Source organism: Solea senegalensis, linkage group LG10, assembly GCF_019176455.1.
Source record: "Solea senegalensis isolate Sse05_10M linkage group LG10, IFAPA_SoseM_1, whole genome shotgun sequence".
Taxonomy (NCBI): Eukaryota; Metazoa; Chordata; class Actinopteri; order Pleuronectiformes; family Soleidae; genus Solea; species Solea senegalensis.
This window is the reverse complement of record NC_058030.1, coordinates 24,390,672-24,454,796: the sequence shown is the minus strand read 5'-3', so window position 1 is coordinate 24,454,796 and position 64,125 is coordinate 24,390,672. Positions and strand designations below refer to the sequence as shown.

Genomic DNA, 64,125 nt, shown 5'->3' with positions numbered 1-64,125 from the left:
TCCCTCAACTTCCAGAACAATCGTCATGAAACTTCTGAATTACAGGGATCGGCAGAAAATACTGAGAGCTGCCAGGAGATTGAAGGAAGTGCGGTATGAAAACCATCGGATCAGCTTCTATCCGGATTTATCGGCCGAGACCCGACAACTTCAGCGGCAGTTTGACGGAATTAAGGCCCAACTCCGAGCTTTGAATATCCGCTACGGGATGCTCTACCCGGCTCACCTGGTCATCAAGCATAACGACCAGCGCCTGATCTTCAAGTCGGTCCCTGAGGCAAAGGACTAACTCCGGAGGATACAGTCGGTCCCAGATGAATCCCCGCGTTCTGATAAGGAACTATGTTGTTTGGGTTTTTGTTTTACATGGGACAGATTGGACAGTAATTTGGTGAGAACAGGAGGATCTTGGTCTGAAACGGGCTGTGAGTAACCATATAACCTCTCCTTTTGTTTTTGTTCTTTTTATTCGACCTCTCCCTCTCTTTTGAATTTATTTCAATAATTTTATTTATTCTTACTCCCACATATTGCATGGTATCTGTCCATCACTAAGTTAACATGTATCCACAATGTAAAAGCTCCAGCCTCTGTTTTTCTTTTTCTGCCTTCCACAATCTTTCCCTGAGTATGATAAATTTAATAAATACTTATTATTATTATTATCGTTATTATAATTCAGTTTAAGGGAAATAATTATGGTAATAAGTTGGTTGTATTTATTTGTATTATTATTATTAGTACTATTATTGTTTTACTCTTTTTTGAATCACTGCGAGTCGAGCTTGCAGTCGATTTCATATTTCGATCATTTAGTGATCCTGAAAAGGTATGTGTCAGTGTTCAAATGACGCTGCTCCTCTTGATGTGGATCAAACGTTCTACATAACCAGAGTTAATACCTCAATGTGTTTAGTGCATGCACTTCGTTTGGGGAAGAGCATGAGGGGATTCTGGAAAGGGATGGGATCTCACTGTGTCGTTTTTACTTATTTTTTCTCGTTTTTAATATTTAGCTCATCATATCCTAAACTGATGACAATCATTTTAATGTCCCGTGATTAGTGGTTCTGTTCTGAGAATCTCTAGCTCTTAGATAATCTCTAGATATTAAGAGTGTTAAGAAAAGGTGGCCAGGACAAATCTACTCAGCTGGCTTTACTTCCCATGCTAGGGGTGTCATGATACTAATTCATAAATCACTTCCCTTTCAAATAAAAAATAAACATATAGATCCGTTAGGGAGGTACATTATACTTAACGGCACAATAATATCTACCCAGATCAATCTAATTAGTCTATATGGCCCGAATGGCGATGAACCCGCCTTCTATCGAAATCTTTTTCTTTCCTTATCAACATATTCTGGTCAGTGTATAATTGGAGGGGACTTTAATTGTGTGTTGGACCCAATATGGGATCGATCTACTGGTATTGATACTTCCCACCAACAAACGAGAACGACAATCAAGAAATTCATGGTGGACATTTGACAGACATTTGGAGATACCTCAACCCTGCTAAAAAAGAATATTCATGCTTCTTGAATACATTTCAAACATATTCTAGGATTGATTACTTCCTGGTCTCTAATGGTTTACCATCGAAAATTGAGAAATGCTGGTATGACAGTGTATTGTTGTCGGACCATGCTCCAGTCTCACTGACGATGCAAGTGTCGAGTATATTTTCCTCACCACCGAGATTTCGTTTTCAAACTAAGTGGCTTCAATACCCAGATTTTGTGAAGTTTCTTGGTGGGAAGATAGATGATTACTTCTCTTTAAATACAAATCAAACTAGTGCCTCAGTGAAATGGAAGGCATTCAAAGCCTTTATAAGAGGTGAGATATTAAGTTATACAAATCCAATCAGTATTATGAACAACTGAACACCCTTGAACAAAAAGTTAAAGAATTAGAACAACAACTTTACCACAGTGACGATCCAGAAAAACAACAGGAACTTGTACGATTGAAATCTCAGTACAATGAACTAACCACAAATAAAATAGCTTCCAATTTGTTGTGGTTGAAACGGTCTTATTATGACCAGGGGGAGAAGGCTGACAGACAGAGCTATTAACTCTATTAAACTAGATAAATACTGCTTTTGCAAATTATTATGAAAATCTATATGAATCTGAATGCCCTGATAATCCAGAAAGACAAAATGTTTTTCTTGACGGTATTAAATTCCCAACCTTGACTGAGGGAGCTAAAACCAATCTTCTTTATTGAAGAGTTAAAAGATGCGCTAAAAAGTATGAACAGTGGGAAGGCACCTGGGCCTGAAGGAAAAATGCTGCCACACCTTCTTGAAATGTTTAATGAATCCTATGAAAAAGGAATATTACCTCCATCTTTAAGGTCTGCAGTAATTTCTCTTTTATTTAAACCGAGTAAATCTCCCACAGAAAAAGCATCGTATCGTCCTATATCCTTGATGTCATGTGACACTAAAATGTTATGTAAAGCCATGGTTAGAAACAATTATTCCACACCTGATTACTAATGACCAAAATGGTTTTGTACATTGCAGACAAGCCTTTCACAACACACGTAGACTGTTGAATATACTCTATGCTAAAGGGCATGCGATCCTGTCATTAGACGCCGAAAAGGCTTTTGACAGGGTTGAATGGGGATACCTTTTCGAAGTTCTGAAAAGATTTGGATTTGGGGAAGGATATCTCAAATGGATTAGTTTATTGTATACTGAACCGGTAGCAGAAATTATAACAAACAACCATATCTCAAAACTCTTTAAATTATGTAGATCAACATGCCAGGGTTGCCCCATGTCACCTTTGTTGTTCCTGTTTGCCATTGAGCCCTTGGCCATAGCAATACGTCAGATAAAACACTGTTTGGCTCTTTTTCAGATGATATTGTCGTGTTCTTGACAAACCTAAATACCTCAGTTGAAGCAGTTTTTAACACATTCGGACAGTTTTCTGGCTATAAAATTAAAGTGCTCCATTACTATTAAATCAGGACGAAAGAGAATGCCCAACAACTCATACACCGTTTACTTATTTGGGTATTAGAATTACCCCTAACATTGAAAACATCATGTCAATCAATTATGATCCTTTGGTGAAAGAGGTAGAGGATCTGCTAGAACGATGGAGCACAATGCCAATTTCTATGATAGGGCGCATCAATATTATCAAGATGTCGATCTTGCTGAAATTTCTGTATTCGTTCCAATCAATTCCACTTCCTCTGCCAACTACCTTTTTCTCTACGTTAAAAAAAAGCTTTACTTGTTTTATATGGAATAACAAACGTCCTAGACTGCGTCTTTCTCTTCTTTATTTACCATATGACCAGGGAGGGCTTAAATGACCCAAAATGAAGCTTTATTACTGGGCAGCTCAACCTATGTTTTACTTTTTCAGTAAAGAGGTTCCAGCTTGGGTGGAGATAGAAAGTAATACAATAAAACTTCCACTGTACTTGTACGTTTATTCATCCCAAATAAAAATGCTAAAGAAACACACTATAACCCCTTCCTCAAAAACACTATATTAATCTGGCATGAGGCACACACCTTTTTAAATCAGACCATCAAACTTTCAGACTTCACGCCTATTTGGGGGAATACTGATTTCAAACCGGGGAGAAACGATATGGGATTCAAACACTGGATGGATAATGGGCTAAAAAAAATAGGAGACTTGTACGAAGAAGGGACTATGATGTCATTTCAACAATTAGTTGATAAGTATAACCTTCCAAGGAAACATTTCTTTAAGTACTTACAAATAAGGAGCTTTGTGCACTCTCAAATTAAAACCACAATGAAACCCTTACTGTCAACAATTGAACAGTATACAGCAAGTCATTTACATGGCAGGGGTCAACTGTCTAACTTTTACAATATACTTTTAGCAGGTTTAAAAGAGAATTCCCACTCCTATCTGTCTGCATGGAAGAATGATCTTCAGCTAGATATCACTTTAGAGGAATGGGACAAGGCGTGTCAAACCATAAATACCAGATGCAAACTGTTACAGTATAAATGGCTGTTTAGGACTTACATTACTCCTGTTAAATTGCATCATTTCAATCCCAGTGTACCAGATATTTGCATCAAATGTAATGAGGAGGTTGGTACTTTGTTCCGTTGTCTGTGGGAGTGTAGCGAGCTCCGGATATTCTGGAGGGAAATTGTTGTGTTGATTTCTAAACTGGCAGAATCTGTTGTCCCAGTTGATGCAAAATTCTGTTTACTGCATATTTATCCCAAAGATGTCCCCATAAATGCTAGGAAACATAGACTTATTAACTTTTGTCTGTTACAAGCTAAACGTGTAATAGCTTTAAAATGGAAGGACATTCAGAGACCTCATTCTAGTCAATGGATTGAGGAAAAATTAACCTATATAGCAAGAGGAAAAGTTGAGGAATTTTATGAGCTGTGGACTCCTTACTTGAACTTTGTAAATGGATTAAGGAGGGACACCAGTAATCCAACAATAAGTGTTTCTACTACATCCACCTCGAGGTAACTTGTGTTGAAGCTGGAGCATAGATTTTGAAAGGGCTTAAAGGGCAAACAAAGATTTTTTTTTTCCTTATTACTATTATTACGATTATTATTATTTTTTCCTTTTTTATATAATTCTTATTTACTGATTTGTTAAACCCTAATGGATATGTGTATACTATGAGTTTGTGTCGGCCATGTATGTGAGTGGATATGATATGTCTACTTATTGTTTTTGCAGAAGAAGAAGGAGGAGGAGGAGGAGACGGAGGAGGAAGAGGAGGAGGGGGAACATGTGAGTGAGATGGATGAGTTGACCAATAACTTTACATGTCTCTACCAAGTGTAGAACCAATGCGCACATTTGGTCATGTAGTAGAGGTGTTTAATGTTTTGTTTTGTTTTTCTAGGACAAAGAGCGGAGCAGCTGGACGGCGGAACAGCGCAAGCTGTGTTTTCACGCTACATTCATCATCACGTGTGTTGCATCTTTACAGACAGCTACAGTACATGGAGGAGTACGCCGCATACATCTTCTACCCAAAAATGCAGGAGAGCTCGGTGACGAAGAGAAGCCGGGCCAAGGTACTGGTGAAATTTCTTTGCCTCGGCTGCCCGTCACTGCAGTTGTGGGACTGGAGGTTCCTTTTCAACCTGCCCCTGCTTAAGTTGTAAGTAGTGAATTTACGGATGTTAAGAATGTTCTTTTCTTGTCAAGTCTTTTGCTTAGTTACCATAATGATTTGATGATGATCATGATGAAGTACTCAAAACATATGACTGAGACTAAAGCCAGACTGGTCTTTCTACAGCTACCCTGCACTCCTGAGGAACGTCGGCCTGGCCCCAACTACAGTGGCACTGTACTTGGGCCAGACCATCTCCGTCATGGAGTACTTCCATGACACCCCCCCAAAGCACTCGAGGCTCCTTGGACACCAGCTGCTGGTCAAGCAGATAAAGCAGCAGCGGCTTGTGTCCAAGGAAGATCTGACTGAATGCCAATCCCTGGCCAAAGAGAGAATGACCAGACTCCTCGGTGAGTCTGTACTGCCTCTCTCTCTTTCTCTCTCACACACTTTTTTTTCAGTGCCTAAAAGCTTTAAGTGTTATTGTTCTCTTCTCTCTTTAACTCTTATTACAGAGGACATTGCAAATGCGCCACCCCGGGACCCCAAGACGAGGTACCGGTTCTTTGGGTACCTGGAGGCCTACCTCTTGTCCATATATGGACACCGGTTGGGTGTCCTCACAAAGATGAGGGTAAAGGAGGAATCATCAATGTAAGTATCATTTTAATCTCTTTCCCAAAACTTCTTAAACATTCACACTTTTTGTTTCTGTTCCACGCTTACAAATCCGTGGTGTCATACTTTGTCTTCTGCAGGTCTTGGACCACAAGACCGTGAGAAAGTTTGGGGTAGCGCAGATCTACCTGGAGCCCGAGGAGTATTCGTGGTTCACAGAGTGAACTTTTTCTCGTCCCTGGGCCGGGGGGAGGCCAATGACTTGGTTAAGTACTTCTGGGCGGTGTGGGCAGAGATGGGCCTCTGGGGAGCGCCCACTCTAATGGACATGAGGACGGCGGTGTCCACCAATGTGGGTATCAAAAACACATGATGAGGAATTGCTCAATTTGGGGCATTTTACTTATGTTTGTCTTACCAATACTTGTTTATTAATGCCTCTTTTTCTACTTCATAGAACTTCAAATCCAATGACTCTGAGGTGCGGGACAATGTGGCCACATTTATGTGCCACAACGTGAAGACCCAGGAAAGGTTCTATGCGCTTCACAACACACTGAAGCGGGCGAAGCAGATGAGAGAGCTGTTTGTCAGTCTCTCGCTGAGACGAGGCGAACCAGCGCTCTCATCTGCTTCCGCCGACCCCTCCACCCGCCGACCCCCCCGCCACCGACCCCCCCGCCGCTGACCCCTCCAAAGCAGTGGAGGAAGAGTCCGAGGAGGACAGAAGAGTAAGTTAAACCCTTGCAATGGTTGCACTGTCAAAATTCACTAACCTTATGTGTACCTGTTCTTTATTCTGAAGGTGATGCCACAGAAGAAGCCGTCTGCTTCACAGATTTTAGCAAAAAAGGTGAAAGTGAAGCTGGGGTTTAGCCCGAGAAAAAAATATCCCAAAAGGGAATAGAGAGTTTGTTTGTTTTTAAAAGTTTTAAAAGTGCATGTTTGCACAAATTTTTTTTTAAATAAATACAAAAAAAGTTAAAAAACCATGTTCACACACACACAAAAAAAACAAGGTAGCACTAGAGGGCAGTGTAGTGTCCCAAAATGTAAGACAGCCTTGGCCCAATCTGTCTTTTCTTCAGAGGCTGTGAAACAGTGGAACAAGCTCCCATCTGAGCTGCTGAGCTTGAATTCACTCACTTTGTTTGCAAGAGAAGCAAAAACATGTTTTTTAGATAAGTGATTTATTGAGATTATTGCTACGTGATTGACTTGTACTGTATGCACGATGAAGGTCGCACCTTATCTGAGTGTTGGTGTGTGCTGAGTTGTGCTTCTTTAGATCATATCAGGATGTATGTATGCTGTGTAAATGTACACTATCCTGATATATAAATAAAATGAAATGACTGCATAACTATGGACACTGATGACATGGTGTTTAAGAAGGAGGAGGACTCACCTGTCGAGCGGTAGTTGACTTCACTATTCCTAAATATTTTATCACAACTTGTGACAATACAATAGTTTAGGTCTCAAGGTTAATGGCTGCTGTTGGTTAGTGCTGATTTTATTTACTTGTGCCAGGTTGTCATTTTAGGGCTGTCTATTGATCTGGCGGTTGACCTAATACAGTATACTCTCTCACTGTCTGTCTGTCTGTCTCTCCCTTGCTCTCTCTCTGTCTGACAGAGTCTGTGTTGTGAGTGCCCCCTGCTGCTGAGAACCAGTTTAGGTCCTGGTACACTTGCTTGTAGTATCTGACTTCACCATCGGGTGGCGGTAGAAGTCTGGACGAATAAGACGGTTGGAACATCCGAGTCAGTCTCGGTCAGCTAGGTGACGACGTGTTCTGTTGTGGAAATTCTGCGTGGTGGGCGGGGCCTCATACTCAGAGAATCAGTGATAGATCAACAGCTCCTAAAAAAAAGTAACACAAAGCTCCTGACAAAACAGATTTAGCTGAGTCGTGTTTGCTGACTCAGCACAATCACGCTGCTGATTTAAAGCCACTTCCATGAATCAGTGTTTGCTTCAGTCCAAACTGAACTAATCTCATTTAGTGAGCCGGACTTTCTGGATCTGAACCAGATCTTAATCTGCTGAGTCATCGTTCAATACATTAACATCTCAGATGAAATGAGGCGACAATCCAACATCATGATGTCAGTGAAGGTGTGTGTGTGTCTGTGTGTGTCTGCATGTGTCTGTGTGAGTGTCTCTATGTGCGTGAGTGTGTGTCTGTGTGTGTGTGTGTGTCTGTGTGTGTGTGTGTCTGTGTGTCAGTGTGTATGTCCGTGTGTGTCTGTGTGTGTGTGTGTGTCTGCGTGTGTCTGTGTGAGTGTCTCTATGTGCGTGAGTGTGTGTGTCTGTGTGCGTAGTGTGTGTGTCTGTGTCTGCGTGTCTGTCTGTGTGTGTGCCTGTCTGTGTGTGTGTCGCGTGTGTGTGTCGCCTGTCTGTGTGTGTGTGTGTGTCGCTGTGGCTGTGTGTGTGTCTGCGTGTCAGTATGTATGTCCGTGTGTGTCTGTGTATGCGTGTCTGTGTGTGTGTCGTGTGTCAGTGTGTGTGTGTGTGTGTGTCTCTGTGTGTGTGTGTCAGTGTGTGTCTGTGTGTGTGTGTGTCAGTGTGTGTGTCTGTGTGTGTGTGTCTGTTTGTGAGAGAGAGAACTTTTCCATATATCTCGTCAAAGTCAACACATCTGTCACATCTCTCCATCTGCCCCTCCCATCTGATGGAGGTGGGCTGAACCTTCGTGTCTGCAGTGGGGGGGGGCTTGGCAGCAGGGAGGAGTGGTGCAGAGGAAGGGAGGAGCGGTGCAGAGGAAGGGAGGAGCCTCGTTCTCCTCCTCTAATCCTCCCCTCTCTGTCTCACAGTTCATCCTCTGAGGAGCAGGACAGAATCTCGTTGTCGTCCGGACGTTAACTTCTCTGTGTCCAGGTAACATTTATTATTTATTATGAAGAAGTGTGTGTGTGTGTGTGTGTGTGTGAGAGAGAGGAATTTTTCTGTCTTTTTTTTAAGTTTTAACTTTGAGCAGAGCAAAAATCACTCATCACAACTTTCCATCAAACACACACACACAATACTACTACACATAACTACTAAACTCAGCTCGTAAAATCTGTGTGAAATGATGATGTCATAGCCCCGCCTCTGTCTTTCTATGATTGTATACACTGTAATTTATACTCGTTCAAATAAACTATTTAAAATAAATCCATAGTTTGCACATAGTGAGCATGCTCCACATCTTCTGCTCTGCTTCAGGTCTTAGCAGCGTTTTATTCCATTCCATTTATTCAGTCTTTTGTTTAGTGGCTAAAATCATTTTTTTTCACTTTGTTTTCATTATGCTTTAGCACAGGGGGCGCTCACAGCACAGTGTGTTCATATTTCAGTCCCTTTAAAGAGAGTCGCGTCAGCTGGACGCAGCTGTCTCTGTGTTGACTCATCCGTACACACAGACTTTGATGTGACGTCTGCAGCGCTAACACTCATCAGTGTGATGTTTGTATGTTTCTGCAGAAATTATGTTTATGTTTTCCTTCATTTCTCTCTAAAAACAGTGGTATAGTCCTTTAAAACCTGCTGTGTGTGTGTGTGTGTGTGTGTGTGTGTGCTAGGTTTCTTCCTGTGGTAGAAAGGAACCTGATGAATTATTCATTCCTAATTCTAAATCAGGGAACGCTCCATGTTCCTCTTCCTCTTGATTGTAGCTCAATGAATCCATTCTTTCCTTTCCTTGCCTTTCCTTTCCTTTCCTTACTTTTCCTTTCCTTTCCTTACTTTTCCTTTCCTTTCCTTTCCTTTCCTTTCCTTTCCTTTCCTTTCCTTTCCGTTCCTCTCCTTTCCTTATTTTCCTTTCCTTATTTTTCCTTTCCTTTCCTTTCCACACTGTTTCATAAATAAATGATGCTAAAGGATTACGACCACCCTGAATAGACCTGATGCTAACCCCCACTGCTAACAGCTCTGATGCTAATAATAGCCCTGATGCTAACATCCATGATACTAATAATAGCCCTGATGCTAATAATAGCTTCATACTAATGTCCATGATGCTGATAGCCCTGATGCTAATAATAGCCTTCATACTAACATCCATGAGGCTAATAGCCCTGATGCTAACATCCATGATGCTAATAACAGCCCTGATGCTTATAATAGCCTTATACTAACATCCATGATGCTAATAGCCCTGATGCTAATAATAGCCTTCATACTAACATCCATGAGGCTAATAGCCCTGATGCTAATAATAGCCCTCATTCTAACATCCATGATGCTAATAGCCCTGATGCTAACCCCCAATGCTAACAGCCCTAAAGCTCCTGCAGCTGTGGAGTTTTTTTCTTCAGGTTTCAAACAGGAAATGAGCAGAAGATCAAGCAGGAGAAAATGTTCTCTGAAGTCTTTGATGCGGGAAGTGTAGATGACGATGATGTCACACCCCTGGTGCTGGTGACTTGGTCTAATCCAGATCACCAGATTATATAATCCCTGCTGCTGCTTTGTGTGTGAAAGCAGTCAGAATTTAATCTGTCAAACATCTGTTTGACAGTCTCCTCCTCTGTCTCCTTATTGGACTCAACCACGTCTAATCATCTTGATTCACTTGTGTAAAATGGAATATTCCATATATGCAGATATACATGAAACAAATACTGTTGTTGACAGTTTTAAAACAGATTTATGGCACTTTATGTAAATATGTTTACCAGTAATATTGAAATAAGCAAAGAACAGGGAGAGACACTTGCTCTGCTGCCCCCTCTTGGTTTAAGAAAGTATGGTTTACATTTATTAGTAGTATTCTAGAGTTCTCCCAAACTACACAAAGATTTACCTTTGGAAGAGTGCGCCGGTCTGAGACAGTCCGGTATAAGCGGATTCCCTGGGCATGCAGAGGACCACGAAGTTCACCACAAGTGGATCAAAAATATTAACAGAAAAATATTCGTTTTTTTTCCAACGGCAACAGCGCGATAACTTTAGGTACAACATGTCAATCTCACAATGAACAGGAAGCGGCTGCCTAGCTTAACATAGTGTAAAAGTAATGTCAGCTAAGCTAACTTTGCTTAGCTAGCTCAAGTTAGACGCCGCGTAATTGAACTCAATGTGGTGTTATTGTGAAATATGACGTAAATTGCTCTAACTAGGGCTAACTAATGACATGGTCACAGTGTAACCATCCAGTAACTGAGTTAATCAGCAACCATTCACAGTACTGTCATTCACTGTCATCATTACATTGTCATCTGCGTTACTTTTAAAATCTTAATTTGCGACTAAGTCTGAAAATCCAGACTCTGAGCTGCAAACTAGTGATGTGTCATGCACAAAAGATGCAGCTCTGAGAGCCGATGCTTTGTCGTGAATCAGAAGAGTTTACCTCAGTGCTCAGCCTGAGCTCTGCTCAAGGCAGAACTTTGTTTTGATTGAGCAGCATCGCGGCCAATCAGATATCACATCAGATGTGAAGGATCATACCATTATGTGAAGACCGGAGCGTCCCCCTCTCAGTCTGTCTGTCTGTCTAATAGACTGCTTTGTAACAGAATAAATGCACACAATTAGGCAATTATAAGGCTTCTCATAAAAACACAGAACATGAAACGGTTTTCAACACACAAACCATTAATTTTTGCAAAGTTACGATAAAATAAAGGCCTACAAAAAATCTTAAATTAAGAGCCGTTCAGGAGTTGAAAGAGCCGGCTCTCTGAAACGAGTCGAACTTCCCATCACTACTGCAAACGCTGCAGCAGGCACAGGTTTGTGGGCGTGGCCACAGACAGGGACAGACCACGCGGTGCCACTCGATGGCGAAACACACAAACGACTCGCCGGATTCATGTTTATCATATGGCGCATTTCCACCGGCTCTACTCGCCACGGCACGACACAACACAATTAGGTTGCATCTCCACTACAAAAAATTACCTACTTAACGTGGGCGGAGTCATCGGCTGAGTGAAACTGCGGTGACTTTGTTATATACGCGACACACCCACACACATGAGTGACTAGTGACTTTACACCAGACTTCTGTAGTTGTTGGAGATTAACCCACATTAACCCACACCAATCATCACATAGTACCTACTACTAGCACGCTTGGAACCTCGCCGGAGCAGGTACTAAAAATAGTACCTGGTACCAGGTACTATGCTAGTGAAAACACTACTTAAACTGTGCCATGGCGAGGCGAGTAGAGTAGAGCCGGTGGAAATGTGTCAAAAATGTGTGGTTTGATTGGGAGTCGTATGCTATGACTTTTCATGGCAACAAAAATCACAAAAAACAGCGAATAATCTCCACATACACATGAATGGGAAATGGTATGAACAAATGATTAAAGCCCCGCCCTCTTTGGAGCGTCACAGTGTCGTACTGTTTCTCACTGTGGGTGTTTTTCTGCTAAAAACTGCTGCTGTTCTTCAAAACCATTCATTTTTACATATCATCATTTTTATCTTATTATCATAATAACAATAATAACAATAATGATAAAAAATATTATTATTATTATTATTATCATATTTCAGTGGATGTTTCTCTGCTCACCAGGGTCAACAACACATACTCTACACAGAAACGTCACCATGGCTGACCCCTACCAAAACAACACGTACCAACAACAAGGGGGCGACAGCTACGGCACGTATGGAGAGGGAGGAGGAGGCCACGATGGGTACGGTTACCATGGAGACGACCTGCCACAGGAAGAGGACGCAGCGAGCGATGTGACCGAAGGACATGACGAAGACGACCAAATGTACGAAGGAGAATATCAAGGGATTCCACATCCGGACGAGGTGAAGGCGGCGCAGAGAGCCACGGGGTGAGAAACCACACCCCTCTCATCTGTGTGTGTGTGTGTGTTACATTACATGTCATTGAGCAGAATCCTCTGATCCTCTTGAGGTCGTGACCTGCTCACAACAGGAAGTTAGCAGCTGTGGACTTGAAACACTTGAGGTGTTTGTGAGTCGTGCTGCTCTAAAAAGCTTCTTCTACATTTTTGAAACGTAATGACGTTCAAATCCAGAGTGAGAGGAGGTGAAGATGGTGTAAAATCACTTTCTCTTTTCATGTCCCAGTGAACGCAGTGGTGCAGCGGGCGGAGACGCTGCCTCTGAACTGGAGGAGTTATCTGAGCAGTACGAGAACATCATGGACGACTGCGGCCACGGGAGCTTCCAGTGGAGGCTGTTCGTGGTTCTGGGTCTGGCGCTGATGGCGGACGGCGTTGAATGTTTTGTGGTTGCGTTCGCTCTTCCGTCCGCAGAGAAGGACCTGTGTCTGTCCAACGCACAGAAAGGAATGCTGGGTAATCCTGTCGCCTACTTTAAAGTCATAATAATTATATAAATATACTCTTTATTAATATTATATAATATATATTATATATACAATATATAGTATTAATTATATATTATAAATATTATATTCTATATATATTATGTGAGCAGGAAATGACTTAATATAAAACGACTGAAGTAAAAGCTTTTACTCAACTTAAGTGAGTGAGTGAATGAGTGAGTGAGTGAATGAGTGAGTGAGTGAGTGAATTGTCTTTCAACTGGAAGGTTGTGGGTTGAATTCCTGGCTCTGTCCTTCAGCAAAGACACTTAAGCCCATGTTGCAGCGTGTGAATGGATGAATGTGTCAATGGGTGAAAACTGTAGTGTAAAGCAGTCCATCAAGACTAGAAAAGCTCTATATAAATACAGACCATAATAGCAACTCTTCTTCTTCTTCTGCTTTTATTTTGGTAGTAACGAGTAACAGAGAGAGTTAGAGGAAAAGTTTATAACATTTATATCATAATATAATATAATAATAATAATATCAATAACAGAGTCAAGTACAGGTGCGCGAGTTTTGTTAGTCATTAGTGCAGAGTGGTGTTTGTTGGCTGTTGTTTTTCAGTCATCAGTTAATGGTCAGGAATGACTCAGCGTGGCAGTGATGACTCCACAGTCTTTATCCTCTGACTCATGACTCAGCGTATTCTGGGGTGAACGTTTTTTTACACACTGTACCTCAAACAAAAGACTTGTGTCATTACATCTACGTCAGTTTAACTTTCTACGATATCCGCGTCACATGACCACGTCTTTATCTCACTGTGAGACAGACGTTTGTAAACCACTCACTCTCCACACACACACACACACACACACACACACACTGCTGCCATCACTAAGTTCAAATGTCTGATTTTGTCACTTCACTGTTTGAAATCAATGTTCAGATTGACCTCAGTGACACAAAGTGACCACACGAGGCAGCAGAGGACCAGCAGCTCCTGTGTCCCTGAGATAAAATCACTGGTTTCTCTATGAGCTTTGGTGTGGGTAGAGTGTGTGAGTGTGTGTGTGTGTGTGTGTGTGTGTGTTTGTTTGTGTGTGTGGGAGAGTGAGTGATTTACAAACTTGAGTTTCCTGTTGGAAAAGTTTGATGTAGATGTTGAAGTGTTGATATAAAATGAGAGTTCACGTTGGACATTTAAAAAACAGTCGATTTACATCACCTTTGTAAATACTGAGGAGAAGAAATTGATTGGTCTGAGTTAGAGGTGTGAAAATTACGACCTGACCCGCGGGTCTTTAAGCCCGAACCTGACCTGATCCGAAATACGTTTTCCCATTGATCAAAGCGCAGTGTTTTATTTGTAGCGGGAGCGGCTGCTGCTGCTGTGGCTGCTGCTGCTGTGGAGTTCACGCTGAGCATCATAAAAGGCTCCAGAAATTACTCTAACATGGCCAAAGTGTTAGGTTAATAATAATAACAACAACAATAATAATAATAATAATAACAATAATAATAATAATAACAATAATAATAATAATAATAATAACAACAACAACAATAATAATAACAATAATCATAATAATAATAATAACAACAACAATAATAATAATAACAATAATAATAATAATAACAATAATAATAATAATAATAATAATAACAACAACAACAACAACAACAACAATAATAATAATAACAATAATCATAACAATAATAATAACAATAATAATAATAATAAATTTAATTTAAAAGCGCCTTTCAGGTCACTCAAGGACACTTTACAAACAGAATGAATTACAGTTTTTCTCGATCCTGAAAGCTGCGCTCGTTTTCTCTCAACTGTGAACACAAAACCCAATTTTCAAGCTACATTCACAAAACCTCAGACTCTTCTTGCAAAACCAAACTTTCACCTCAAAACAGTTCAATCTGTGCTCAAAACTGAACTAAGTTGTCAAATCGTGCCCCGAGTCAATCAAAATTCAAAACACTACTGAACAGTCACAAAACACTACGTAGAAAAATAGAAAACACAATGTTCAGGACATGAAGCTGGAGAAATAAATGTTTATTGTTCACTGTAGGCTAAATGCATGTTGCAGAACAAAAAACCTGTGCATTTAGCACTTGTGTACAGTAAGCCCATGTAAAAATAAAGTACACAAATATACAAGTAAGTGCATTACTCAGCCACATCATCATGTCTCTGTACTGGGTCAGGCCACAGGACTTCATCCACATCACAGGGCCACATTTTGTCTGGCCAGGCAACAGGGGAAGAAACCTCTGGCATGCCGTATCCAGGCTGTTTCATGTGCAGTCTGTTGTGTTTGAGGACATGATCAACAGTAGAGACGCTGACACTGTTTATAACCTTTATAATTGACATGGTCCTCAATGATCTTCTGCTGAATTTAACTCAGTTTAATGGCGTTGTTCTCACGGACCATATCAACAATTAGGGTCTCTTGATGTGGGGAGAACATACCTGTCCTCCCACCCCCGTGTGGCAGTCTTTCAATTCTACAAAAAGTGAACATGCAGTTACAAAAAATATACATGGAATACTAGGCCTACTACTAGGAGTTTTGGACCAGTTGCAGTTTATGGATAGACTTTTGAAGGAGGCCGTAGAGGAGAGAATTGCAGTAATCAAGACGGGAGGTGACGAGGCTGTGAACAAGGACGGCGGTGGAGTGGGGGGTGAGGGAAGGGCGGAGTCTGTTGATGTTACGTAGATGAAAATAAGCAGTGCGGGTAGCGATGTTGATGTGTGAGTGAAAGGAGAGTGTGTTGTCGAGGATGACACCCAGACTCTTTACCTGAGGGGAGGGGGAAACTGAGGAGCTGTCAATGGTGAGAGAGAAGCTGTTAACTTTAGATAGGGTGGACTTAGTGCCGAGGAGGAGGATTTCGATTTTAATGCAGTTTAATTTAAGAAAGTTTGAGGTGAACCAGGTTTTTAACTCGGAGAGACAAGAGGTGAGGCAGTGGAACTGGATATTGAATTTACGGAGGATGTGGCCAAGGGGGAAGAGATAGATGATGAAGAGAAGGGGCCCCAGGACAGATCCCTGGGGCACACCTGTAGTGACTGGGGATGGTTTTGAAGTGAAAGATTTGAGCTGTACAAACTGAGTGCGGCCTGTGAGGTAAGAGTGGAACCAGCTGAGGGGAGTGTGGGAGAGGCTAATGGAGGAGAGTCTACTGAGAAGGATGGGGTGTGAGATGGTGTCGAAGGCAGCACTCAGATCAACGAGGATGAGGATGGAGACAGAACCAGAATCAGCTGCAATGAGAAGGTCGTTGGTGATTTTGATTAAGGCGGTCTCTATGCTGTGACGGGGGCGGAAACCCGACTGGAAAGGCTCGTAGAGTGAATGGAGGGATCGGTGAGAGTGAAGTTGGGTGGCAACACTTTTTTCAAGGATTTTGGAAATGAAAGGTAAGTTAGAAATGGGGCGGAGGTTATCATAATTGTTGGGGTCTGAACCGGGTTTCTTTAATATGGGGGTGACAGCGGCAGTTTTGAAAAGTGAAGGGACTATTCCGGATAATAGCGGATATGAGGGGGAGCAGGGAGGAGGAGCAGGATTTGACGAGGGTTGTGGGGAGGGGATCGAGCTGACATGTGGTGGGCTTTGATTTGTGTATGATGTCGGAGATTTCGGAGGTAGTGGGAAGAAGAAAACTGGAGAAGAGATGACAAGGAGGAGAAGGTTCAGATGTAAATTGTGATGTAGGTGCTGATGAATGTTATGGATTTTCTGGTTGAAATAGTCCATTATGGAGTTGCAGGTTTCTGTGGAATACAGGTGGAGGGGTAGAGAATTGGGTGGCTGGAGGATTTTGTTTATAACAGAGAAGAGAGTTTTTGAGTTTTCTTCATTGGAGAGGATGAGGCTGGAGTAGTAGCTGGTTTTGGGTCCTTGTGTGATATGGGTGGTGTACATGTCCTTGTGTATGGTGGGACTGGTTCTTTTGTGTAGTTGCTTAAGCTGACGGTTTTTGGATATAGACCTAAGCTCGGGGGTAAACCAGGGGGCAGATGCAGAAAAGGACACAGACCGGGTTTTCAGGGGGGCGAGAGCCAGTTTGGATTAGCAGCCGGCGTTAGCCCGTGCACTTTTGGACAGAAGTGCCGGAGCGACAGTATTTAACTGTGCGAGAGAAGCTGTTTTAGCTCTCGCAAATGGTGGAAGCAGAGTTCGTTTTGTCACGAAGAACCATAAGCCATAGCAGCGATAAAAACACTTTAAAAACTACCGGTGAGCAGCGGCAACATACATGCCAGCGTCCACTCAAATCGCACACGTTACGCACGCAGCGGCGTCAGCTCCGCCCCTCTGCAGATTTACTCGTCACCACACTGAACAGTGATAATTCACAACAAACATCATACAATTTACAACCTGCAAGAAATGTGTTTTATGAGCAGAAAAAATAAAGCCCGACCCGACCCGCCTCATGTGCAGATTTTGAGGGTCCGGTCGGGTTTGTCGGGCCAACCCGTTGAGAACTCTAGTCTGAGCATCGATTTTCCTCCAGCGTGATCTGCGTCTCTGACAGGACACTTTGATCCTCTCTTTGTCCTGAGTCAGCAGAGCCACGAGTCATCCAAGCTCTGTGCTGACCTTAGAGATGAGAGTGTGTGTGTGTGTGTGTGTGTGTGTGTGTGTTTTCTGCCATGTCATGTTCTCAGTCTCTGGCACCTGTGAGGTTTTACTGCTGAGTCAGCAGAAAAAAAAGATTAATTCATTTATTCATTTATGATTTTAGCATGACTCATGAGCGTGTGGAGTGTGTGCGTAAGATCAGGTTAGATCAGGTTTGATCAGGTTAGATCAGGTAACATCGGGTTAGATTGGGTTAGATTGGGTTAGATCAGGTTAGATCGGGTTAGATTGGGTTAGATCGGGTTAGATTCGGTTAGATCAGGTAACATCATGTTAGATCAGGTTAGATCAGGTTAGATTGGGTTCGATCGGGTAAGATCAGGTTAGATTAGAGGTTAGATTGGGTTAGATGGGTTAGATCAAGTTAGATCAGGTTAGGTTAGATCGGGTTAGATCAGATAGATAGATCAGGTAACATCAGGTTAGATCGGGTAACATTAGGTTAGATTGTGTTGGATTGGGTTAGATCGGGTAAGATCAGGTTAGATCGATCTTAGATCGTTAGATCAGGTAAGATCAGGTAAGATCAGGTTAGATCAGGTAAGATCAGGTTAGTTAGATCAGGTAAAATCAGGTTAGATCAGGTAACATCAGGTTAGATCGGGTAACATCAGGATTGTGTTGGATCGGTTAGATCAGGTAAGGAGATCAGGTAAGATCAGGTAAGATCAGGTTAGATCAGGTAAAATCAGGTTAGATCAGGTAACATCAGGTTAGATCGGGTAACATCAGGTTAGATTGTGTTAGATCGGGTTAGATCGGGTTAGATCGGGGTTAACGTGCTTGTCTTTGTGTGCAGGTCTCAGCGTCTTCCTCAGCATGATGGTGGGGGCCTTCCTGTGGGGAGGACTGGCGGACAAAGTCGGCCGTCGGCGCTGTCTGATGGTGGCGTTGGCCATAAACTGCATCTTCTCCTTCCTGTCGTCGTTGGCGCAGGGCTACGGCTGCTTCCTGTTCTTCAGGCTGCTGTCTGGTGTCGGGTAAATGCCACACGTCTCCACCGGAGGGAGCTCTTTATGAAGGGAGTGCTTTATTTAACCACGTCACCACGTCATGTGACATGAAATACTTCCTGTTCACTTTGAATGGGGAGGAACTGCAGAGTGTGTGTGTGTGAGTAAGTGAATTGTCTTTTAACTGGAAGATTGTGGGTTGAATTCCTGGCTCTGCTCATCTACATGTGTCCTTCAGCACTGCCCATGTTGCAGTGTGTGAATGGATGAATGTGTGAATCGGTGCAAACTGTAGTGTAAGCAGTTCATCAAGACTAGAAAAGCTCTATATAAATACAGACCATAATAGCAACTCTTCTTCTTTTATTTTGGTAGTAACGAGTAATGTGTGTGTGTGTGTGTGTGTGTGTGTGCGTGCTCTCAGGGTCGGTGGCACGGTGCCGATCGTGTACTCGTACTTCTCCGAGTTTCTTCAGATGGACAAGAGAGGAGAACATCTGTCCTGGCTGTGTATGTTCTGGATGATCGGTGGCGTCTACGCTTCGTTCACCGCCTGGGGAATCATACCCAGATACGGTAAGACGGGTTCTGCCTTTAGATCACAGTTCTGTCTTCTGTGATCAAGTCAACAACACAAATATGTTCTGGTAAAATCTATCAAATCTATTTCTTTTTACATTCATGGTAGCTGACGTCACGCAGCCTTGGAGTCACCGTCCGACGGCATGTGTTTTTGTAAGAAGAAATGAAGTTTACGAGGTTTCTTGAATGCATCTCGTTAGTCGTGAGCCCTGCATTACTTTCATTAGCTCTCATGTGCTGGAGTTTACAACATTGCAATATTCAATAATAGCAATTTTGTTTGACTGATGACGAAAAACCCCCACACAACAGGAAACAAAATTGTTGTCATGGTGACTCAGCATGTTCATGTGTTGCTCGTGGCACAGATGGTTCAGTTCATAGTTGCTTTAAACTCTGGATCCGTCTTCCTCTGGAGTTAAGAAGCGGCTGTGGATGTGAAGTGTGCTCCGTCGCCTCTGTGAGACTGTGTTCTTTAAAACAGTGCGACATTAATCAGGTTTAGTCACTTACTAAATAAAGAGATGAAATATTGTACAGCATTTCTTTATGTTGCAGCTGTGGAAACTGGGTCAGTTGTGAGGTGACTTATTAAAGCTGGTTCTGACCCAGAATCACTGTGTTAGATCATTGGTACTGTGTGTGTGTGTGTGTGTGCAGGCTGGGGTTTCAGTATGGGCACAGAGTTCCAGTTCCACAGCTGGCGAGTGTTTGTCCTGGTCGCGGCTCTTCCTGCCGTCTCCTCGCTGGTCGGACTCACCTTCATGCCTGAAAGCCCTCGCTTCCTCCTGGAGGTGAGGCTGTGAGACCAGCGCCCCCTGCTGCTGAGAGGCAGCCTGAGACGCAGGCGCCCACTCAGCAGATTTTAGCCACTAATATTTAAACCCCACACGTTTTTTCATTTTATTTTGAAAATCAAATTAACAGATCATTGTGCTTTTTATTTTTCATTTTATTTTGAAAATCAAATTAACAGATCGTTATCCTTTTTTTCATCTTTAATTTTATTTTAAAAATCAAATTAAAAGCTTGTTATCTGTTTTTAATTTTTAATTTTATTGTGAAAATCAAATTAACAGATCATTATTCTTTATTTTCCTCTTTTTCCACTTTTCAATTTTATTACACGTGTCCTTTGTGTGTGTGTGTGTGTGTGTGCATGTGTATGTGTGTCTGTGTGTGTGTGTTGCAGAATGCCAAACACGATGAGGCGTGGATGATCCTGAAGCAGGTCCACGACACTAACTGGAGAGCTAAAGGAAAGCCAGAGAAAGTGTTTACTGTGAGTGTGTGAGTGGGACACTTCCCCCTGCTGGCACATAGAAGTACTGTTCTTTATAATTACTAGACCTTTGCTGTCGGATAGAAAAACATTAAATACTATGGTAACAATGTTTCTTTGATGTCAGAGTGAATTCTTTGTTTTCTGCAGCTGACTCACATCAAGGTTCCAAAGACAGCGGAGGACGAATTCATCGAGATTCAGGCGGCGACGGGAACGTCCGTGCAGCGATGGGCTCTTCGCTCTCTCACCCTCTGCAGACTGGTACTGAATCCTAAATCCTAAATCTTTTGTTTTTCAAAAAGAAAACAGTCGAATTCTCTTTGAGTCTGGGTCTCTTTGAGTCTGGGTCTCCTTGAGTCTGGGTCTCCTTAAGTCTGGGTCTCCTTGAGTCTGGTTCTCTTTGAGTCTGGGTCTCCTTAAGTCCCGGGTCTCCTTGAGTCTGGGTCTCCTTAAGTCCAGGTCTCCTTGAGTCTGGGTCTCTTTGAGTCTGGGTCTCCTTGAGTCTGGTTCTCTTTGAGTCTTGTTCTTGTCAGTCACACGATGTCCTCTAAACTTGTCTCAGGTGTTGAAGAACGTGGCGTCTCTCCTGTCCAAAGACCTCCGTCTGTCCACGCTCCTCATGGCCGTCATCTGGTTCTGCATGGCCTTCAGGTAAAATGTCGATGATTGTTGTTCTAAATGTTGATTTTTGTCTTTATTCCGTTGACTTTTCACAGAAAATGGTTTAAAAAGCGTTTTAAAGACAAACAAACGCTTGTTGTTCTCGATGTCTTATGTACGGAAGAGTATTAGTGCCACATGGAAAACTATTTTTTGAAAGAAAGTAAAATAAAGCAAAACAGTGTGAATTTTGAAAGACGTTCTGCCAGAATGATGTTTTTTCCTCTTTATTTTTTATTTATTTATTTATGTGGCACTAATACTCTTCCATACTGAGTGATGTGTCTTTTTAAGCACTTACATTTCTACTCGTGTGGAGATTGTTTTTATTCTTATTCTTACTGTTGAATTGAAAGAAAAAAAACAAACAAGTGTTTTATTTTCTCTTGTCGACACAGTTATTATGGTCTGTCCGTATGGTTTCCTGACATGATCAAACACCTGCAGTATGAGGAGTACAAGTCCAAAGTCAAGGTGAGAATCACTGTTGCTCTTGTTCTTGTTCTTGTTTGGGCCCAAGCACAAAAACCCTGAGGTTTTTATCATTATAATAATTATCTCGTTCATTTTTGAGGGGGTTAATGTCAAAAGACAAAACACGGTGAGTTTGTGGCGCTTCCCCCAAAGTTTCTTGAGGATTTGCTCTCTGGTTTCCTGCCGCTGTCTAATCCCGTGCATTAGAGACTAGGGGACTCCTGGTCTCTCTGTGACCCTGCGCTGGACTGAAAAAATCAAATTTTCATCAAACTTGACGCACAAAGTTACAGAAGAGATTAAACACTGGCAGATTATAAACTTGTTATTCCCTGAGCTGCTGTTTGTCATGAAGGTGAAGCCACTGAGCGACGAGGAAAGTTTCTGTTTGAACACACTCGTCTTTTTTCTTTTTTGTCTTTGTTTTAGGTTTTACACAAAGAAAGAGTGGAAAATTTTTATTTTAACTTTTCTTTGGAGAACCAGATTCACAAAGAAGGAGAATACATCAATGACAGGTGAGACACACACACACACACATACAGATATACACACACGCACACACACTCACACATGCACATGCATTACACATACAGATATACAAGAACACTAGCACACACATACAGATATACACACGCACGCACACACACATCACATACACATACAGATATATACACACACTGCCACACAAACACATACAAATATACACACATGCGCACACCCACACACACACATACAGATACACACACGCACGCATGCACTCACACACACGCAGATACACAAACACACACAGACAGACACACACACATGTTCTTGTGTTGCATCTTGGTGATAGGGACAGTTTAGCGTGTCAGCTCATTTGTGCGTGTGTGAGTGCGTGTTTGTGTGTGTGTGTGTGTGTGAGTGCGTGCTTGTGTGTGTGTGTGTGTTGTCGCTTGTATTGTGTGTAAGTGTGTGTGTGTGTGTCTCTGCAGGTTCATCAGTATAAAGATGAAGTCAGTCCGGTTTGAGGACTCGTTGTTTGAAGACTGTCTCTTTGAGGACATCAGGTCCACAGACACGGTGTTTGACAACTGCACCATCCGCTCCACACTTTTTTACAACACAGGTGAGAAGGTCAGAGGTCAAATGTTTGACACGTTTACTGATGGGAACAAATGCATGAGACAAACGGTCACATGATCACATCTTTATCTGTGAGACAGATGTGTGTAAACCACACACACACACACTCACTCTCCCACACACACACACACCCACTCTCCCACACACACATTCACTCTCACTTCAGTGTTTGAAATCCAACGTTCAGATTGACCTCAGTGACACAAAGTGACCACACGAGGCAGCAGAGGACCAGCAGCTAAATTCACTGGTTTTCTCTATGAGCTTTGGTGTGGGAGAGTGAGCAGTTTACAAAAGTCTAACAGTGATAGAAAGACGTGATGATGTGATGTAGATAAAGACGTGATCATGTGACGTAGTTAAAGACGTGATCTGTTTCTCCTCATGGTGACTCCTGCTCCTCTGTAGACCTGTGGGAGGAGAAGTTCCTCCACTGTAAGATGGAAAACGTCACATTTGACCAAAGCAAACAGGGCTGCCACCTGCAGAGTGAGGAGGAGAACGACGTCCTTGTTTACCTCGTCAGTTTCCTGGGCAGCGTGGCCGTGTTGCCAGGCAACATCATCTCTGCGCTCTTCATGGAGAAGGTCGGCAGAGTCAGGATCATAGGTGACTTGTTTTTTCCCTCACTAGTAGAAGAAGATGTTTCTCCTGTGAAAGTTGGAGCATGGATACAAACGTATCATCGTTTCCATAGCAACGACACAGAATTTTGTCCATGATAACGATCACAGAAAGTAAAAAATATTTTAAGAAGCTGAAAATGACAAATTAGAAAATAGATGAAGTGAAACCCATGACTTGGTTAGACCGTCTCACAGCGCAGGACTTCTGTCTCCTCCTGAGTGGACAGTGGACAGAGTCTTGTCTTCCCTTGGCTGCACACTTGGGAGAATCCAGGACCTGGACTGAGACGTGTGTGATCTCCACAGGTGGCTCCATGCTGTTTTCAGGAGGCTGCACCTTCCTCCTGTTTCTGAGCTTCAGCCAATCAGCGCTCATCGCCCTGCAGTGTCTGTTCTGTGGCGTCAGCGCCGCGGCGTGGAACGGCATCGAGGTGGTGACGGTGGAGCTGTACCCCGCTTCCAAGAGGTAACTAAAGATGCTGAACGTGTGACCTTTGGTTAAGCCCCGCACATCTTTGTGTGTTAGCATGAGTCTAACCAAATGTTATGTTGTTAGCATGAAGCTAACACATCTTTTTGTGTTAGCATGAGTCTAACCAAATGTTATGTTGTAGCATGAAGCTAACAGCATTTTGTGTGTTAGCATGAGTCTAACCAAATGTTATGTTGTTAGCATGAAGCTAACACAGTTTTGTGTGTTAGCATGAGTCTAACCAAATGTAATGTTGTTAGCAGGAAGCTAACACATCTTTGTGTGTTAGCATGAGTCTGACACATCTTTGTGTGTTAGCATGAGTCTAACAACATGTTATGTTATTGGCATGAGTCTAACCAAATGTTATGTTGTTAGCATGAAGCTAACACAGTGTTGTGTGTTAGTATGAGTCTAACCAAATGTTATATTGTTAGCATGAAGCTAACACAGTGTTGTGTGTTAGTATGAGTCTAACCAAATGTTATATTGTTAGCATGAAGCTAACACAGTTTTGTGTGTCTCACAGGGCTACGGCGTTCGGCGTGCTGAATGCGCTGTGTAAAATGGCCGCCGTCCTCGGCAGCTCCATCTTTGCCAGTTTTGTGGGCGTGGCCACAGCCGTCCCCATCCTGCTGGCCTTCGCCGCGCTGATGTGCGGCGGCCTGCTCGCACTCAAGCTCCCCGACACGCGGGAGAAAATCCTCCAGTGATGTCACACGGAAAACTTTTTTTTTTACATTTAATCATTAATTTTGAATAAATATTGAATAATTTTTTATTCATTAATTTTGAATAAATATTGAATTACTTTTTATTCATTAATTTTGAATAAATATTGAATTATTTTTTATTCATTAATTTCTTTCAGAAACAGCTCACGTCTGTCACCTGTGTGTGTTTTTCCTCCATTGTATTTATTTTGTCGAAGATATTTTCTCATAATGATGACGTTATTTTTTTTCTCAATTCTTAAATCTCATGTTCTGAATTGTTGCCACGTGACGAACGTTGGAAAGTCGCGATCTTTATGAGTTCTACCTGAAAAACTCTCACTGCTGTGTTTGTCCTGCAGTGGATCCAGAACCAGTCGTCCTCTCCAGTCTGCACGTTTATCTGTAACTGAGAACTAACCACACCTGCAGTTCCAAAGATGATCAGTAGATGGCGCATGCTTTCTCTGTCTGCCCATCACATAGCATCAAACTAACAAAGAGGCTTCAGTATCAAAGTGAACGCTGCAGTTTATGTCCCTGTCGGCGGACGTCCACAGTCTGTTTGTTTTGTAGAAAAATTAAATAAACCGGTCACATGACACATTGTGTTTTTAGTGCTTTTATTTGAACTGTATATGAACGTGAAACTCTGATAATCTGCTTAAATCTTTGTCTCTGAACAGCTCGTTATTTCTTTGTGTTCTCCTCCGAGAGCGCACGTGATGACGATTAGAGCTTAAATCAGCAGTCTGTGATTCAGGACTTTGAACTGTAGAGGGCAGCGTTGAGCCTCTTGGTGACAGACAGACAGGTTTAGGACTTCTGTCTCCTCTTGAGAGGACAGAGGATCCAGACCCTGGACTGAGACACTGCCACTGTTTGGCTTCTGTCTTGTTTCCATCGTCTCTAACGTTCAGTGTAATCGTGACAGTTAATTGGACGACCAGTGACCAGTGAAAATGTACGTGTCTGTAAAAGTGTCCACAGGACACCCGGAGACATGGACACAGGACATAAAACGGCCATAAAAAGCCCAGAGTGACGTCACAGCTGCGTGCGAGCACAGCAAACGTGACATTTTTTACATATTACGACAAAACAGGTTTTAGTGATTTATTTATTGCGTTTATTTTCAAACGTATTCTATCAAATGCTTAAATGTCACAGTAAACACGACTGTGTTACTCCCATCATGCCTTTCTCTGTTCAACTTCTTGCATCAGAATCCTGAAAAGACTTCCTGTTCCTGTGGAGAACCTAAAAGTCATTTTCAGCTTTGTTGTGAATAAAAAGTCAAAAACACGTGAACAGACACATGCCGACGTGTGTTTTAATGTTTTCAAACAGCGGAACAAAAAAGTTTGCTTTTAGTCTGACTCCATCAAAGTGAACAGACGCCACCCAGTGGCCGGGAGTTGTCATGACTCACAGTTTTCATCCTTTCAAACAATGTTTGAAAACAAAGTAAAACCTGCTTTTTATTCTTGATGTAGAAAAATCAACATTGTAGCTTTTTGGTTTTACAGCAGTCGAGTTTTGAGTCTGTATTTTTTTTCACCGTTTCTGTTATACTCAGAATTGGTGGTGGTCGTCATGGTGACAGGAAAGTGACGTGTTCTCATCTAAGATATCCGTCAAAACACCTGAGCACAAAGTGATACATCAGCGTGCGGGTGGGTGTGGTCACACCTGTCACTTCCTGCTCAGTCTTGTGTTGGTGTTGGTGGACCAGTGTCCGGTCTGACTGCTGAACCAGTCCAGGATCTCCTGTTTGTTCTTCTGCAGCCACTTGATGTTCGCTCTGGTTGTCTCCAGCGCCTGCTCCACAGCCAGAGAGGCGGAGCCAAAGCCAGTAGCGCCGTGTTCCTGCACAAAGGCCTCCAGCTGAGCAGAGGGAATCATGGGAAACGAGGTGAGACAACGGCTGGACATTTTGAGTTAGGACGGAAAGGACTGCTCACCTGTTGAAGTTCAGCAGCTGTGGAGAACCTGGCCGTGACTCCACTGATGATGGAGGCGAAGGAAAAAGAGCCCACGCCGTACCTGACACACGACAGAGAGCAGGCAGCGACCACTTAACGGGACAGTTCAGGTTTGTAAAGCACTCACTCTCTCAAACCAAAGTCCACAGAGAAAACCAGTGATTTTAACATCTCACACACACACACACACACACACACTGCTGCCTCCATCACTGAGTCCTAATGTCTTATTTTGTCAATTCAGTGTTTGAAATCCAACGTTCAGATTGACCTCAGTGACACAAAGTGACCACACGAGGCAGCAGAGACATCTTTTCGCGTACCGAGAGTGTGAGACACGTGAGGAGCCAGCAGGGGGCGCTCACAGCACCAGCAGCTCTTACTCCGACAACCACCATTTAAAAAACCCTTAACTAACCCTTAAAATCCTCTTCACACCTGGATTGTGACCAGTTAATGATTATCAGAGAAATCACTGCTGTCAATCATCATGAACGCGTTCATTAATTAAAAACGTCTTTGTGGATTAATCGCACACGTGCAGAAGACAGTGCCAGAGCTTATTAATTATTATATTATAATAAATCCTTTTTCAGACTTTACCTGGCAACAAGAAATACTATCTTCTGATTGGCTGATAAGCTGCTGGTTCAAGACAGACATGCATTCCCGCGCTCTGGAGGCGGAGCTTCGGGGGGAAGTCTGAAGAAAGGGGCTTGGCCTGCTCAAACTGTTCTTCTACCTTTAAAGGAGACATATTATACCATATTTCCCCCATTAAAATAGTTCCCTGGTGTCCTAATGAACATGTCAGTGACGTGCTTTGGTCAAAATACCATAAGGATGAAGAATCATAGCAGTTCAATAACCCTGCTAAGCCCGCCCCTTTCAGAACGCTCGGTTTTCGTGCATGGTCCCTTTATATGCAAATGAGACACAGGCAAACACACACCCACTTCTTCCAGGGGGTTTCTGATTTGTCCTCTTTACAGTGCTTTACAGCTCTATTCGTCTCCCCCTCCCTCCACTAGTTCTCTGACAATATCAACATGTCAGCGGGCGCAGAAAACAGCGAGAGTGCCGTCACAGGAAGAGACGTCCTACATAAAGATCGAGCCGAACACTGTCCAACTGTAAATCAGTTAAAAACACTGCTGATCGCCAGCGGCACGCGGCGAGCTGAATAAACTGCATGTTGCTGTATCAGACCGGAGACTGTGCTCCGGAGACCTCCCTACCACCAGCCCCGGTGCTCCGGCGAGCTGGCGATCAGCGGTGCTGTCCCTATGCCCCTAACTGATTTTCACAGAGAGTGCAGCACCGCTGATCGCCACCACTGACCAGCCCCGGTGCTCCGGGCAGTTTAGGCAGCTCGCCGCAGGCGAGCAGCGGTGACACAGAGAGTGTAGCACCGCTGCACAGAGAGTGCAGCACCGCTGAATGCCACCGCTGATCATCAGCGGCGAGCTGCATAAACAGCTGCTTTATGTGATTGTATCAGACTGAGTGTGTGCTCCGGTCATGGAGGACGTACTGAACAAATATGTTTAATTAGGACGTGTCAGAATGGTCAGTTACGAGCTCTGTGTGATCTTTTCTTAACAATGTGTGTGTTTGTACGTCGCTGACTAAATACGGCGACCGCTGGTCGCAGTCTGATGTGAAGTGGTGCGAACACACGAGCACACGTTTGCTGACTTTATCCGGCACATTAGCTTCATATATAAAATCCTCTGTAAAACACTGTGCTCCACTGTGCAGCCACCAACAGCACACTTGTCCCTCTGCGTTGACATAATACCGCTCTTCCTCCCTCGCCTGCACTCTCGCAGGGACAAGGTGGAGCTAAGGTGGAGCTCAAGAAGTAAACTTACTGGTGGGGCGGTAACATTCGCGGTGAAATGCGCATGCTGACGCCATAAGCGCAGGGAATTCAACATCGAGCGTTTTATCACCTATACTTACACTAAGGGGGACCACGAAAACATGACTGAGTATTGTTTTTCCACACTTTGGCGACTGGTAGGGCCTCCAGAGTCCCAAATATAAGTATTGAAATGGTTCAAAAGTTGATTTTGCATAATATGTCCCCTTTAAGACTTCCTCTTCTTTCACTGGTACTCACTGTGTGAACATGAATTCCCACTTGTCCCTGACAAAGTCCCAGGCCACGCTCTGTCCCGCTCTGTTGCTGGCCACAGACGTGATGACAGACGTGGCGTCCTGCTTACGGATCATAGTTGGATTTAAGGTGTACGACAGATACCTGAGAAGCAGAAAAGAAATTAGAATCTTTGACATTGACTGAGTGAAAGAAGTCAAACCTGTCAAGTGTAACGTGTGTGCCCGTTTAGAACCACGCCCCAAATAAGTCTGACCTCACAGCTTTGGTTTTAGGTTCTGAGGTACGAACCTTTGCAGCAGCTGTTTGTTGTCGGTGCAGGCGAGAGCAGACATGAGTTTGCTCGCCTCGCTCGCCACCGTGGCATTTTTGAACTGCGACCAGCCGAACTCCCACTCCACCTCGTCACCGGCCGCCACGGCGCTGCAGTAAACCGCTGAGCGCAGGTTAGCATCGATTCTGAGGAGGTCAACACTCAGTTTCAGTATCTGTTTGTGTTTCTGTGACAGTGCTGATACAGAGATTCATTTACAACCCAGCAAACTTAGGATTGCTTTGTTTTCAGAAATGAGTCAACACAGCTGTGAGCTAATCAAGTCACGGTGATGATTTTAGCTCAAGCTCTGACAAAGGTCACCAAGTAATACCAGACACCAGTTTGAATAGTTTGGATTCTTCATTAGTTTTTGTTGAGTTGTAAATTTCTCCTGAATTCAGATTTAAAACTGCATTTATTTACATTTTCTGGCTGAAAATGTTCAGTGAGAACGTTCACTTTCCACAGCTGAACGTTATTCAACTGTTTAGGAATCACAGTCCTGAGAAGCTGATGTCACACCGTCACACTCACACTCTCTCACATTCACTCTATCACACTCTCTCACATTCACTCTATCACACTCTCTCACATTCACTCTCTCACACTCACTCACTCACTCACTCACATTCACTCACTCACTCACACACTCCACACTCACTCACATCTCTCACACTCACTCTCTCTACACTCACCCCTCTCACTCACCCCTCTCACACTCACTCACCACTTCACTCTCTCACACTCACTCACCCTCCTCCTCTCACTCTCTCACTCATTCACTCTCTCACACTCACTCTCTCACATTATCACTTACACTCACCTACACCACTCACCCTCACCCTCTCACATTCACTCTCTCACATTCACTCTCTCACACTCACTCCCTCTCTCACATTCACTCACTCTCTCACACTATTCACTCTAATAGCCATCCAGTTTGGAGGCTATTATGATGATGATGATGATGATGATGTTCTAATTAAAGTGATATCAATATAAATGACGTCATAGTTGTATAAACATGTCATCACTAACATAAACAATGACATCATAGTTGTATAAACATATACGTTGATATAGTTGTTGTGTATCTGCTCCTGGTCTCTTTTTTCCCCATTTTTCCCTTTCACCCCAACCGGTCGAGGCAGATGCTGCACATCTGTGAGTCTGGTTCGGGTTCTGGTTCTGTCAGAGATTTCTTCTTCTATTCAAAGGGAGACTTCTCCCTCTCCACTGCCCCCTAGTGTTTGTTCATTGAGTGAGTTGTTGTGTTTCTCTGCTCTCCATGATGTTGTCTATGTACAGACCTGACATCATGTAAACTGTAAAGTCCAGGCCCCGCCCACCATCGGTCAGATCCCTGATGTAGAAATCATCAGATAAATAAACTCACGGATTGTTTAGAGGACTTTCCATCCACTGTTTGAACCACGTGGTGGTCAGGTTCTGACATTCTGTGACTCCGGTCCTGCACGCCAGGTTGATGGCGTTCACCTGGTTGTACCTGCAAATACATCCGAACACGATAAGAAGCTTGAGTGTGTCCTGCAGCGGACGCCGCTTCACTGCATCAGCTGACAAACCAAACTGTCAGCATGTGTTTCAATGTAGGATTCAGCTTTTCCACGACACAGTTCGAGCACAACTCGTGTTTCCTGATCTCCATCAGTGACAGAACCTGGTACCTGCTCTGACGGGGGTCAGCTGAGCCGATACAAACATGTGACGTCAACACACTGCAGGTCACTGATTGGTCAGAGAGCGTCGTCACCGAAGAGTCAACAATGTCCAACTGTAGCTCAGCGTTAAAAAGACTTAAACATGGAGCAAACATTGATCAGATGTGTTTTCACAGCGGAGTCTGGAGGATTTAGAGACGGCACCATCTTCAACACCGTCACTGGTTTTTCACTTCAGTAGATAATGATAAAAAAAAAGAATCTCATAATATTATGACTTTATTCTTGTAAAATTGCGACTTTATTTGGCCTTCCTACTCCGTATGGATGAAATCCACACAACCATCCTCTTTGCCTCTTTTAAGAATCATTAATATTCTGATGGACTGAACCATTCTGTCAACTCATCTAAACTAATTAAGTCACTCGGAACTGAAACTGAACTGAGTGAGTCAGAACTGTGTGATGGAAAAGTGTCACTCGTACTTTCTTCATGTGAAACTTGAAAACTCTTGAAGTTTTTATGTGAGACACCAGCTTCCTGTTTTTAACATAAACATAATGTCAAGGAATGAAGACACAGGGGGGCGCCACCATTTTATGAGTCGGAAACTTTCCACCTGAATACAACTGGCCACATGGTGGCAGTAACAGCGTTTTCATACACAGTAAAACTGTAAAGTTAATGTGATTTGTTTAGTATTTAAGATCATGATGCTTTCTGACATTTTCACAGAAATCACTCACACATTCAAATGTGCATTTTATAAAAAGCAATTCACGTGCTGTGGGCAGTGTGGGGTGAAGTGTACGCACTGGTCAGTGAGTCTGTCTGGAACAACAGTCCAGTTCCATGTTTCCTTCTTGAAGTAGAAGAAAAGTGGAGTCACCAGCGTCTTCATGTATTCCTGAGAATCAGAGACAGACGCCATCAAACATCTCAATCTGTGATCGTGACGAGGAAATAAAACGCAAACGTCTCAAATGTAAAACGCCTCAATCTGTGATCGATAAAAAGCAATTCACGTGCTGTGGGCAGTGTGGGGTGAAGTGTACGCACTGGTCAGTGAGTCTGTCTGGAACAACAGTCCAGTTCCATGTTTCCTTCTTGAAGTAGAAGAAAAGTGGAGTCACCAGCGTCTTCATGTATTCCTGAGAATCAGAGACAGACGCCATCAAACATCTCAATCTGTGATCGTGACGAGGAAATAAAACGCAAACGTCTCAATCTGTGATCGTGACGAGGAAATAAAACGCAAACGTCTCAATCTGTGATCGTGACATGGAAATGAAATAAAACACTGTTACGACTGTCGTCGTTATGTTGCAGTCGAAGTGCTGTGTGTGCGCTGTGTTTTTTCTGTCCTCAATCTCCTAGGTAAATTGCTGTGTGTCCTAGCCGTGCCAGGATTGGTGGACTGGTTCTGGGCCCTGCCGCTGGATTGGCTGCACTTGATCACCACCTGATACAAAAGGAGCCAATATGGTGGACGACGGGAGGCAAAAAAGGAGCATGGCAGATGGCGACACACACTTCCTCATCCTCCTCTTCTCCCAACCGGCCACACTTAGACAGTAGGTTAGTGTTTTTGTATAGTTTAGTAGTTGTGCAAATAGTAGGGGTGGACTGCCATTTTTGTTACAGCGTTTTCTCCTGTTTAAGTAGTTAGGGAGGTAAGTTCCTGGTTTTGGTTTAGGGTTGGTTAAGGTTGCTTAGGTAAGGTTTATTGTTTTCTAGACAGGGACCTTTTTTGTTTATTATTTTGGCCTTAGTTCACCCTGAAGCCTAGACCTCAGTCATCCAAAATAACTAATTCTTTTTTTTGGAATATAAAACTAAAAATCGTTTGTGGTCACTTGGGACTTGGGGAAGATGGGGCCTTATCACGTTATGTCCTAGGCCCCCTAGACTGGGGCATAACAAACACAAACGTCTCAATCCGTGATCCTAATTTGGGACCTGTCATTGTCTCATCATGTCTTACCTGCATGGGTTGATAGACTTCAGTTCGATCCAACATGAGGTCGTAATAGTGCAGATTATTTAGTGCAGACTGCCAGGGTATGTACTCTGTCTCCCCCTGCAGGTAGGAGGTCGTCCTCAGAGCGAGGGTGGTGGACACCAGCTGAGCTCTGCAAACAGTCCAACACAGAGGACGTCAAGTTTACGTCTGTTCTAAATGAAATCTTATTTATATCTATATATATATATATATATATGTACAGAGTATATACTTGTATACACACCTGGCCAGGTTGAAAGCATCATCCACGAGCTGAGCTCTGTTTAGAACCGGAACAACCTGAGAACAAGAAGTTTAAAGCTGAGTTTCATGTTCTAAAGACACTGTGTCCAGTTTTTATTTATTTACCTGATGATCAGACTGAAGCTGAGCAATGAGTCTCTCCCAGTTACCGAGGTCATAGTTCACTCGATAAAATCCAGTCACATTGACGTTGGCCAGAACCCACGACCCACCACTCCTCATCTGCAGGTTCACAGCTGACATGAGTGAGTGAGTGAGAGATTGAGAGAGTGAGTGAGTGAGTGAACAGCAAACAAACAGGAAGTAAAACATACACCTGAAGAACTAATGACTCTTCTATCACATAGTTCTGACTCGACTCGATTCAGTTGCAGTCACATAGTTTTCCATGACGTCATAGCTCCTCCTCAACATGGGCGGAGTCAGCACAGCATGGTTTTCTCCACGACACAAACGCAAACTAGTGGCTTGTAAAGCGGTTGTTTTGGGTGAAAGTGAATCATCACATTGTTGACTCTTCAGACAACACTCTCTGACCAATCAGTGACCTGCAGTGTGTTGACGTCACATGTTAGTATCGGCTCAGCTGAACCTGGTCAGAGCAGGAACTATAAAAACCAGGTACCAGGTACCAGGTTCTGTTACTGATGGAGAAGAGGAAACACGAGTTGTGCTGGAACTGTGTCGTGGAAAAGTTCCATAAGATTGTGAGCTTCAGGATTAAAGCTGAATCCGACATTTAAGCAGATGTTGACTGGATTGAATTACAGCAGAGGTTTCTTTGTTTTTACCATGTTTCTCCATCAGCCACCAGATGTCGCTCTGGACCTCGTCAGATGTCATCCAGCGAACTGGAATCAGCCACTCGTACCTGGAGGAAGGACGTGAACGTTTGTGAAGGTTGAAAGAAAAAAAGAAGAGGAAACCTGGACCTTCTTAGTTACGCTGCTATAGACCTGGACTGCTGCGGGAATTCCTGTGGTGCACTCACACTCACCCGCTCATGCTCACTCACTCACTCTCTCACACTCACTCTCTCACATTCACGCTCTCACATTCACTCTCTCACACTCACTCCCCCCCTCCCTCCCCTGTGTGGTTTTGTCATGTCATGTTTTGTCGTGTGGTGTTGTGTACTTGTACGGTGATGACACTGTGATGTTTGGCTCTGGATCCAGCAGGAAGTACGTCTGAGAGACATTTCCTGTGCTGGTATCTATGGTAACCACAGGAAAACCCATCTGGAGCACCCAACGGTTCATGATGTCATCAACTGGATGAGGGAGTGAAACGTTGTTGGCTTTCGCCGCCTGTTGATAGAGTGAGTAAGTGATTAAATTAGTGAGTGAGTGTCTGAGTGAGTGAGTGAGTGAATGAGTGTCTGACTGACTGACTAACTGAGTGAGTGAGTGAGTTTATGCAGAATATTCTGTGGCTCCTGCGTTTCATGTCTTTCATGTTTCATGTGTTTCGTGTCTTTCACTTTTTTCATGTGTTTCGTGTCTTTCATGTGTTTCGTGTCTCTCATGTTTCATGTGTTTTGTGTCTCTTTTCATGTTTCTTGTCTTTCATGTCTTTCATGTTTTATGTCTTTCATGCTTCATGTCTTTCATGTTTCATGTGTTTCGTGTCTTTCACTTTTTTCATGTCTTTCATGTTTCGTGTCTTTCATGTTTCATGTGTTTCGTGTCTTTCATGTCTCATGTGTTTCGTGTCTCTCATATTTCATGTGTTTTGTGTCTCACTCTTTTCATGTTTCTTGTCTTTCATGTTTTATGTCTTTCATGTTGCATGTCTTTCTTGTTTCATGTGCCATGTCTTTCATGTCTTTGAGCTGAAGCTGTTTCTTGCTGTAGATGTAAAAACTGTGAATGATCTTAATGGTGAGATTTTTTGAAAACATAATGAAATAAATCCTCCATCTCACTGTTTGCAGATGACGCCATAAATCATTCCCGACTGTGTTACTGTAGGCAAAGTGACTGAGGTACGTCTGCAGACACACGGAAAGGACAACAATGATTATTAAAAAACAAAAACATGATGATGGTGGTGATGATGGTGGTAAACAAACGTACACTGAGTCCCTGGACAAAAACTGGCTCTGAGAGAAAATCAGACAACATCCTCAATACAGCTGCTCCCTGATGAAGAGACACAAGCATAAAGTCAGTGTGACGACACATGAGCGCCCCCTGCTGCTGAGGAAAAACAAAGTTCAACTTTTAAGTAAATAAATAAAATATTAATGAGCAAAATGCTAACAGAGTGTGCGTACTTTGCTGTACGAGACAACGTCAAACTGTTCACTGATCTGCTCTGGGAGGACAATGTCGTCTTCTTCAGACGACAGGGGGTGAGACGAGGTCAAGGCATCGACCGCGAACACTCTGTGGACGTCGTCCAGAACCATTAGGTCTTTCTGGAGGACACAGAAATGTATGAGTGACATGAAGCATTTGTTGGTTCATGTGAGGTTTGGTAGAGTCCTGTCTGTACCACGTTCCACGCAGGCTCGGCGTGATCCGCCCCCAGGTACGACACGTATGTGGCGAAGCCCTCATTCAGCCACACCTCGTTCCACCAGCGCAGAGTCACCAGGTTTCCAAACCACTGCGTCGCACATGACACGTAGATCAGTGACAGGTAGAGTGTGAGAAGAAGAGAACCTGAGTGTGGTGTCAGGTTACCATGTGAGCCAGTTCATGAGCGATGATGGTGGCAGTGGACTCTTTGTTCCTGGACGACGAGGTCAAAGGGTCGTAGAGAAGATTGCTTTCTCTGTAAGTCACCAAACCCCAGTTCTCCATCGCACCAAAGTAGAAATCAGGAAGAGCGATTTGATCTGTCGACCGCAGTGAAAGTGAAAATCTGTGAACACACTCATCCCCTCAAAACTGGACAAACTGAAGTCAGGTGCTGACCATGGTTATAATAGTTTTAGTTTTACTTTAGTAAACTCCTCTTTGCTCCACACTGGTCTTTGTCAGGTAAACCCCGCCTCCCACTGTGCTCCACACTGGTCTTTGTCAGGTAAACCCCGCCTCCCTCTATGCTCCACACTGTAGACGGTGCCTGAACTCACCTGCGTGAGAGTCGTTGTAATCTCATAAAACTAATAAAAGTTACTCAACTTAAACCACACCCACCTGATTTATTGAGTGGATACGAGAAGTTATAGTAGGACTGGAAGAAGTGCAGTACTGGTCCAGTCACATTGAGGGCGTAGTTTCCCTGACCCTGCTCGATGGCCGTCCTGCGAGCCCAGATCCGAATCTGACCAAACAACAGTGAACTTTGATGTGAGTCATGTTTGCGCAGAACCACAGCGGTCAGTTTGACGTGTGGATGTTTACCAACGTGTCTCCGTCTGCGCCGCTAACGCTGGCGAAGTCGCAGACGACAATGGCCAGAAGGTAAGTGGACATTTTCTTGGTCGGTTCAAACTTTGTCTGAGTCACGGCTTCTCCGTCGATCGTGATGTTAGCAATTTCTGCGAAAAAGAAAAAACAGATTATAAATGTTTATGTTTAAATGCGCAGAAATGTCTGAAAATCCAAAATCCAGAAGCAGTCTGATGAAAAGTATCTATTTTCAATCATATCGATTACTCAAAGAGCAAAGATGTTTTTTCTCTGTGTTACCTCCACACTGACGTAATGTAACAAATTACAAATACTCGATATTATTCTATATATTATATACTTTTACTCCACTACATTGCCTCTAACTCTCTCTGTTACTCGTTACTACCACATAAAACCAGAAGAAGAAGAAGAGCTGCTAATATGGAACCCACAACCCTCCAGTTAAAAGACAACTGGCCCTACCTCTGACCTACCATGACTCAATCCTAACTCTTCACTTCTAAAACTTAAGTAGATTTTATATCAGAAAATGACTTTTGATACTTACTTACAGTAAAGGTCATAAACTTGAAGACGTTTACTTTAGTAATACTATAAAAAAAGTGACATTTTCTGGTCACATACTTGTACTTTTACTCAAGTATCACTTTAAAGTACTTTGTACACAACCTGTTTCTCTTCCATTGGACAGCGCCACGGTTCCTGGCGGATGAATCACAGTGATGTAGAAAACGGCTTTCATCGCCGGCTCGTCGAAACAAGGGAAGGTTTTCCTGGCGTGAGTCGGATGCATCTGAGAGGTGGCGACAATCCTGCGGGCCATTCATTTTCAGTTAGAGTTTTAAATGAGCTCAACCAATCAAAACAATCAGGACTTACTTCCTGACTCCGCCTTCTTCATATTCACTCCTGTAAAAACCGGCCAGGTCGTCGGCCAGTTCACCAGTGAACTCTGTATACAGCTGATACGTCTGACCTTCACTGAGTTTATGGTCCAGTTCCACAACCAGATACTGAGTCTGAGGCTGCAACCACCATGACTTAATCCCAGGGACAGCGCCACCACCTGGACATGTGGACAATGAAGGACTTTGTTCACGTCCAACCAACATTTTAAAAGAATTTAGTCTCTAATGTCAAAAACGAGGTGTTTAATGGTGGGATTTATTTAACACAGTACAGTCATAGTTTAGTATGTTGTCTAAAAAGTCACAAAAAAGTCATAGTTTAGTACGGCGTCTAAAAAGTCACACAAAAGTCATAGTTTAGTATGTTGTCTAAAAAGTCACAAAAAAGTCATAGTTTAGTACGGCGTCCAAAAAGTCACACAAAAGCCATAGTTTAGTACGTCGTCCAAAAAGTCACACAAAAGTCATAGTTTAGTATGTCGTCCAAAAAGTCACACAAAAGTCACACAAATGTGACTTTAGCACTTTAGTACTTCGTCCAAAAAGTCATGCAAAGGCATAGTTTAGAAAAGTCATAGTTTAGTATGTCGTCCAAAAAGTCACACAAAAGTCATAGTTTAGTATGTCGTCCAAAAAGTCAAACAAAATTCATAGTTTAGTACAGTGTCACAAAAGTCACACAAAAGTCATAGTTTAGTACGTCGTCCAAAAAGTCATGCAAAGGCATAGTTAAGTACGTTGTCCAAAAAGTCATAGTTTAGTACGTCTTCCAAAAAGTCTCACAAAAGTCGTAGTTTAGTACGTCTTCCAAAAAGTCAGTCCGATCAGAAGCAAGAAGTGTTGTCCCTACCCTTTCCATCTGAAATGTCCTTGTGTTTGACAAACAAATCAATAAACTGACACACACAAACCAATAATCTGACATACAAATCGATAATCTGACACATACAAACCAATAATATGACACACAAATCAATAATTTGACATACAAATCAATAATCTGACACACACAAACCAATAATCTGACAAACAAATCAATAATCTGACACACACACAAACCAATAATCTGACAAACACACCGATAATCTGAAAAACATACACATATTCAAAATGTGTGTGTGTGTGTGTGTGTGCGTACCTGCAGCTGTGTCCAGGTATTACTAATGTTGTGGGGACCTAAACCTGTTTACACAGTCACATTATGGGGACTTGTCTTCCTTGTGGGGACAAAAAGCAAGTCCCCATAACGTAAATTACTACATTTTAAGGTGAAGGTATGTTTTAAGGTTAGGCTGAGATTGAGATTAGGGTTAGGATTAGGATTAGGCCAGTAGTAATTGTGGTTATGGTTAGAGTAAGTCTCCAGGAAATGAATGTAAGTCAATGCAATGTCCCCTCATGTCATGAATGTCGAACATGTGTGAGTGTGTGTGTGTGTGTGAGTGTGTATGTGTGTGTGAGTGAGTGTGTGCATACCTGCAGCTGTGACTGTGGGACTGTGTGTGTAGTTGAGTTTGTTGGAGTGAATCAGGATCACGTCTGTTTCTGTCACGCACTCAAACTCCACAGTGGATTGTCCTGCACACAAACACACACACACACACAAACATTCTTTAATCTTTTTCAAACAAATCAATGTTGAGAATTTTGTCCATAAAAAATGCCATTGTTGGACTTTTAATTTGAAATTTCTGAAAAACCACACAGCGTGAGTGTATTTTTACTGCTTTTAGTTTGATGTCCTTACATCGGCTTGATTCTTTGGTTGAATAAAAACAAACATTTTACCGTAAAGTTTAAATTCAGATCAACGATCACCTGTAAACACGTAGAGACCAGTGTTGGTGTCGTGGCTCAGACGAGGCCACAAGGTGACGCTGTAATGATCCGGGACCAGTGCAGATGAGAGACGGAACCTGAGCGGGACAAACAACAGTCAATAAGATATGAAGACATGAGGACATGAAGACATGAAGACATGAGGACATGAAGACATGAGGACATCTTGTAGCATCTTTTGTAGGCGTCTGTAAACTCTCTCACACCAAACCTCATAGAGAAAATCAGTGATTTTAGCTGCGGGGACACAGGAGCTGCTGGTCCTCTGCTGCCTCGTGTGGTCACTTTGTGTCACTGAGGTCAATCTGAAGTTGGGATTTCAAACACTGAAGTGACAAAATAAGACATTAGAACGTGATGGAGGCAGCAGTGGATCAGCAACTCCTGTGTGTGAAGTTAAAATCACTGATTTTCTCTATGAGTTTTGGTTTAAAGAAAACCTGACCTGTCATTATAACATTATACAGTGCAGTAGATGTGAAACAATGAAGCTGATCAATAATCAATCAACGACACACAGAAACAACAAAGACAGAAAACAACGATAAAATAAAATAATGAAGATACAAAAGATGAGTTGTAATAAACTGAGTAAACTTTACTTCCCTCCTGTGAATACAGGAAAATAACTGAATATTGATCACTGTGATTTCTTCTGTCACATGACTTTTAACGCCTTCACCTGGAGTCGTAGAGAAACACTTTTGCAGATAATCTGAGATTAAAAAACTTTTTTTTCGGTATATGTTGGCTGGTTTCAGCGTTACCTGTCCCAAGGAGCTGTGACATCATCGCCACCGTTGGCATCTCCTCCTGTCAGGGCAACAGTCCACAACGTGACAATTGTTGCCACGGCGACCAGGGCTAAGACCCCAAAAACAATGCATAACTTGCTGACTTGGCATTTTTTACCCAAACGGTTCTCCATCACAATCTGAGGAAAGAAGAGACTGAACAAAAGAAAGCGCGTCTTCGCCCTTTACTCTGTCTGTGTGATATCAAGAGGAAGTGAGTGTCACCTTTAAACCCCCAACACACAGAGTCATTATCTACAGCAGTAATGTGCTGATAACACCGACTGTGCTGACAGTTCACACGGTTTTATTGTCTCAGGTTCAGTTTGTTCACAGGTCAAAGCTTTTTTGTTACTGTCTAATCTGCATTACAATCTACGTACAAAGAAGTCTTCACATGGACAACAATGTCCTGTCAATGAAAAAACAGAAGTGTGAATGTAATTACCATGTTACAGTCTACAAAACTAATGTAAACCACTCTCCCACACCAAAGCCCATAGAGAAAACATGGATATATACATATATGTACATACATATATATTTATCTATGTATATACAGTATATACATATACAGTTGTGTGCAAAAGTCTTTGCCCCCTTCCTGATTTCTTATTTTTTAGCATGTTTGTCACACGTAAATGTTTCAGATCATCAAACAAATTTAAATATTAGTCAAAGCCAGAAAGGAGCCAGTTGAGGTGGTTCGGGCATCTGGTGAGGATGCCTCCTGGACGTCTCCCAAGGGAGGTGTATAAGGCACGTCCAGCTGGGAGGAGGCCTTGGGGTGGACCTAGGACAAGGTGGAGAGATTACATCTCCACTCTGGCCTGGGAACGCCTCGGGATCCCTCAGTCGGAGCTGGTCAATGCGGCTTGGGAAAGGGAAGTTTGGGGTCCCATGCTGAAACTGCTGCCCCCGCGACCCGGCCCTGGATAAGCAGAGGATGATGATGATGATCACAAGTAAACACAATGCGTTTTTTAAATGAAGGTTTTTATTATTAAGGGAGGGAAAAAAACTCTAAACCTACATGGCCCTGTGTGAAAAAGTGTTTGCCCCTTAAACCTAATAAGTGGTTGGGCCGCGTTTGCAGCAACAACTGCAATCAAGAGTTTGCAATAACTTGCAATGAGTCTTTTACAACGCTGTGGAGGAATTTTGGCCCACTCATCTTTGCAGAATCGTTGTAATTCAGCCACATTAGAGGGTTTTCGGGCATGAACCGCCTTTTGAGGCCATGCCACGGCATCTTAATAGGATTCAGGTCAGGACTTTGACAAGGCCACTCCAAAGACTTCATTCTGTTTTTCTTTAGCCATTCAGAGGTGGACTTGCTGGTGTGCTTCGGATCATTGTCCTGCTGCAGACCCCAAGTTCGCTTCCGCCTGAGGTCACAAACAGATGGCCGCACATTCTCCTTCAGGTAGACAGCAGAATTCATGGTTCCATTTATCATAGCAAGTCTTCCAGGTCCTGAAGCAGCAAAACAGCCCCACATCATCACACTACCGCCACCATATTTGACTCTTTTTCTGAAATGTGGTGTTACTTTTACGCCAGATGTAGTGGAACACACACCTTCAACCTTTGTCTCGTCAGTCCATAGAGTATTTTCCCAAAAGTCTTCGGGGTCATCAAGATGTTTTTTTGGCAAAATTGAGACAAACCTTAATGTTCTTTTTGCCCAACAGTGGTTTTTGTCTTGGAACTCATTTTTGCCCAGTGTCTTTCTTATGGTGGAGTCATGAACACTGACCCTAACTGAGGCAAGTGAGGCCTGCAGTTCTTTAGATGTTGTTCTGGGTTCTTTTATGACCTCTTACATGAGTCGTTGCTGCGCTATTGGGGTAATTCTTGTCGGCTGGCTACTCATGGGAAGGTTGCCCACTGTTCCATGTTTTCTCCATTTGTGAATAATGGCCCTCACCGTGGTTCTCTGGAGTCCCAAAGACCTTTTCCAGATCGATAGATGTCAATTACTTAGTTTGTCATTTGTTCCTGAATTGCTTTAGATCGCAGCATGATGTCTTCCTTTTTTGGGATCTTTTTGCCGACTTCACTTTGTCTGACAGATTCTATTTAAGTCATCTCTTGATTCAATAGGTCTGGCAGTATTTAGGCCTTGGTGTGGCAAGTAACATTTTCCAAAATATGTGACTAACCACAGTGACCTGATGATTTTACAAGGAGGCAATTACTTTTTCACATGGGGCCATGTAGGTTTGGATAGTTTTTTCCCCATAATAAGTAAAATCATCACTTAAAAACTGCATTTTATGTTAACTTGGGTTGTCTTTGTCGAATATTTAAATTTGTTTGATAATCTGAAACATTTAAGTGTGACAAACATGCTAGAAATAAGAAATCAGGAAGGGGGCAAGCACTTTTGCACACAACTGTATATGTATATATGTATATATATGAATATATATATACAACTACATAATGCTAGTGCTAAATCTAGTGTTAATGCTACGTCCAAGGTTCTTATAGTTCACCAAAACTAAGGAAATAACGGAAACTAAAATTGAAAAAAAGAAAATATAAACTAGAGTTTAAAAATGATAACTCACTGAAACTGAATTGTGCATTTATAAAACTAACTAAAACTACCCAAAACAACTTAACACTAACTAAAACTAACTAGCTAAAACTAACTAAAACAATATAAAACTAACTAAAACAACCTATAACTAACTAAAACAATCTGTAATTGTAGAGAAAATATGTTTAGTTTTCGTCTTTTAAATTTATTTTATACAAAATCCTTTTGGCTTCATATGAAATGTGTTTATTTTTTCTCTATTTTCATTCATCATAAAATGTTTTTCATTTGTTGTTGTTTACAATGTGGGACATAAGGTTAAACTAAGTTAAACATGACATTAGTTACGTAGTTAGTAGATGTTGATCATGAATCCATGACGTCAGAAAATGTTGAAAATGTTTCTCAAACCTGGAAATGATGATGAAAATTGAAAAGTCAGTTTCTATGCAGATGATACAGAAGCTGAAAAATCTGTTTAATTAATCAAGAAAAACAGTCAAACTGATTAATGATGGAGTCAGAAAATATTCATTCATTCATTCATTCAAAAAGCAAAAAATAATCAATATTTGTGCGTAAATTTAAATTGTAGGCGTTTGCGTGTTTTATATTTCAATATTAAATGGTTATAGTTTTTCTAAAATCTACATTTGATGGTGCAGGTCTCAGGGTCAAAGGTCGGCTCGGACAGTGTGAGTGACTGTAAAACTGTAAATCTGCTCTTTGTTTGTTTTACCATGACGTTACGATGGTGAACGAGTGAAGTTTTAACTCACACCACAAATAAATCTGTCCACGACCTCTGACATCAACACTAATTATGATGCCTCGGATTACAAAAAACTAACACAAATAAAAACTAAACAAAAACTAAGTAACTAAGTAATAAGTAATATTAGTAACTATCAAACCCACTCTTAAACATTTTAATTCAGTGTCACTGACAGCTTAGACCAGGAAGGGGTTGGACTTTATAAATGTGATGATAGTGTCTCTGTAAGTCTTTGAGGCTAAAATTCTCCCTACAGCAGTTTGAGGAGTGATTTCCATGTTAGAGTAATAATCACAATTTCAGAAGCTGTAAATGACTCAAAATGTCCCTCTGCAGACTTGGTCCTGCTTTTTCCATGGCTGTGAAAGTAAGCTCAATACAACATTTCATCCATGCTTAGCCAAGGAGTGTGATGCTATGCTAGGCCCAGTTACGTTACCGAGTCCTTAAAGGCGACATAGAGCGGAAGCTCCAATTAACGCTGCGTTTGTGTGTGTATCTGCGTCATTACCTCGTTTATGAAACCCTAAAGTTTCAGAACAAACAGTTCACTGCTGAGAAAATAGTGTTTTATTGTTCTCCTGGGCTCTGCGAAGCGGATTGGCACTTCTGTATGTTGATGTTGTCATCAGCACAACTCACCACTCCTCTCACCACCGTAGCGTCTCCTGGTGCGGGCACTGGTCCGGGCACATCCGGTTGCGTACATTCAACAGCAGAAGAAAAATAACTACTCTTGTTGTAGCTGCTGAGATGCAGAGCATCCACCGTGCCAGAGGGGGAGCTGTGTATCTGAGAGCTGGCCTACCAATGACGTCACTTCCAGGTACCTGGCCAATCACAGGACAGTGGGAAAGCTCTTGTTGGCTGGCCAATCACAACACTGTCCACGTTCTGGGGGTGTGGTTTTGGTCTGAAACAGCACGGCTGATGAGAGCGTCAGTGAGGAGCAGTGTTTGGAATAACATTAGGTAACGGCGTTATTTTTTCAGTAACGGGGTAATCTAACTAATTACTTTTCCCGTCGTTACAGCGCCATTAACGTTACTGGACGTAAAAGGACGTAACAGCTAAACAGAGAATTGATGAAGCAGCAGAGATAGCGAGTCAGGACTCCGATGTAAAGTTGGCATTTTCATTGTTTGTGGCAATAAAATCACTTCTTCAAGTTCAAGTGCAAAACTTTTTTGACATCCGTTGTAAGCAATTCTAATTTAATGAAGCATCTCACAGCGCACATGCATCTACAAATTTAGTTGCCAAAAAACAGAGAACAGAGAGAAGGAGGGGAAACCTGGGCTCACATGTCCCAGAGGGACCACTGATGTGTGAAAGATAAGGGATCTTTGTAGATTGAGTTTTATGACCCTCTTTATCTTTGAGCAAGATCCATGCATCCAAGATGCATGTGACTCCATCTTGAATGAGCTGCAGATATGTCCAAACTCCATCTACAAACGAGGGCTGTTTTCAAAGAACATCAAATGCCGCCGCAGTGCAGCGCACTTTTATGCACGGTGTTCAGCATCACAGTTACACAGACTCTGTGACAGGAGCCGCAGGAGATAGGAGGCCACAGTACCAGGACAAGAGTCACAGGAGGCCACAGGACAGGACAGGAGCCACAGGACACAGGAGGCCACAGTACCAGGACAGCCCACAGTACCAGGGCAGGAGTCACAGGAGGCCACAGTACCAGGACAGGAGTCACAGGAGGCCACAGTACCAGGGGCAGGAGTCACAGGAGGCCACAGTACCAGGACAGGAGTCACACAGGAGGCCACAGTACCAGGACAGGACAGTCACAGGGGCCACAGTACCAGGACAGGACCACAGGATGCCACAGGATGCCACAGTACCAGGACAGGAGCCACAGGATGCCACAGTACCAGGACAGGAGCCACAGGATGCCACAGTACCAGGACACCACAGGAGACCAGTACCAGGACAGGAGCCACAGGAGGCCACTGTGCCAGGACAGGAGCCACAGGATGCCACAGTACCAGGACAGGAGCCACAGGATGCCACAGTACCAGGACAGGAGTCAGGACAGACAGGAGGCCAGGTACCCAGGCCAGGAGGCCACAGTACCAGGACAGGACAGGAGGCCACAGTACCGGGACAGGAGTGACAGGAGGCCACAGTACCAGGACAGGGTGACAGGAGGCCACAGGAGGCCACAGTACCAGGACACAGGGAGGCCACAGTACCAGGACAGGGTGACAGGAGGCCACAGGACAGGGTCACAGGAGGCCACAGTACCGGGGCAGGAGCCAGGGATATAATGCCACAGTACCAGGACAGGGACAGCCACCACAGTACCAGGAGCCACAGGAGATAGAGCCACAGGAGGCAAGAGCCACAGGAGGCCACAGTACCAGGACAGGAGGACAGAGGCCACAGTGCAGGACAGGAGCCACAGGAGGCCACAGTACCAGGACAGAGCCACAGGAGGCCACAGTACCAGGACAGGAGCACAGGGAGGCCACAGTACCAGGGCAGGAGCCACAGGAGATAGAATGCCACAGTACCAGGACAAGAGCCACAGGAGGCCATGGTACCAGGACAGGAGTCACAGGAGGCCACAGTACCAGGACAAGAGCCAAGGAGGCCACAGGACCAGGACAGGATCCACAGGAGGCAGGTACCAGGACAGGAGTCACACCACAGTACCAGGGCAGGAGTCACAGGAGGCCACAGTACCAGGACAGGAGTCACAGGAGGCCACAGTACCAGGGCAGGAGTCACAGGAGGCCACAGTACCAGGACAGGAGTCTACCAGGACAGGAGGAGGCCACAGTACCACAGGAGCCACAGGATGAGGAGGCCACAGACACAGGGATGCCACAGTACCAGGACAGGAGCCACAGAATGCCACAGTACCAGGACAGGAGCCACAGGAGGCCACAGTACCAGGACAGGGAGCCACAGGGGCCACTGTACCAGGACAGGAGCCACAGGATGCCACAGAGCCAGGACCACAGTACCAGGACAGGTCACAGGAGGCCACAGTACCAGGACAGGAGTCACAGGAGGCCACAGTACCAGGACAGGGTGACAGGACAGGCCACAGGACAGGACAGGAGTGACAGGAGGCCACAGGAGGTACACCACAGGAGGCCACAGTACCAGGACAGGAGTCACAGGAGGCCACAGTACCAGGGACAGGAGCCACAGTACCAGGACAGGAGCACAGGCCACAGTACCAGGGCAGGAGCCACAGGGGAGGCCACAGTAGACCAGGGCCACCAGGAGGGAGGCCACAGTACCAGGACAGGAGCCACAGGAGATAGAATGCCACAGTACCAGGACAAGAGCCACAGGAGGCCACAGTACCAGGACAGGAGGTAGGACCCACAGTGGGACAGGAGCCACAGGAGGCCACAGTAGAATGGCCACAGTACCAGGACAGATAGAATGCCACAAGGACAGGAAGGACAGGAGGCCACAGTACCACAAGGAGGGGAGGCCACAGGACCAGGGACAGGATCCACAGGAGGCACAGTACCAGGACAGGAGCCAATGGAGATAGGAGGCCACAGTACAGGACAGGAGCCACAGAGGCCACAGTACTGGGGCAGGAGTCACAGGAGGCGGACCAGGACAGGATCCACAGGAGGCCAGTACCAGGACAGGAGCCAATGGAGATAGGAGGCCACAGTACAAGGACAGGAGCCACAGGAGGCCACAGTACCAGGCCACAGGAGCCACAGGAGACAGGGGCCACAATACCAGGACAGGTGCCACTGTAGATAGGAGGCCACAGTACCAGGACAAGAGCCACAGGAGATAGACACAACCCGCTGAAAAAAACGATAATATAAATCTCCCATGGAGTTCTGAGTCAAGCCTTACACTTACCTGTCAATCAAAAATGCAGCGCTCCCTTTAGCAGATACTCCACCCTGTGGCCAAAAAGAGAAAGCACACTCTCTGTATGTGAGAAGCTGGAGCAGAGATACACTGCTACACACAACAATACATAACAATACACAATATTACACAACAATACATCAAAAACCTCAGAACATTTGAAATGAAATAACTATTATTAATATAGGTGGCCAAATTATGAATGTGACGACCAGACACTAAAATAATTTTTCCTGTGGGTTGTTTATTCCGTGACTGAACTTATATAATAAAAAGAAAGCCCAGCATTAAGGGTTTAATTTTGACAACAGTAGTGACTGTCTCCTTTTCTAAACAAGAAACACAAAATGCACATTTCTAGCCACACAGTTCAATAATTTTTCAATAACACATTATTCACAGTAACAACATGCATTGATTGATAACTCATATAGGTGAATTCAATTAACAACTGTAAACGAAATGCAATTTTATCAACTCTGTGTGCTTTAACTAAAAAAATGGCTTCACTCACTTCTAACGCAGAGTTTGAGAACCTGGCCCCAAACTCGATGCAGCTCACTCAGCTTTCTCTCTCCTCTGTGAGGTAGATCAAACAAAATAAACAGTTTCATAAATTAAACAATGCCTGACGACAGAACGATCCCAATCATTTCACATACATATTCCGCTCTCGGCACGGAGGGAAATAAAACGCTAACCGATCCCTCACCGAAACTCTGCAACACCCAAGCAGGCACACTCTGGTCAGCCGCTTAACTCGACCGTCTCGTCTATAGACTTAACACTACTTCGTGTCACGGAGACACGAAATCAGCTCTCTTATTTTCACAGTGACCATACCCACAACACCGCCGTCATTCCTCTCATTCCGTTATCGCTATTTTTCTAGCGGGATCCCCGACTTCCGTGTTTTGGTCAGTCTCGCGAGTCTCCCTGTCAGGTGGTTCTTAAAGTGACATACACAACAGGTACCAAAAAACACACTCCCGTATGTTCACCTGGCTACATATAATATTCTGCTGTCCTTACACTAGTGTAGTCATATTTCCATCATCTGTTTCTTTTCTTTTTGAATGAACACTTTGCAGTTAATACAGTTTCATCATCGCATCGTCCATTTTAGTCAGGAGGATACTTTTAGTTGTAATATTTAATTTTTAGATTTTATATCCTGAAAAATCAAAATCAAACAAAACAAACGTATACTTTTATATTTATACACAATTTCGTTTAGAAACGCTTTATGTCTCAGACCCTGTTAACAAGGAGGTGGTGTATTTGTCTGTCTGTATATCGCAGACGGGACAGACAGGCGGGGAGAGGGGGCGGGGCGGAGGCGGGGCAGACACTTGTTACTTCCGTGTTCTGAAGTATCAGAGGGAAAACCTCTGTCTGTTGCTCACGAGCTGATTCAGCGTTAAATGTTGGAGGAAAACATTTAGTTGAACATTCATCGTGAGCTCCGAGCCGACAGACAGTGTGGAGCCATGTCTGACCGCGAGGAAGAGACGACAGACGGACAGCAGGAGCTCCAGGGCGCCGTGGGAGGAGAAGGTATGTGAAGCCGTGTCTCACACACACACACTCACACACACACACACACACAGAGCGACTTACCTGCTAACTTCCGCCCTGTGGTGAAGGCGAGTAGAAAGTTTATCATGGTTTATTATGACGGTCTATGAATGTGTCATTCAATCGTTTCCTCTGTCACTGACTCATGTGAATTTACTGAGATTATAACATGTGACACTTTGACAGGTCACAGTAGATGAAGTGGTTTCACTTCACATGTAAATAGTCACTGTCACACGCACGGAAGTGCATGCATTCACTTTGTTTTTTTTTCTGATTTACTGCACAATTGCCTTTTAATTGTAACATCATGGACTTTGATCTGGGTTTAAGACACTGGGAGATAGTCCTGTCTTTAAGTCTCATACATGGTTTGACCATAAGTTTGTGGACTTTCCGCAGGACTTCAGATCTGTTACACAGAGCAATGTTTCCCCAGGATAAAGACGATGCATTCAGGCGTCTGGCTACGTGGTGACTCAGGACATGATAGTTGATGGTGCATGTGTGTGTGCGGGCAGGAGTCACCATCGGTCCACGGGAGTCACTCACAGACTGGAGGTTCTTGCGTCTCGATAATTCAGAAAAGATATTACTCAGAAAAACAGGAAAAAAAATATTCAAAAAATAAAGCATTGCATTCATTTATTTTTTCAAATGAATGAAATGCGCTTCTGAAATGACTTCACCTCACAGAGTGGGAGTGAAGTATTGTTTATGGTGGCTCTGTGTGTGTGTGTGTGTACTTCCCCACTATGACCAACAAAAAGCGCCACAGAGGTGAAGTCTGCCATCTGTGATTGTGTCGTTTCTCCCTGATTTCATCCATCAAAATTTAAACATGTTAACATGTTTCACTGAATAAATACAACAATAGAATTACAATTCTATTGTTGTATATAGAATATATACAGTATATAGAATATATACCGCATCTATAGAGCTGCATTTCTGAACAAGGAGAACGCCATGGCAACGATGCTGAAGAGGAGGAGAGGATACTTTCAGAAAAGAGACAAAACAAGAGTGAACTGTGTGAAGGTTTTCAGTCGATGGCGATGTGGCTTCTTCCTTCTGCATCAGAATTCTGCCTGGTTGATATGGGGCTTTGGTTTATACTACACTGTATATATCTTCTTCTTCTTCTTTTCCTTTCGACTGCTCCCTTCAGGGGTCGCCACAGTGAATCGACCTCCTCCATCTCATCCTGTTCTCTGTATCCCACTCTCTCACACCAACTAACTTCATGTCCTCTTTCACTACATCCATAAACCTTCTCTTTGGTCTTCCTCTAGACCTCCTGCCTGGCAGTTCCAACCCCAGCATCCTTCTACCAATATACTCACTATCCCTCCTCTGTACATGACCATACCATCTCATTCTGGCCTCTCTGACCTTATCTCCAAAACATCTAACGTGTGCTGTTCCTCTGATTGACTCATTCCTGATCCTATCCATCTTCGTCACTCCCAAAGAGAACCACAACATCTTCATCTCTGCTACCTCCAGCTCTGCTTCCTGTCTTTTCCTCAGTGCCACTGTCTCTAGACCATACAGCATCGCTGGTCTCACCACTGTCTTGTATATCTTTCCTTTCATTCTGGCTGATACCCTTTTATCACACATTACCCCTGACACTTTTCTCCATCCATTCCAACCAGCTTGAACATGTTTCTTCAACTCTTTCCCACAATCTCCACTGCTCTGGACTGTTCAAATCCTCCACCTTTTTTATCTCCACTCCCTGTGGTTTCACTTGGGTTCCTCTCATTCACACACATATATTCTGTCTTGCTGCCACTAACCTTCATTCCTCTCCTTTCTAGAGCATATCTCCACCTCTCGAGCTTTTCCTCCACCTGGTCTCTGCTCTCACCACAGATCACAATGTCATCTGCAAACATCAGAGTCCATGGAGATTCCTGTCTAACCTCATCTGTCAGTCTGTCCACCTCCACCTTAAACTTCTCTGTCACACCTACAGCACACCTGTAGGTGTGCGGTGACTGTCACATCTCTGTAGCTGATGGTCGTGCCACTTAGAGCCGCGTTCTTTGGCTCAAGCTCTTGGATGAAGTCTTTGAAACCTGCAAGATGTTTATCGGTTTCATGTCTTTGTAAATAAAGTTTGTCTGTGATGGCGTTCTGACGAGCAGCTGTGAACCCTGTGATGTGGAGGAGGCAAAAAAGACATCTTGCTCTTTCTCAAAGTGGAGTCTATGAATCCGCAGGTGTTTTTGAGCAGTTACAGTGTGTCCCTAACAAAAGAGGAATCATTTATTTATATTTATGTATTTTAAATTTGTCTTTGCCACTTACCGTTCAGTCATAGTAATAAAGGTAAATTCTGAATTGAAAAGAAGGTCTGTGTTGTATGATGCACGAGTAGGAAGCTTCCTGTAGCCACGGCGTGGAGGCACGTTGGTCTAGACCAGGAATGGGAACAACACGATTGTCAACGCCCACATGTCCAATTTTTGTCGGTTAATGTGATTTATATCGTGATATATATCATATTTATATAAGAACAGTTTATTATAATAAAGAGCATTTCAGGTTTTATTTTTATATCCACTTTTCAGTTATTCAACACCTTTTAGCTTTAGATTTTTCTCTCTGTCTTTTAACATGCAGCACTTAAATGTGTAAATGTGTTTTGATAGATGCTATGTAAATAAGGCTTATTATTTTTATTGTTATTCTTATGCAGTCACTGGTTAATCATTTTTCAGATGTCATCGATGATCCAATCCTGGAGCAGGGAGCAGTGGTCCTTCGGGGGTATGTCCTTTAACATAACTCTACTTCTATGTTAATAGTAGACATTATTTTTCAGTTATGAGGCGATATTATCCATACCATTTATCTTTTCTTTCTTTTTTTAATGCATACATTCTCTGTTGTCTGTGCCTGTCATCCACATGATGAACCATCATTGGTTGGTAGTAAAGATTCCTGCTCCATCATTGGTTGGTAGTAAAGATTCCTGCTCCATCATTGGTTGGTAGTAAAGATTCCTGCTCCATCATTGGTTGATAGTAAAGAGGCTGTTGGTTAGTAAAGATTCCTGCTCCATCATTGGTTGGTAGTAAAGATTCCTGCTCCATCATTGGTTGATAGTAAAGATTCCTGCTCCATCATTGGTTGTTAGTAAAGATTCCTACTCCATCATTGGTTGGTAGTAAAGATTCCTGCTCCATCATTGGTTGGTAGTAAAGATTCCTGCTCCATCATTGGTTGGTAGTAAAGATTCCTGCTCCATCATTGGTCTGTAGTAAAGATTCCTGCTCCATGATTGGTTGGTAAAGATTCCTGCTCCATCAAGATTCCTACTCCATCAGTTTAAGATTCCTTCCATCATTGGTTGTTAAAAGATTCCTGCTCCATGATTGGTTGGTAGTAAAGATTCCTGCTCCATGATTGGTTGGTAGTAAAGATTCCTGCTCCATCATTGGTGTGTAGTAAAGATTCCTGCTCCATCATTGGTTGGTAGTGGCCATGACTGACCAACCATGGTGAGAAGAAAAGCTCTGTGAACGAATCAGCATTTTGAGAGTGGATTGTCGAGGCCCACATGTCAAATTTTATACATACATATATATATGTATGTATATATATGTATGTGTATATATATATATAAATATATATATATATATATATATATATATATATGTATATTTGTATATATATATATATATATATGTATATTTATATATATATATATATGTATATACATATATTATGTATTATATAATATATAAGCTCTGAAAAACATTAGATGTTGGCACACGCTGAAAATGACCATTGCTTGAAAACATTGTGACTTCTTGAACAAACGTGAATAACATTAAAACATTTCAAAAACACAGACAGAATTCTCAAGCAAAAAACAAGGTGACTTTAGTCTGCTAGCTTAGTTTTATGTAACATCTCTAATTACTTTGACAACGTTTCACTGCTGATATATATAGATATACAGTATATAAATATATCTATATATAAATATATCCACATGGTATACTGTGTGAGCAGAAATACATCTCGGTACAATTTAGCACCACAAAAAAAATGTGAGTAATTTAAGTCCCTAATGTATTTGCCAACTTATTCCTCACATGGATTTGTGTGCTCTGCTACACTCTGTGAGGAGGAGCCTCGAGGGCAGCGAGCGCAGTGCATTCTGGGAGTTGTTGCAGTTCATCCACATGAGCTAAAAATCAAAAAAAATTTACCCAGCAGGGACCTTTTCCTTTTAGTATGACTGGGTTATTGGAGTCTGTGAGTGGTGGCCAGTGTATTTTGTAGTAATGCAGCTGCGCCACAAGGTGGCGATGGCTACATTTGCAGTACCTGCAGTCACACAGTGTGAGAGGTCCCATGTGATGCATATGACCACTGACAAGACAACAACTTGATTTCAAATTGAAATGAGAGTTTTGCTTTTATTCAGGTGAAGTAGCTTCACCTGAATAAAACGTCAACAGTGACGGATGTTACTCACACACTCACACCATCGTGTCAAATTTACTATTGATTATTCTAAACAAGTGGAAGCCAATTATTTGTGCTTTTATTGTGACATCCTAAGTGCTGTGTTGTTGTTTGTGGTCAGTCTACATCTGGTTGTGTTACAGAACTTTGACAGTATGCAGTTAGAAGCAATGTTTTATATTGATATGTATTCTAATCCCTTCATATGTGGACATTTCTGTACTGTTCTAACCTAATTAAAGCCAATAAGTGGTCCTGGTATGTTACAAAGAGATCAAAATGACACATTAGTGGCATGACTCTTTCATATTTGAATTCTTTTACTTCATGAACATTGGAGGCCTGGTGTGTGTTTCAGTGGAGGGAGATAAAGGCTCACTGTTTGGGGATTTATGGTAAATGTATGACCAGAAAATAAAGAGCCATAAAGGTGATTGTTGTTGTTTTGTCAGCTCAGTGAACAGGTTGGTCTTCTGACACCTGATGCAGGTGCATAGTGCAGCTTCAGATGTTTCAATGCTGCTTGAGTTTGACGGTTTTATGCATGTTTTCACTCTTTTTGGATTAGCATGGTTCAGCCTCATTCACCACAGAAGCAGGACATACTGTATTTTAAGATGATTGATTCATCCGAACCAGAAGTAAAATCCAGTCCAACCAAGTGCCTTAAGAAAGGAATTGAATTACACTGTAATCTCAGAATACACCTGTTCTGTGAAGGCTTTGTAGGTTTGGTGGAAAACAGATTATAAAAACATGAACATCTCACTGAGCTCTTTTAAATTTCCAAAATAGACGAGTTTGGCAGCAAAGACACAACAGCAAAGCTCCCAAACATGGCCGTGCTCCTAAAGTGACGGGCCAGGTGAGGAGAGCATTAATCGAAGAAGCAACCAAGAGGCTCATCCATTTAACAACTTTCACAGCTCTCTGCTACACTGAGAGGCAATCACCTAGAATTAGATGAGAAACATTATATATTATTATTAAACATTATGACATTATCTTTTCCTGAGTGAATATTTGTTGTGTTCAGGAGAAACGTGTCTTGTTGTCTTTGTGAAGCAGTTTTCTCTGTCTCAGGTATGTGATTGAGCGGATCAACACAGAGGAACCCGGCCGGCAGGTCCACTCTGAGGATTTGGGAGGACAGCCCAACGAACTACAGGATCCACACATCAAGGAAGTGGTGCTACAGCTGCTGAAGATCGCAGATGAAATGAACAGGAACGCTGAGTTACAGCAGTAAGCTTGACTTCATGCTCAGTCACTGTTTTCATTGCTCATCGCTGTCCAGCAGCATTACATTTGTCAGTAATGGTTACGCAGCTACATGGCAGGTATTGGCCCGCCCCTTTGCCTCACAGCGGGAAGCCACCAGTTGGAAACCCAGTGTGACCGAAGGCCTCTCTGTGTTTTCTGTCTGCATGTTTGTGGGTTTTCTCCGGTTTCCTCCCACAGTCTAACTGCATGCAGACATTCTAAATTGACTGGAAGGTGTAAATGTGAGAGTGAATGGTTGTTTGACTGACACCTGTCCAGGGTGTGACTCCACCCCCCCACCTTCATGCGAGGATAAAGCCAGAGAAGTGGGCAATGGTTATAAAGCATGAATATCAATAAACAGTTTAGTTCTTCTGCTTTAAACTCCCAATGACTTTTGTATGAATACAGCAGCAGCAGCGTCTTCACTTTTAACATTAAAGCTTATTTTACAGTAAACAATGAAATTATGATGGAAAAGTTAGTTGTTGTGAGAGGAGTGTGTGGTATGTTACAAAGAGATCAAAATGGCACATTAGTGGCATGACTCTTTCATATTTAAAAAGTGTCAAGTTTATAAGCTGCACTAATTATGTCCCAATCCAATGTACTCAGACAGTTTTACCTTGAACTCCCGTCAATGAAAAGAAACTAAAGTCAGTTTGAAAAGACACGAGATGTCACGAGAACACGTCCTGTCTTTAACGAGAGATTTAACACACTGGGTGAAAAGAGTCTTGAATCATAAAATAAAGAAATCAAAGCAAATCACAACGACATTAAGAGAAATCACAGCAACATTAAGAGTCACAATGTGATTTCTCTTAATGTCGTTGTGATTTCTCTTATGTCGTTGTGATTTTTCTTAATATCGTTGTGATTTCTCTTAATGTCGTCGTGATTTCTCTTAATGTTGTTGTGATTTTTCTTAATGTTGTCGTGATTTCCCTTAATGTCGTTGTGATTTTTCTTAATGTCGTTGTGATTTTTCTTAATGTCGTCATGATTTCTCTTAATGTTGTGATTTCTCTTAATGTCGTTGTGATCTCTCTTAATGTTGTCGTGATTTTTCTTAATGTGATTTCTCTTAATGTTTGATTGGATTTTTCTTATATGTGATTTCTCTTATTGTTGTGATTTCTCTTAATGTCGTTGTGATTTTTCTTAATGTCGTTGTGATTTCTCATAATGACGTCGTGATTTCTTTTAATGACGTCGTGATTTCTCTTAATGTCTTCGTGACATGTTTTAGCTGTTGATGTGGGCTTTTGTCTGAACTGTTGCTGCTGTAGCAGACACACTTCACACTTCAGGGACATCTAATGTGGACCACTGTACAATGTGGACCACTGTACAATGTGGACCACTGTACAATGTGGACCACTATGAATTTGTGTCTTTGTTTCTGACAGATTGATCAACCAGGTTCAGGCTGACTGCGCTCAGGACATCTTCATGAAGGTGGCCAGGAATATCTTTGCTGATGGAATCAACTGGGGCAGAATCGTGGCTCTCTTCCATTTGGCTTACAGACTCATACACAAGGTAACAAAGATGAAGGCCACACATTACAACTGTACATGAATGAAACCATATTACGGTCAGCTGCTGTGGAGACTTCACCGCACTGTAACGTCCATTCATCTCTATTTTCTCATTTGGACTCTTTTGTTCTCCCTGTGCTGCTGTGACAGAACAGCTGACTAAGCACCACAAACATTTGAAAACAATGATCAGCTTTGGTTCCGGGTTTGACGTGTTGCCTGGTATTTATATCTATGCTGAAGAAAAATAAAAATGCAACACTTTTGTTCATGAGCTGAACTCAGATCACACACCCAACCATTCACTCTCTCACACACACACACACATGAACTGAAGGTTCATTTCTCCACCAAAGGCGTTTCAGACAATCTGTCAGTGCATCCAACCAGCATCCAACCGGCCTCACAACCGCAGACCACGTATCACTGAGAGCAACTCCCCTTTAGGGACGGGAACAACACGCCATTTTCAGATTCGATTGTCGAGTCCCACGTGTCCAAGTTTTCTCGCCTTTTTTTGAAAAAAGCGCGACGTGTTGCTTGCGTACAACGTCATTCACAGCGCGCAGCATAGAATTAGACTGAATAGATCGTCCTTGGTCACTGATACCCGATCTAGAATTTTCTTCAATATCGCAGCAATGCAGAGGATGGAAAATATTCTACACTGTACGACTTCATTTTAGGCTCAAAAACATGGTCCAATGTTGACCATCAGAGCAGTGAGCGACAACTAAACCAAACAAAAAGACATGATCACACTGATCTAATCACGACTAACATCAAACAGCAGTGAGAGTAAAACAGGTGTTAGAGATGAGCTGTGATGTAAATGTCAATGATGTGTTTTTCAACAATGAATCATTCATGGTGTCAAACAGCTGCACAAAAATAATGTTTGCATCATTTCAGATCTAGTCAACATGTTCATCTACGTATTATTTATTTATTTGTTTATGTGTTTAAACCGCGACACGTCCGCTATTCATTCATTCAGTGTTCAGGGCAGATGGCAGACAGCGTGTTCCACTTCCTGCCGATATCCACTAACACAGATTTAGACAGATTTGTGAACATTATTAGAGAGAAATATTGTTTTTTTTTTGTTTTTTTCTTCAGTGTACAGCAGCATTACCCTAAAACATTTGATTGATCCCAAAGACACACTGAGGATGACTTGTTACCTGCTGGCTGATGTCAGGGACACCTGGTTACTGCAGATTACAGATTAAGAAACACAGAAAGATGGTTTACGTAGCTGATGACATGTGTCTTTGTGTTTTACAGTCACTGACCACCAACCATTTAGAGAACATCAGAATAGTCATCAGTTGGGTTCTCCAGGTGATCAAAGACATGCTCTACCCCTGGATAGTACAGCAGGGAGGCTGGGTAAGTGATGCATGAAAACCTGTACGTAAGAACAGAGAAATGTGTTGTTGTTTTTCAGGCATGAAGAAGAAGAAAGTGTGTTCTGGTCAGATTATATAGAACTCACATTTATACCTTAACCACGCCCACTCGGGCTGTTGGAACAAATTTTGGAGATTGGAATATTAAACAAATCAGTAATAATTGAGTGTTGTAATTACTGTTTGAATGTGTATTTTTTTATTTTTTTATTTTATTACATGTAAAATGTGGCGACTAAAGCCCGCCCTCTTTCCTTTGCCTATCCACGGGTGAAAAACTAAATGCTTTGCTCACGTACGACCCTCGCGGAACAATAAAGTTTTCTGATTCACAACAATCTGACTTTCAGTCAGAAACGACGGCGATAAAACACCAACAGAGGTCACCACTCCTGACCATCGAAAAAGTTTTCCATCAACAAACTGAAAAATTACAATTAGAGATTTCCCTCGAGGAGACACCTGTCAACACAGCACCCTGGCAAACCAACCGAGTTTAAGTCCGAGTGGACAAGAATTCTGTCTCCACATCACAGAACGCTACCACAGATAAACTGGTACGCTTTATTTACAAAGACATGAGACCGATTAACATCTCCCAGGAGTCCGGTTTCAAAGACTTCATTCAAGAGCTTGAGCCAAAGTACACGGCTCTAAGCAGCAGAGGGAATATAATATGAATAATGAATACAAATTTCATAGAAATGTAAAATAAGAAAGAGTTAGAAGGATCAAAGGTGTAGTGTGGATCAAACTGTGGTATAGTGTGGATCAGTCTGTGGTGTAGTGTAGATCAAACTGTGGTGTAATGTGGATCAGTCTGTGGTGAAGTGTGGATCAGTCTGTGGTGTAGTGTGGATATGGTGTGTGTGTGGTGGTGTGGATCAGACTGTGGTGAAGTGTGGATCAGACTGTGGTGTAGTGTGGATCAGACTGTGGTGGATGTGTGGATCACTGTGGTAGTGTGGATCAGACTGTGGTGTAGTATGGATCAAACTGTGGTGTGGACTAGTGGATCAGTCTGTGGTAGTGTGGATCAGTGGTGTAGTGGATCAGTCTGTGGCTTAGTGTGGATCAGACTGTGGTTTAAGGTGGATCAGTCTGTGGTTTAGTGTGGATCAGACTGTGGTTTAGTGTGGATCAGTCTGTGGTGTAGTGTGGATCAGACTGTCACAGCAGGCTGATCATTACAAACACATGTATGAGTTGAACTAATTGAAATTTGCCAACTGCTCAACAATTTTCTTTTCGTGCTTTTCTTAGGAGGGAGTGATCCGTGGCTTTTCTCGGTGGAGGACAGTAGCTATGGTAGCATCAGTCGTACTGGCAGCCACCTTTGTTTTCTACAGGAAGACGCACTGAGACCATCCTTTCAACTGAAGCTGCATCTCTTGATTCGGAGGGGTCCTGGCTCTCAGGTCATAAGAACATCGGCATTTTAATGAGGACGACTTCCAACTGCTGGAAAAAGTTGTTGTTTGACACCATCTTGTTTTTTGTTCTCTTTTTCTCTCTCTTAAATGGACCTGGTTATTTCAGATTCACTTAGAATTATTCATTTGAATTAGAATAATTATAATTAAAAGGAAAACACTCCAGTTAGTGAATGTACCCTCTGTTTATTAACTCCTCCAGCAGTGAACACACGCAGGAGCAGTGGGGGATTGGGTGCCTTGCTCAGGGGCACCCAGCCCTTGGCCCATTCCGGGAATGAACCAGCAACCATCCAAGCCCAATACCTTTCCTCTTGGACACGGGGTGACCCTTTTCATGTCGTGTCCATTTTACAGACAAATGTTAGTATTTCCAAAGTAGGTGGATATTGTGTTGAGATGTTTACACACAGTTTTATATGCATAAGGTTTAAATATCAAATAATGTTTGCAATAAATGCAGATGAAACTGGTGTGAACTGCCATAAAACAACTTTGTTTCTATGTTTGATTGAGAATCAGAAAAAAGCACTGTTAAAAGCTTTAGTAAAATCAGATCAGAATAAAAACCTTAACAATGGTTTGTTACGGTTTAGTCACATGACTCCAAACCACTGCTCTACTCTGCATCTGCACACAAACACAACACTACAGCCTTTTATTTATTTTATCATTATTATAATTTTTTCATTATTTTCTGTGAACACACTGGATCTTTGACTTCACAAAATATGAATATGTATTAAAAATATAGTTATCAAATTAAAAAGGATCTGACAGATATGTCTTCAGTCTAATGTGAGGAAATAACTCCTGGGAAAAATAGATCTTTACAACCTGCAAAAGGTGCTGATGTCATTCGAAGAAATAATATAAAGTTAACACAGCAGAAGCTTCATTAGAACACAAAATCAAACATGAAATGTTTAGGGAAGGGCTTCATCTGCAGAATAAATGATGTACAGAGGAATCTGCATGAAGACGTCCACTGAAGCTCAATACTAACTAACACCTGCCTGAGCTCTCTACGACCTGTACAATAAAACCACATTTCCATCACACCTGTGACAGAATTAACTTGTGTGATGGACATAAACAGTGACCAATACAACAGAGATGTGTTTGTTTTTTTCTTTCTTTCTATAAAATGAACTAAAATAGAATTTAACTCACTCACCAAGAACTGCAATAAACTGGAGGGAGAATTCAGCTTGTTTTGACATGTTTGTTCATGTGTTTTCTTTATGTTGTAAAAACAATGAAAAGAAGAAAAAAAGGATACAGTATGTACTGTCGCTATTAAGAATCACATGTCCAGAATGAGTGATATTTGTATTCATTTATGACAATATTGAATTTAAATGTCTTGTTCTATCCTAATTGTTATTTGTTTGCTCAGGGATGTACATGTCGCTATTCGCAAACTCTGGAACGATTATTCAAATTGTTTGTTTTCCCCGTTCAGCAATAAAACTGATGTGAAACAGAATATGACGCCAAACTCAAAACAAAAAACTGCTCTGCTGTTGTGTTTGTAAAGGTGTGGTTATAACAGAGCGGTGCCACGTTTACGACCTACGACCTACAGGTTGCCACGCTTACGACCTACAGTCAGCCACGTTTACAACCTACAGTCAGCCAGGTTTACGTTTACGACCTACGACCTACAGTCAGCCACGTTTACGACCTACAGGTTGCCACGTTTACGACCTACAGTCAGCCACGTTTACAACCTCACAGTCAGCCAGGTTTACGACCTACAGTCAGCCACGTTTACGACCTACAGTCAGCCACGTTTACGACCTACAGGCAGCCGCATTTTACGACCTACAGTCAGCCACGTTTACAACCTACAGTCAGCCAGGTTCCGACCTACAGTCAGCCAGGTTTCATTACGGTATTCGACCTACAGTCGCCCACGATTGACCTCCAGCAGCTGCCAGCCAGATTTCACGACCTACAGTCAGCCAGGTTTCACGACGTCAGCCACATTTACGAACTACAGGTTAGACCAGTCAACCGCGTTTTATCAACCAGCTGCCAGGTTCACGACCTGCAGTCAGCCCGTTTACAACCTACAGTCAGCCGTTCGACCTACAGTCAGCCAGGTTTACAACCACAGTCAGCCAGGTTTTCAACCAGTCAACGATTACGACCTACAGTCAGCCAGGTTTACGACCTACAGTCAGCCATATTCGACCTACACAGGCCACCCGCGATTACGACCTACAGTCAGCGATTTACCTACAGTCAGCCAGGTTTAGGACCTACAGGCAGCCCGTTTACGACCCACAGGCAGCCACATTTACAGTCAGCGTTACAACCACAGCCTGATTCACGAGCCACCATTCGACCTCGACCTACAGGCAGCCGCGTTTACGACCTACAGTCAGCCAGGTTTCACGACCTACAGTCAGCACATTTCACGACCTACAGGCCACCACATTTACGACCTGCAGGCGCCGCGATTACGACCTACAGGCGCCCACGACCTACAGTCAGCCCGATTCTGACCTACAGTCAGCCAGGTTTCGACCTACAGTCAGCCAGGTTCGACCTACAGTCAGCCAGGTTTTGCGACCTACAGTCAGCCGCGATTACAACCTACAGTCAGCCACATTTCGACCTACAGGCCACCACATTCCACGACCTACAGGCAGCCACGTTTACGACCTACAGTCAGCCCTGATTACGACCTACAGGCCGCCACGTTTACGACCTACAGTCGGACTTGACTATTGTAATGTACTTTCTACTTTTTTACTGATGACTGACTTCAGCTCATCCAAAACTCGGCTTCTCATTTATGAAACAGAACCAGGAAGAGAGAGCATATTAGTCCAGTGTTCACTGCTCTACACTGGCTCCTTGTAACATTTACGCTTGACTTTAAGCTCCTCCTCCTTCTACACAAAGCACTTCATGGGCTGCTGGTATTATTGGAGATTACCCACAACAGTCGATAGAAAATTGGGGATGTCGTACTCGCGCCTCTAAACTTTGGAACACACTACGCTTGGATATCAGGGAAGCCATCTTCCTAGATAATTTTTTTACAAGAAGACTTTTTACTCTAGCCTTTAATTCCTTTATATTTCACCCTCTGTTGTGTTTTATTTGCACATTTAGTTTATAGTGAGTTCATAATTATACTTTGGACCTCAGCCTTACTATTGTCAGTGTTGTTTTGCTTTGAAGTTTCTTAGCTCTCTTATCAGCACTTTCATTCCCTTTAACCACTATATGAGCTGGTGTCCACAACAAATAATTGTCAGGGCCAAACAGGCCAGAAAAGTCTCAGTGGACCCAGAAGCAGACTCAGGAGCAGAATGATGGTTAGGGTTTTTCTTAATAAACAAGTTAAACAAAATGTTGTTTTGTGGTCTGAAGGACCTGGTCTCAGGGTGGGCGGTGGGGGGTGCAAGAGAGTGGGAATGAAAATCTCAGTAGCTGGCCAATCACAAGGCAGGTTGGTGTACTGGGGGCGTGGCTTAGCTCTGAAACTGAAATGAACAATAGACTGGCTCATTGGTAATGTCTGTAAGTAGGAGGTCACTCACATGTTTAGTTTGAAAAGGCCACACCTTTAAATAACTTGAAATAAGGTACAACTTATCCATTAGAGAAGAAGCACAGCAGACCGAAGACCGGACCCACATGCTGGACAATGCAGAAAAGTGCAGTAAATTTATTGATTCAGTGCCAACAGATACATTTTCAAGTGAAACTACAATCAGGTTGGCAGGAGTTGAACTGCATACTTTGATTGCCTTTGTATAAATGAAGGCAATCGAACATTTAATAGCAAACCCACAGGGAATCATAACTGGCTCCAAAACAGAAGAACTAGAACAGAAAATAAATCTCTCTAAATTAAATACATTAACACATGTTCTTACCTTTGTTTAAATGAGTGACAACAAAGTAAATCCAATAGGACACAATGACATCAATTGCATATGTCAAAGGCATGATTAAATTAAAAACTACCTTCACATCTTTGAACAAAGCAGTTGGAAATTCATCTCAGCACATATGTGTTCAAAGGAATGATAAGGTAGTTTGAGCCAAAATGGCTGCTACATGCTCTTTCTTCTGTGCGATGGACAGTGTCATCGTCATCAGTCAATAAAAGAAAACGAAATCTGGCATGGATGCACTTATTAGATCAGACAAAAACAGCTGGAATTACTGAAGGGAAACATTCATAAATCAACAGCATGAGCTCCTTTAAAACCATTTAAAGGACAGAATCAACACTTTATAGTACGATGTGGGAAATATAATAACTGCTTTTTCAATATGTTGTTATTAAAGACAATATCTGTGAAAAAACAACATACAGTAGAACATTCACCTGCAATAACAGTTAATAAAGATGTGTACTTAGTTATTAAAGAAGTAACTGTACTTAGTTAATAAAGGAGTAACTGTACTTAGTTAATAAAGAAGTAACTGTACTTAGTTAATAAAGAAGTAACTGTACTTAGTTAATAAAGCAGTGTACAGTGTTTAGTTAATAAAGAAGTACTTTAGTTAATAAATTTAGTTGTAATGCAGGCCACCACATTCACGACCTTACACGTTTACGACTGTCAGCCACGACCTACAGTCAACCACATTACGACCTACAGGCCACCAACCAGACCTTAACCTAATAAAGAAGACCTACAGTCAGCCTGACCTACAGACAGCAGTCGACCTACAGGCCACATTTACGTTTACGACCTACAGTCAGCCCTGATTACGACCTACAGGCCGCCACGTTTACGACCTACAGTCGGACTTGACTATTGTAATGTACTTTCTACTTTTTTACTGATGACTGACTTCAGCTCATCCAAAACTCGGCTTCTCATTTATGAAACAGAACCAGGAAGAGAGAGCATATTAGTCCAGTGTTCACTGCTCTACACTGGCTCCTTGTAACATTTACGCTTGACTTTAAGCTCCTCCTCCTTCTACACAAAGCACTTCATGGGCTGCTGGTATTATTGGAGATTACCCACAACAGTCGATAGAAAATTGGGGATGTCGTACTCGCGCCTCTAAACTTTGGAACACACTACGCTTGGATATCAGGGAAGCCATCTTCCTAGATAATTTTTTTACAAGAAGACTTTTTACTCTAGCCTTTAATTCCTTTATATTTCACCCTCTGTTGTGTTTTATTTGCACATTTAGTTTATAGTGAGTTCATAATTATACTTTGGACCTCAGCCTTACTATTGTCAGTGTTGTTTTGCTTTGAAGTTTCTTAGCTCTCTTATCAGCACTTTCATTCCCTTTAACCACTATATGAGCTGGTGTCCACAACAAATAATTGTCAGGGCCAAACAGGCCAGAAAAGTCTC

General features: G+C 42.7%; 3 protein-coding genes across 3 annotated transcripts; 2 read left to right on the top strand and 1 right to left on the bottom strand.

Moving 5' to 3' along the window:
* The first annotated feature begins 8,573 nt into the window (after positions 1-8,573).
* Positions 8,574-24,629, top strand: LOC122775454 (synaptic vesicle glycoprotein 2B-like). The gene is made up of 15 exons (XM_044035326.1): positions 8,574-8,624; positions 12,261-12,534; positions 12,794-13,023; positions 18,483-18,663; positions 19,061-19,212; positions 19,879-20,012; positions 20,411-20,500; positions 20,651-20,764; positions 21,066-21,154; positions 21,562-21,637; positions 22,067-22,155; positions 22,612-22,745; positions 23,171-23,371; positions 23,695-23,854; positions 24,390-24,629. Exons 2-15 carry the CDS (start codon positions 12,296-12,298, stop codon positions 24,571-24,573), a joined length of 2,073 nt encoding a protein of 690 aa, XP_043891261.1. The 5' UTR covers positions 8,574-8,624; positions 12,261-12,295; the 3' UTR covers positions 24,574-24,629.
* A 1,019-nt stretch (positions 24,630-25,648) lies between these two features.
* Positions 25,649-40,084, bottom strand: LOC122775363 (aminopeptidase Ey-like). The gene is made up of 23 exons (XM_044035186.1): positions 39,828-40,084; positions 39,040-39,137; positions 38,698-38,799; positions 37,193-37,379; positions 36,983-37,125; positions 36,302-36,438; positions 36,095-36,221; positions 35,636-35,790; positions 35,445-35,558; positions 35,224-35,367; positions 35,024-35,089; positions 34,873-34,938; positions 34,083-34,255; positions 33,737-33,816; positions 33,051-33,181; positions 32,926-32,981; positions 32,664-32,811; positions 31,739-31,830; positions 30,393-30,503; positions 28,972-29,139; positions 28,684-28,824; positions 26,538-26,619; positions 25,649-26,460 (listed from the first exon to the last, which is right to left on the bottom strand). The coding sequence occupies exons 1-23, from the start codon at positions 39,986-39,988 to the stop codon at positions 26,269-26,271; spliced, it is 2,874 nt and encodes a 957-aa protein (XP_043891121.1). The 5' UTR covers positions 39,989-40,084; the 3' UTR covers positions 25,649-26,268.
* An 8,330-nt stretch (positions 40,085-48,414) lies between these two features.
* Positions 48,415-59,351, top strand: zgc:153993 (uncharacterized protein LOC767645 homolog). The gene is made up of 6 exons (XM_044037156.1): positions 48,415-48,607; positions 51,361-51,409; positions 54,203-54,364; positions 55,795-55,927; positions 57,214-57,318; positions 58,602-59,351. The coding sequence occupies exons 1-6, from the start codon at positions 48,541-48,543 to the stop codon at positions 58,698-58,700; spliced, it is 615 nt and encodes a 204-aa protein (XP_043893091.1). The 5' UTR covers positions 48,415-48,540; the 3' UTR covers positions 58,701-59,351.
* The last annotated feature ends 4,774 nt before the right edge of the window (positions 59,352-64,125 follow it).

Coding starts and splice junctions, on each gene's coding strand:
- LOC122775454 (XM_044035326.1), top strand. CDS start 12,296: ATGGCTGACCCCTACCAAAACAACACGTACCAACAACAAGGGGGCGAC. Junction 13,024..18,482: donor CGCACAGAAAGGAATGCTGG/GTAATCCTGTCG, acceptor CTTTGTGTGCAG/GTCTCAGCGTCTTCCTCAGC. Junction 23,855..24,389: donor CTGTACCCCGCTTCCAAGAG/GTAACTAAAGAT, acceptor TGTGTCTCACAG/GGCTACGGCGTTCGGCGTGC.
- LOC122775363 (XM_044035186.1), bottom strand. CDS start 39,988: ATGGAGAACCGTTTGGGTAAAAAATGCCAAGTCAGCAAGTTATGCATT. Junction 33,182..33,736: donor GTGGCTGATGGAGAAACATG/GTAAAAACAAAG, acceptor CACTCATGTCAG/CTGTGAACCTGCAGATGAGG. Junction 26,461..26,537: donor CAGCTGCTGAACTTCAACAG/GTGAGCAGTCCT, acceptor CCCTCTGCTCAG/CTGGAGGCCTTTGTGCAGGA.
- zgc:153993 (XM_044037156.1), top strand. CDS start 48,541: ATGTCTGACCGCGAGGAAGAGACGACAGACGGACAGCAGGAGCTCCAG. Junction 55,928..57,213: donor CTTACAGACTCATACACAAG/GTAACAAAGATG, acceptor TGTGTTTTACAG/TCACTGACCACCAACCATTT. Junction 57,319..58,601: donor TAGTACAGCAGGGAGGCTGG/GTAAGTGATGCA, acceptor TGCTTTTCTTAG/GAGGGAGTGATCCGTGGCTT.